The sequence below is a fragment of the Hyaena hyaena genome, unplaced genomic scaffold (assembly GCF_003009895.1).
Source record: "Hyaena hyaena isolate Hyena2069 unplaced genomic scaffold, ASM300989v1 scaffold_1, whole genome shotgun sequence".
In the NCBI taxonomy this organism is placed as follows: domain Eukaryota; kingdom Metazoa; phylum Chordata; class Mammalia; order Carnivora; family Hyaenidae; genus Hyaena; species Hyaena hyaena.
Genome location: NW_024080633.1, coordinates 8698414 through 8767337, shown reverse-complemented (window position 1 = coordinate 8767337; position 68924 = coordinate 8698414). Strand labels below are relative to the sequence as shown.

The 68924-nt window shown below is 57.5% G+C and overlaps 3 protein-coding genes across 4 annotated transcripts; 1 reads left to right on the top strand and 2 right to left on the bottom strand.

Moving 5' to 3' along the window:
* Window positions 1-19911: 19911 nt before the first annotated feature.
* On the bottom strand, window positions 19912-20946 carry FOXL1 (forkhead box L1). The gene has a single exon (XM_039225922.1). It carries the CDS (start codon window positions 20944-20946, stop codon window positions 19912-19914), a length of 1035 nt encoding a protein of 344 aa, XP_039081853.1.
* An 8435-nt stretch (window positions 20947-29381) lies between these two features.
* FOXC2 (forkhead box C2) lies at window positions 29382-31748 on the bottom strand. Its single transcript, XM_039227335.1, has one exon. It carries the CDS (start codon window positions 31736-31738, stop codon window positions 30224-30226), a length of 1515 nt encoding a protein of 504 aa, XP_039083266.1. The 5' UTR covers window positions 31739-31748; the 3' UTR covers window positions 29382-30223.
* Window positions 31749-43552: 11804 nt separating this feature from the next.
* On the top strand, window positions 43553-68238 carry MTHFSD (methenyltetrahydrofolate synthetase domain containing). 2 transcript variants are annotated; one of them, XM_039226997.1, is made up of 8 exons: window positions 43553-43600; window positions 47287-47390; window positions 49075-49188; window positions 52014-52127; window positions 54684-54774; window positions 57443-57555; window positions 57805-57930; window positions 66636-68238. In XM_039226997.1, the coding sequence occupies exons 1-8, from the start codon at window positions 43585-43587 to the stop codon at window positions 67143-67145; spliced, it is 1188 nt and encodes a 395-aa protein (XP_039082928.1). In that variant the 5' UTR covers window positions 43553-43584; the 3' UTR covers window positions 67146-68238. The 2 variants fall into 2 exon arrangements, with proteins under 2 accessions (XP_039082928.1, XP_039082939.1); XM_039227008.1 differs by lacking the exon at window positions 43553-43600 and adding an exon at window positions 43864-44018.
* The last annotated feature ends 686 nt before the right edge of the window (window positions 68239-68924 follow it).

Here is a 68924-nt window from a genome sequence, read left to right as displayed (position 1 = left end):
ACACTTCCTCTGGCCTCTGGAGTCGAGGGGCTTCCTGGCCGGGCTCGGAGGCCACCTGTAGTGAGGCAGGGGCTGCCAGTGCCCCGCCCGTGAGCCCTCACCCTGTCCAAAGAGCAACCCTCTCACCCCAGAGCAGCCCGCAGCCAATAGTGAATTAGAATCAGAGGGTAAATACCCCAGTGTCCTCGCCCGGTGTGTGGGGTAACTCCGAGGTGTGCTCTAGAATCTCTGAAGGCCCCCATTGTTGCTGAATTCAGTGCCCTTGGAAGTCACCTCCTCACGAATGCACATCTGTTACCCCTGTCCCTTCCTCGCCCCTCTTCCCCACTCCCCTACCAGGCTTCCTGGAGCCATGCCCAGGTAAACTCCTTGCACCCAATCCTTGCCTCAGGCTCTGCTTCTGGGGAATCTAAGTTCAGACATATATCCTGTGATTGAAGGGATGGTGGGACAGTTCTGTCTTCCGTACAATATCTGCTGTCATAGTGTCATAGGCCTATCACTTGTTACTTAATCACGTCACTAGAATCGTGCCTATGGGGCTTCAAGATTGAGGTCTGGTGATTCACTCTGGCAATCGCACTTCTGGGTACACCCAAAAGAGTTGCAAGCAGGGTCTCAAAGAGATATTCGCACACCCATGTTCATAGCAGCACTATTCACAATAGCCAAAAGGCAGAGGAACACAGCGTCCGTTGAGAGATGAGTGGATAAGCAAAATGTGGTCTTTCCTTACAACGGGGTATCATTTAGCCCTAAAGAGGAAGGGGATTCTGTCACCTGCTACAAGATGGGTGAACCTTGAGGACATTATGTTGAGTGAAAGAAGCGAGAAGACAAACATCACATATGGTCCCACTAATGTGAAATCCCTACAGACAGAGAGCAGATGGTGGGTGCAGGGGGCTGGGGTGGAGAGAAGGGGGTTGGTGTTTAGCGGGGACAGAGTTTCTGTTTGGGGTGATGGGAAAGTTCTGGAGATGGATGGAGGGGATGGTTGAGCAGTAGCATGAATGTATTAGTGCCACTGAATGGGAAAGACGGGGCACCAGGGGGCTCAGCCGGTGAAGCGTCCGACTTCGGCTCAGGTCATGATCTCACGGTTCGTGGGTTCGAGCCCCGCGTCAGGCTCTGTGCTGACAGCCTGCTTGGGATTCTCTCTCTCCCTCTCTCTCTCTGCTCCTTCCCTGCTCACGTTCTCTCTCTTCCAAAAATAAACTTTAAAAAATAAAATAATAAAATTACTAAAAGTCTAAGAAACTAAGACCGAGGTCTGGAAATGAGCAAACCGGAGGGAGACATCACATCTGCACTAGGAATATGGTGGCGAGTTTTGTCCCGGGAACGGGTCACCACGGCACAGGCCCTGGGTGGCATCTGGGGCCCCCTCTGCTTCCTCGCCCCAGACACCCATTACGACCCCCCACCCATCCCCTGCTCGCCTACATCCCACCCGCTCTGGACGCCTCGAGAGACCCGCGCTGCTGTGGGGTCTGCTGAGCCCAGCGAGGCCCGCCTGCCCGCCCACCCACGCTTCCCCACGTGTCCCCAGAGCCCAAGGCCGAGGCCCCTGCATCTTGGAGATTCCGGTGTGACTCCAGCAGCCCAGCCACGCAGGCCGTCTGCACGGGCGCCGACGTGCTCACACCCACCCTGCGCCCTCAGCCGCCGGACCCTCCTCTCAACTGACCCACCTGCACTGGACAAGACTCCCTTTCTAAGAAACTCCATGTCCCTCGTGCCCGTGGAAAGCCCAGAGTGGAGCCGTCAAAAGAAGGCATAACCGTGGGAGTAAAAGCCACGAGGACCCAACAGTGTGTCCCGGCCCTAACCGGACACGCCGGCCGCCCACCGAGGGCTCTGCGCCGGGGCTTGTCTGTCTTCGCCGCACGTGGGGGTGGGGAGTGTTGAGAGAGTGGTGAAGACAGAGGGGCCACTCGGCAGGCGTCCTCTCCCAGGGCCGGGCCGGCAGCGAGAGGGGACGGGAAATGACGCTCTGCGTTGCCCACTCACGCGCACTCAGCATGAGGCCTGACGTCCACCTGAGCCGCCTCCGGAAGTCCCTGTAGAGCGAGGCTCGAGGCTCGGAAGACGCCGAGCAACGGCACGGCTGCTCGGCACCACCGGGTCCCCGGGGCGCCGCCGCCCGGCCAGAACACAGGGAAATCGACCCCTGTGGCCTCGCGAGGCTCGTCCCCGGGGCCCCCGACGCATGGCAGGAACTGAGTCAGCTGTCTTCCGTCCCACGGCGGCTCAGCTGCCTCGTCCCGGGCATGGCTGTACCATCCGAGTAGACACAACAAACTTTTAATAACTCTACACAACTCTAAACCAAAAGTATATTTTTACTCCTGTGAGTCAGCCATTTATTTGTCAATAGAGGCCAGTAAAGGAAAAGGCCCAGGAGCCATTTATAAACAGACCGTAGCCCCTGGAGGCATCTCCGGAGACGTCTAGAAATGCTCTTGTCACTGAAAACCACGCGCGGGAACAGAAAGGCCGGGACGGCCGTCCGGCATGGCCGTGCTGGGGGTACCAAGGGCTGAGGGGCGCTCAGCGGCGGGCGGGCCAGCGACCCAGCGCACGGGCCTCAGGAACGTCCATGTCCCGTGTCCCAGCTGCACCCCCTCCGAACCAAGGGGACCGAGCAGTTTGCTCCACCGACCCTCAGCTTTGCCCTTTGCAAGGAGGGCATGGTGGTGCCCGCCTCGAGGGGGCTGGGGGGCCTGGAGGAGCTCCAGGACAGCACGGGGTGTGCGTGTGTCGTCGCGAGGGCGTGCCAGGGCCCCCGTGCGGCGGGGGAGGAGCAGGAGCGTGAGTGCAGGAAGAAATGGAGGCTCCTGCCTCCCGGGACCTGGCCTGGCAGAGCCACCAAGGCCACACAGGGCCCCCGGGGCCACCCTGGGGTCCTCTCCTGAGCACACAGCCAACAGAGAGGAGGGCCTACGTCCTTCAAAAGGATGTGTGCGAGCGCATGCTCTTAGCAACGGTACCCGTGACACGGCTGCACACAACCCGAACATGGGTTACAATACCACAGAAAGACGGGTTGTGGTTGATCCAGGCAGGGGAAGGGCCAGTGGTGTATCCACAAGGGGAAAGATGCGGGTTATCCGTGCAGGCGTAGAGAGTGCGGTGTGCGCACATGGGGAGACAGATGTGGGTTGTCCGTGCAGGGGAAGGGCCTGCGGTGTATTCTTATGGGGAAACCGATGCGGGCTATCCGTGCAGGGGTAGAGTGTGGTGTATTCACATGGGGAAACAGATGCGGGTTATCTGTGCAGGAGTAGAGAGTGCAGTGTGCTCACATGGGGAAACAGATGCGGGTTGTCCGTGCAGGGGTAGAGAGTGCAGTGTGCTCACATGGGGAGACAGATGCGGGTTGTCCGTGCAGGGGTAGAGAATGCAGTGTGCTCACATGGGGAGACAGATGCGGGCTATCCGTGCAGGGGTAGAGTGTGGTGTATTCACATGGGGAAACAGATGCGGGTTATCTGTGCAGGGGTAGAGAGTGCGGTATGCTCACATGGGGAAACAGATGCGGGCTGTCCGTGCAGGGGAAGGGCCTGCGGTGTATTCTTATGGGGAAACAGATGTGGGTTATCCGTGCAGGGGTAGAGAGTGCGGTGTGCTCACATGGGGAGACAGATGCGGGCTGTGCGTGCAGGGGAAGGGCGTGCGGTGTGCTCACATGGGGAGACAGATGCGGGCTGTGCGTGCAGGGGAAGGGCGTGCGGTGTGCTCACATGGGGAGACAGATGCGGGCTGTGCGTGCAGGGGAAGGGTGTGCGGTGTGCTCATACACAGAACACCACACTGCAGTGAACAAGAAACCCCTCTGCACACATCTGCATGGCTGAGTCACATCAAAACACAGAGAAGTGAAGCTGGACACACACTGTGTGATTCCAGAGCAAGGGAATGACAGTCACGAGTGAATAATGGCATTATGACAATAGTGGTGACTTCCGGGGCGGGTGTATTGACGAGGGAAGGGTTGGAGGAAACCTCGTGGGTGATGGAAATGGTCCATAGAATAACCTGAGAGGTGATGGTGCGTGCGCATGTGTAAAAGCTTATGTATTCGGTACCTACATATATATTCTAAAGAGTAGGATATAATCGCAGAAACGTCAAGACTGGAAAGCACCTAAGAGGCCACTCTGTGACTCAGGGATGGCAAATTCGACAGTCGCCAGCGGTCAGGAAGGTAGTAAGAGCCATCAGGCGTAAGGCTATACACACCGGGCTGCTGGAATTGCTACCTCTAATAAGATCTCCTAGACACACCGAGTGTGCTTTGAAATATTGTCGAACCAGAGAAAACAGCCCACGCTTGCCTGGCCTGGGCCGCCGGTGACAAGTCTGTGTCCCCTGAGTAGTCCTTGGTCTGGCAGTCGGGAGACAAAGGGACCCGCCCACACTGGCACCGCTAAGCGATAGACAGCAGACCAAGAGAAGCAGCCGAGAGTGAACCTGTGTCAAGCACTGAAAGGGGCATCAGGCTGCGTGGTCGGACCTGGCCTGGGAAGTTCAAGTGTGTGGTCTGGCTCCTGGCTCCGTCGGAAAGCCCTGAGTCCCCAGGGAAGCCACACAGCCTCCGTGCCTCGGTTTACGTCTCAAGTGGACGGCGGTTAAGGAGCGTCCCCCACTTGGGTACAGAAAGTCCAGCTCACTAACATCTTTGCCGTCCCCCACGAGGCCCCACTCAAGGCAGGTACTCAGCAAACGATGCTCGGTGAAATTAGTTACTCAGTCCTTCTTGGGCCACACCGAAGAGATGCTCTGAGAAAGAAATGATAAGTATGATGACACTTGGCAAGGTCATCAAAATGCGGGGTTCTCGAGGGCACGGGGCACCCCAGGAGGCCGGATGCGAGGAAGGTTCCTGCAGCTTCCTGCTCCAAGGTGGGGCCGTCGCGAAGCAGTGAGGCCGGCCCAGGGTCTGCAAGTAACACTTTATGAGAAAGGCGGGGGATGGGGGGGAGGAAATTAATCACTGACGTGATATGGTATGAAATTTAGAAATTTTTGCTGTCAATTCGTGATCGGAGTGGTGTGCATATTTTAGGAACTCTTCCTTATGTTTTGGAGATGTTTGTCAAACTATTTAAGAATGAAATGACATGAGGTCCAGGATTCATTTCAAAATCCAGATTGGCACTGAGGAGAGGGTCATTGCTAAGTCCTGGGGTGGGGAGGGTTCTCTCTTCTCCTACATGTCTCAACCTTCCCTTCATAAAAAGTTTAAAATAATTCAGACTCCATCAGCTCTACTCCAGTTAAAAAATAATAATTCAGGGGCGCCTGGGTGGCTCAGTCAGTTAAGTGTCCGACTTGGGCTCAGGTCATGATCTCACGGTTCGTGGGTTCGAGCCCCGCTGTCAGCTCAGAGCCTGGAGCCCGCTTGGGATTCTGTGTCTCCCTCTCTCTCCGTGCCTGCCCCACACACACTCTGTCTCAAAAATAAACAAACATTAAAAATACATTTAAAATAAATAATAGTAATTCAGACTTTATAAACAGCTTAGGAGTCACTCCTAAGTGACATTCCGCTAAATGTGGGGACTCCAGAATGATTCCTCTGTCCCCAGGGAAGAGTCAAGGTGGGAGGCCAGCTGGGCTCTGTCATCCCCGCTGCTCCCCGGCCCGTGAGCGGCCCCCGACGCCAAGCCCAGGTCCTGCCTGGAGGAGGGGCACCTGACGGGTCTTCAGATGAGGGAGGCTTTGCCCACTTCACAGCCCGCTGAGAATTCACAGTCCCCAACTGTGAACCAAACAGGAACCTTTTCTCGGCTGGTGAGCTCATTGATGCTTTGGCGAAAGGCAGCATCTCATTTCAAAGCCAGAAAGGAAAGACATTGAAAAGATTCAAAGCGCCTCCAAGATCTCCTTGGACATCAAATAGCTTTGGTGAAACAAGGTTTTGATGAGTTAAGAGCAAATGAATCAGAAACACATGGATTAAATTCCCCTTAAAATCCACATGGGTTTAAAAATGGAGGGAAAGGGGGGTGGCAAATATCTTTTCTGTTTTATGGATCCTCATGGGTTTTTAAAAGCAGGTGAGATGGTCAGCACATCCAGAATGCTGTTGCATCCATTCAGTCCTCAGGGCCGGTCCAGGAAGGGGCTGCTGGGTGCACTGATGGCAGCGCAGGGGGGGAGCGGGGGGGGGGTTCACTTCTCTCCCACCTTCATCCTGCCCGTGTCCACGCGCCAGAAAGCTGTGTGCCGGAACCTTCCGCTAACAGGGCCAGGCCGTGGTTCTGGGCTTTACAGTCACCTGTTCCTGGTAACCGCGTTCAAGAAAATTAAGGGAAATCGCAAAAGGTGCCATTTCCATTTTGCTGTGGTCTCCAGCCCCAGTCAGAGGGCCCCTCCGAGTCCCCCCTCGAAGCCATCGGTGAGAAACGAATACAGTTCCCACAAAAGGAAACAATTTGGTCACCGCTCTCTGTGCCTGACACGGGGCGCCTGCCTTAGGCTCTGAGCAAAAACAAAGTGTGTGTCCTTTGAGATTCGGAGTCTGGACCCCATAGCAGGAGGCTGTGTGGTCAAGCGTGTGTGAGGAGGGGCCCCTCCAGCTCTGCTGGGGTTCACCTGCCGAGACCCACGGCGGGGATACGAGCGATGGGCTCCAAGCCCCCATTCCAGGCACACGCAGGCTGCCTGCCTCGGTCAGGTGTTGCTCCCTGGAGGACAACATTCTGGAACGTGACTCAGAGCCCCCGGGGGCGTGGCCCTGCAGTGGGACAAAAAGTGCCTCGTGGCCTCACGTGTCCAGAATAAGCAGCGACTCGTGTTTGGCGTAAAGGGTGACATCGAATGCAGGCATCCTCGCTGAGCATCTGCTAAAGAGACAGATGAGAGGCGGTTTCAGAGCCCGGCTGCCGGGCTCTGCCTCCCTGCTCTCCCGCTCGGGCGTGGGCGCTGGGGAAGGTGCCCTCTCCACAGGGTGAGGGTAACAGGACCCCCTTCCGAGCGCGGCTGGAGGGAACTCATGGGTCCACTCGCAAGGCTCTCGCTTCGGCCTGGAGTAGGCGCCCAGGCGAGGCTCGCCGCAGTCAGGCCTGTGCTGCACCAGTCGCGGCAGATAAATGACCTCATGCCATGCAGTCCTCACCGCCGCCCTGGCATTGTTACCCCGTCGGAGGGGTGAGAAGTCAACTCTCCGAGAGGCTGCGTAACTTGCCGACAAGTAGCAGAGCCAGATTTCCAGTCCACACGGGGCTGACGGCCGAGCCCCCTTCGCCACGGGGCACAGCTTGGCGAGCGGATGGCGTGCTCATCTTCCCCCTTGACTCAGCCTCCCGGCCGGGTCCACATAATAAACGGGCTGCACAGCCCCGTCCTGTCCGAGCCTGGAACCTTCCATTCCTGAGCACAGGCAGAGAGATAAAGACGAGAGCCGCCCACCCCGACCCCGAGCCTGAGCCCTCTCCCACCCCAGCTGACCAACCTTGTGTAAGTCAGTCCACTGAGCCTCAACCTGCTCACCTGTGGAATGGGCCCAATGAGACCACTCACATCACAGGCCTGGGAAAAACAGGCGACAGAAAACGTGTGATGCTCTCACTTGGCAGTGCTCCCAGCACAGGCTAACTGAGCCACGACCCCGAATGCTCCGGCCTGCGGCGTCACCGCCGGTGTCCCAGCCTCCGCCCCCAGGCGTACCAAACGTGTCCACAACACGGACTCAGTCAGTCTTGGTTTCCTTCCCACAGCTCACCTCCTGGGTCCTTGGCATCATGCCCACCAGGGTCCGTCCAGGATCAAGGCACAGAAATGCAAAGAAGCACCAGGGCTCCCATCGTCTGATATTTGGGGGTTCTCCTTCATGGGGGAGCCAAGTGCCAAGTGTCTGGTGCTTGTTTTATTTGTGAATGTGCAAACGGCCGTGTCGAGTCACGCTTCGGGGCCCAACACCAAGCAAATCGCCCCAATTCTGAGATGTCACCAAAGACGGGGCCATAAGTGGGTGATGTCTGGGGACCTGTACAGACCGAGCTCTCCTCGGTTCCAGGGTTTTTTCATCTGCAACACATAGCCAAGCATACCTGCTTCTGAAGCACAGTACCGGGAACGTAGTAAGTGCTCAATGAACGGTGTTCCCACCATCGGAGACTCGACTGCAATCCCCAACTCGGTGTCATACTAACAGCCGAGAAAACAGCAGATTCAGACCATAAGCAAGAGGTAAGGGGATGAGTCTGTCCCCTGAGCTTACTTAAGATGAAAAGATTTGCTTCGCTACGTCAGGATCACAAACCTACTACACTGTTAAAACCCCAAAGGAGGCCCAGGCCCTTTGAAGCCAATGTAAATACAACTGTTTAACAGCTTATTTTAACTATCCAATGGGAACCGGGTTGCTTAAATGGATTCACGTTGCCAGCAATCTCTTTTTTGCGACATGGTATTTGTTAGAAATCGGGATCTTACTTAACTAAATGTCCTGCGGTCGCCTCCGCTTTGTTTCTTAACAGGGCTGTCTTTATGTGAGTTTTCTTTGGCTTCCCAATAGAAGGGTAACAGATTCCTTTTGAAGTTTTTTATTGATGAATGAGCCGCTATAAATAACCCTTCGTGGCAGCCGCCCCTTCTCTGAAGTTGACTCTGGAATAATAGTAGCAGTGGGAACGAAGGGCAATTTACGGCAGCGTGTCATGAAATAGTTTAATGGGCTTCATACTGTTTAACTTAATCTTTACAGATGTAAAAACAGAAATACAATTATTTTAACAACTATTATTACATATTGCTCTGCTAATGAAAACAAAGGCTGGGGAAGCTCTCTGCGGACTGAAGAATCACAGTGGGATCCAGAGGGGAGGGGTGCTGGGCACTGCCAGGGCCTCCCCAGTCCGGGGATGGAGGGTCGGTCGCAGATGGACAGTCTTGTCCCCCCGAAAGCATTTTTCCTCCACCCACATGCACATGCACACACACGCTCACACGTGCATGCACACGTGGGCACAGGCGCCTGTCTGCATATGTGTGCATGCGTACACGGGCGCACACGTGCACATATGTGCGCACATGTGCACACCTATGCACACATGCACGTGCCTGTACAGGCACACTTGTGTATATGCACACATACAGACACACACACACACGCACATACTTGTGTGCACACTCATGCACACATGTCTCCACATACACGTACCTGTATACATGCAGGCACACACACACAATGCACGTACGGGCACGTGTGTGTGCACACATGGACGCACATGCATGCACACGCACTGCGTGCACATCCACACACATGCACACACATGAATGTGCACATCCACACATGCACACACACGTGTCATCGTCGGTGGTGATTTCGAGAGCGGCTTCTCTGAGCGGATTCCGAGCTCGGTGCTGCATGAATTATGGGGCCCACGGAGACTGTCTGGTGCTGGGAAAGACAGCTGCCGCTGCTGATGGAGCGCCGAGGACTCTTCCTGATTCTCACAGTCCCCAGCTGCCACCCGCTCTCATGTTCCTGTCCCACCCCCGTCCCTACAAACCCAGCTTCCCGGGAGCATCCTTCTCACCAGAGGGGACGGGACACAACTCCCGCGAAAACCTATAAATCCAGAGGTCGAGTCTGCAGTTTGAATGGCCTCCCCAAGTCTCTGGGAGCTTCAGAGATTAAACACGGAACCCTGGGTCTCCTCCACGGTGCGCCAAGACCTCGCTCCCTTTGATTCTTCAGGGAGGTCCTCGCCTGCAGGGGTGCATCCAGAGTGAGAAATGCTACCCCGGCTCGCATTTTCTCATGTGCTGCAGCGTGACCCGCACGCTGGGGCCCTGCCCTGCATAGTGAGGTGCCCCGGGGAGCTCACACCTCCTGCTTGCCCCCCGCAAGGTCCTCGCCAGTAAAACTGGGGGGTTGCCTGAATTCTGAACCATTTGGGAAATGATGGGATTGGATTGAAAGAAGTCAAAACATTTATTTTAAAAGCTCGGTTGGAGAATGTGGCTTATATCCATGGTGAGCAACGGACTTACCCGCCAGCCCACAGACGCCGGGGACCCCCCGTGCCCCTAAGCTCCGGGCTCTTGAGGATAAACAGAATGCGCCTCTCCCGAGGGTTGCTCACTCCCAAGGGAAGACGCCAGGCTGGGGCCCCAGTGCCCGACTAATGTGATCCACGTTTCCTTGCCAGGTAAGCCCTCCCATTCGCTCCCGGGCTGGGTGTGTAAAGGGGTCAGAGCAACCCCAGACGGAAAGAGACGCCGGAAGCGGCAGCAGTAACCCCAGCAGGCTGTGTGCCCCCTGACAAATACTCACCGTCTGTTATGCACCAAGAAACTGCTCATAAGCTGAGAGACGTTCACTCAAGCAGGAGAGTCAGGCATCAAGGACAATGCAATCCCGTGACGCTGTCTGTGTGGCAGGCACCAGACCTGCCGTGGCAGAAAGAAGGACATGATACAGCCCCTGCCGTCCTAGAGCTGAGGCAGGGTGGGGAGGGGCAGGCGCGGCCCTCGTCAGCGAAGGGCGGCGGGGAGAGGTGTCCTACAGAACTGCACGCTTCCGGAGGGCCGCGGAAGGCCGGCCGCCGGGTGTGCACGGCCCCTGAGCGCCCGCAGCGTGGCTCCTCCCCGTAAAATGGAAAAAAATAATTAAAAGCTAAAAATAATAATCAATTCAGACGCGCTGTAAGCGCAGAACGCGCGCTGGGTTTTGAGGACGGAGCTCCGCGTAAATAAGTACGTCCGTGTTTTCTGGTATTCGATTATGCGTTGGAATGATAATATTTTGGATGTGTGGGGTTCAATAAAATACATGGCTGAAATTAACTTCACCTGTTTCTCTTTTAGCTTTTTCTTTTTTTTAACGGGGCTACTAAGCATTGTGAAATGAGTCTTTTATTGGCTCGCGGGTCTAGGAGATTACGAGGCCCCTTAGCTTAAAAATCCAGTGAGATGGGAAGATGAGAACCATGTGGTTCATGCCACCGGCTCTGTCGGTGGCTGTCAGGATCTCAGAAAGACACGCCACACGGGGTCTGTCGGGCCCGGTGCTGTCGGGACTTTGAGTCAGGTAACTGCCGCGCGGGGCTGTTCCGTGCGAGTCCGTTTGCCTCCCCAGCCTCACCCGACGGGCACATGAATCCCTCAAGGACTAGACCTGGGTTTGGTTCATTTATAATCTCCTAAAGAGCGTCAGAGGCCTGGCTGCTATTGTGTACTCTTTTTTATTTTTATTTTTTATGTTTATTTTTGAGAAAGAGACAGAGCGTGAGCAGAGGGAGGGGCAGAGAGAGAGGGAGACACGGATTCAGAAGCAGCTCCAGGCTCCAAGCTGTCCGCACAGAGCCCAACGCGGGGCTCTAGCTCATGAACCACAAGATCATGACCTGAGCCGAAGTTAAAGTCGGATGCTCGACCTACTGAGCCCCCCGGGCACCCAGGGGCCACTCACTCTTTGTTAGCTGAAGAATGACCAGCGATCCTGAATACAGAGGTGGCTCAGCACAAGTCACATTCCTGATCACAGGAAATAGAAAGCCTTCTGCCCTCGGCGTGGGTCTGATATGTATGCTTCCCAGACCCGGAGCTGACACAGGCTTTCACGTCTGTGAAACGCTGCCACCTGTGGCGGCGTGGGGATGGTGTGAAAGACAGCGGGAGCTTCCGGAACGCCTGGCCTCCATTTCGGATGCAGGTTGTCCCTGACGAGGCGCAACTCGTCAGCTGCCCCCTGCCACCTTGATGTTGCTCACCCATCAGTGGGAAGGTGCTAGGCCACCTCGCAGGGCCGTGGCAATGATTCGGTGAGATGACATGTGGCGAAGAGTATGTTCTATACCTTCTCCCAGGAGGGCGTGCAAGGAGCCACGAGGTCTGGAAGCTTGAGGAACGTCAGCAGCTGGTCTGCTCCATTGGCCCCCAACCTACTTTCTCGTTTCTTCATGCCAAGTGGTTTTCCGGACTAATCCGGGCACTTGACCTCAGACCTTCCCTTACGGATAGCGAAACCACTGGTCCCTGTGCTCAGCTGCACACGAGAACCATCTGGGGTTGTGACCCCGCCGTCAGCACTCTGTAAAGCCCAGAGCTCCCGGGGCTCAGTCCAGACGCCCTCCAGCCTCCACGGATAACAAAAATCCCATTGCTCACCTGAAGCCATCTCCACAAGTGCAGGAAAAATGGAAACCAACATGTGAGCAGAACTTGGGATCTGGCGTGGCTCAGACACGTGAAGGAGGGGACAGCAAGGTCACTGAGCAGATCTGTCACTTGGTAGGGGTCCCCGTTCCCAATCCCTGGTGCCAGGAATTGAAATTAAATTACAAGATGACTTAAGCATTCTTGTACAAAGTAAGCCTCTTTCACCTCCTCGGACCCTTCCTTGTACCTTCCTGTGAATCTATAATTGCATCACGATGCAAAGTTTTAATAAGCAAATAAGCAAATCTATTTTCTGTTCATCTCCCCCCATTGCTAGGTTGTCAGCAATGAACGGGCTGTGCCTTACAGAGGTCTCTGTCCCCAGCCCCGCGCGTGGCCCTGCACACAGAATGGTAACCAGCCCCTCAGTGACAGGATGACGATGATGGTGGTGGATGTGACGGCAGTGAGGAAGTGAAAACCGATTTATACACATGCATGTATGTGAGTGTATGTACACATGTAGGCATGTCACTCTCTCTGCCTGTCGATCTAGAGGGAACTCTACCAGAATATGCTTAAAACATCAGCCATCGTCTGCTGGAGGCAGGATTCTTACAGATGATCACTGGATTACAGGTTTATTCTCTTTAAAAAAAAAAAAGTTTATTTTGAGAGAGAGAGAGAGCATGCATGCACATGCGAGCAGGGGAGGGGCAGAGAGAGAGAGTCCCAAGCAGGCTCCATGCTGTCAGCACAGAGCCCAACGCGGGGCTCGATCTCACGAACCATGAGATCATGACCTGAGCCAAAGGCAAGAGTCAGACGCCCCACCGACTGGGCCACCCAGGTGTCCCAGGTTTATTCTCTTTTTAATACTCTAAATAGTCCACGTTTCTTCCATGAGCACGTGAACTTCTACCACGGCTACTTCAGTGCAGAGCACCTCCCCCCAAAGTTCAGGACAGTTGAGGTCATGGAGGGAAGCCAGACATCTATTCCGATCAAATGGAAAACTGAGCACAGATGCAGGCAGATGAGAAGACAGAATGGGAGGGTTCTCTGACCCCACCGATGTGCCCAACGGCGTGGTCCCCTCGCCTGGTGGCTCTGCTCTGGCTCAGGAGCAGACTCGCCCGAGCAGCCCTTAGAGACACACCATCCAGTCCCGGCAGCCTGATGGAATCGTGGGGACGGGACCCCGGTCCCGGCAGGGGCCAGCGCCACCGGCCATCCAGCAGCAGGGAACACCCACACCACCACCATCTCCACAAGATGAGAGGGGAAGTGAAATGTGCTGGACGTAGATTTATTTCTCTGTAATCCTTGCTTCCTGATGTCACCAAACGGCCCTTCCTCAGACGCCGGGGTGTCCCTAACCTGACCACGCCTCCTCCCCCCTCGCCTATGTCATTACCCACACGTCTGGTGAAGGGAAGGAGAAGTCACCTCCAGGGTCCTGGGCACCAGCGGGAGCCCGACCATGAATTATTCATCAACACCACCACCGCCCCCCCCCCAGCTCCGGAGATGGAGCCCACAGTGCAGACTCAAAGTCCAAAAATGTGGGAAAGTTTATTTATTTCTCCAAAACATTCCTGATTTGTAATGTGCTTTCTAAAAATGCTCTAGCTGACCAAGCCCCTGCTATATTTAGCCGCAGCGTTTAAAGAAAAGTCCCTTCCGCTTTATAAGGCTATAAGGCGGGCTGTGAAATCCAGGAGTTTTGGGAGCTCTGGTCCTCGGGTGGGTCACTTTCTCCCCAGGAGAGGGGTGGGGCCTCCCTCTGGCCCGCCCAGTGCCCCGCGCTGAGGGCAGAAATACAGACTCGCATTCATTCCCAGGGCCCCTGGGGTTCACAAGGGCTAGACGACTCGCCCTGGGAAGCCCCCCTAAACTGTGCAAGGCAAGGAGAGGCCAAGGGGACCCCGCTTGCCATGGCCCTCGAAATGGGCTCTCCTCGCCACGCACAGCTGCTTTTCTTTGCTTTTGGTCATGTTCAAACGGTCAGGTCATCTCGAGAGATGTGGCCTGTGGCCCGGAAGAGATGAAAGTGGCTCCCCGCCCACCCGGGGAACTCACTACCTCCACAATCACGTAACCTGAGCAGAGCTGTTGTTCCTGGTTTTGTTACGTAACCAGGAAGAGGCACAAATGGGCTCATAAAACACAAGTGTTTAGAGTAGAGGCCATGTCTGTATACAGACCTCCCATCTACTGAGCGCTTTCTGCGTGCCAGATATTTTTTTATATATTAGCTAACTTTGCCGGTCTGAGACGGGGGCCTGGGGCAGGCACTGTTTTATGCACTTACGCCCTTCGCTCACTTACCCGCTCAGGACAGCTCTGTGAAGCAGTTACGAACGCCGTCCCCACTGGTACGGATGAGAAAGTTGACGCACAGAAGGGGTGGGTCACTCGGCTGATGTCACGCAGCGCGCAAGGGCAGAGAAGGGTTGTTAGTTTCTCCCTGGTGGGCCCCAAGGACACACTCTTAACCAGGATAACATACCCCGCCCTCCCCACCCCTACCCAAACTCGACCTACTGACGTACTAAGTCAACAAGACAGTAACGAGAGGGATTCTTCCCGGGTCGTGGGTGCATCCAGAGAGACCCGGAAAACGCAGTACGTGGTGACCAGTTACCCGGGGAAGATGCGTGATGGCAGCATGTTGGAGAGGCTGCTGTTTCTAATATTCCGCATTGCGCGTTAGGAGGGCCTGAGGCACGCTTACAATTCAGCGTTGTCCAAGGTGACACAGTCCTGTGGACGCCAGAGTGTCCCCACGCCCTTCCAGGAAGGCTGGACCCAGATGCCATCCCGGGGCCCAGGCACTTCGTTCGCGGCCTCCTTGCTCTGGACGTGGGCTGGGGGACGCCCTCGCCAGCCTGTGGCCGTGCATCCTGTCCTGCGGGTGGAGATCGTACCAGCCACATCCAGGACACTTTTAGTAAAAGGCGACTTTGTTTTAGATTCTCAGTGAACTGACAGAGACCTGTGAACAGTCATACGGCGCCCAGCCAGTCAGGCAGGAACGGGGCCCTCGGGAGCTGAGTCCAGACAGGGCCCTGCCTACTTAGGAGGGTCTCAGACGGAGGGGTCTGGCGTCACCTCTCCAGGAAGCTTGGCAGGCGGGAGAATCCGACCTTCCGGCGGGGCAGCTGCAGTGTCCGTATGGCCCAAGATGTCCTAGTTTTAGCTCTTGGACCAACAGTGTGGTCGGGGCCCTGAAGGAGGGACCTCCCCCCCCGAATGTGCCGGGCACTCGCTGCCTGCCCCACCCCCGCAACAGTGCACTCTACCCGCGCGGCCTTGCAGGTAGACCCCGACGTACTGCATCGCCCGGGCTCCCCTGCAGGCTGGATCGGGGGGGGGGGGGCAATCAGAGGCATCAACACACGGCTGGAGGGCAGGAGACGAGGGAGGTTGGGTTCTTCCGGGCTCCTGCTGCCCCAGCACCGCGGCTGCACCACACTCACCCTTGCTCACCGTGGGGTGCCCCTCTCCTGGCCCCTCCCCCGTGAACGGTCCCTCCACCCTGGTCTCTTCCATTGGCCCATCCAAGCGGGTTTCTGTTTCCTGCGGGAACACGCATTCTCATGGCCGGTGGGAAAATGTTAAGACCAAATCTGTGCCTCACCCTCTCCCGCTCGCCCTCCCTCCTCACGGCCAGGATGAATAAAGGCAACTGAGTCGGTTATGAACCCTCCCACCCAGGACCTAGGACACGGGCTCTGGTCACCTCCCCACCACGTCCACCTTCCTGGGACAGAGCTGAACTTTGTACTCACTGTCATGTGCCCACCGTGATGTAGACCCTGGGCTCGAATCCACATCGGGCCATGTGCCCCTCGTGTGGTCTGCCCAGTGCAGTGGGCACACGGATGCCGTTGGAAGAGGCGAACCCTCAGTCCTGCCCAGGCCTCCCACTCCCACATGGATGGCACCTGCCTGACCATGGAGAGCCCCAAGTCTGGGCCCCCTCAGCAAAGAACCCGTGGATAAGGACAGGTGTGGTAGACACCTTGCCGTTTAGCTCTGCAGCCAGATTTTTCAAACCCCCTTGAAATGTGGATCCAAAGAATTTGACTTTTCCAACAAACACACGCTCTTTCTTCTTAAATGGCAAACCTTGCTTATTATCATGTTTGACTCTGTGGAGCAGCCCCTACTCGGTGGAGGCAAGATGTTTCGAGCCGCCATGAGGACGGAGGTGTACAGAGTCGTGGCTTTCGCTTGAGTACAGCCCACTACTGAGAGCGTCACCCACTTTTATGATGTTAACATTAGTCTACCAGTGTCTGGGCAGACGGTCTGGCTTTCAGCTGTAACAATAACATCACATGTGGCTCATTCTTTAACCCACACACGGAAATACGCTGACCGCTCTCCGTGAAAGGGTAGAGACCACACATGGTGTCCTTCTCAGAGAGATGGGACTAGATCCGAAAATGGCAAAGCACATCCTGTTCAGGTTCCGGGAAACCTTGGGGGGCATCTGAGACCCAGGAGGGCCGTTAGCTACGGCTCAAGAGCCAACGAACATCAAAAGCCAAAGCAAAAGGCCTTTGAGAAGTTCTATCATGGTAAAAGGTGTACAAATAAAGGTCTCAATGATGGTGTATCTTCAAGATTCTTGGAAGCAAACCCCAAATTTTCCCGGGCTTGAACGATATAGAAAAAGAAAATCTTTCTGAAAATATCGATACCTGTGTTTGTTTGAAAGGATTCAGCGCTTGATCCGAGCTCATCTGTCCATTTTATATGCAAAAAAGATGAATTTCTGAATACAGACACATGCACGTGTACCAATACATGCGTACACACATATACCCATGCGTATGTATTACTACACGCTTACGTATTTATCATTGTACGTTACACACCCGCCGTCTCCCCATCAGGACCATTATCACCAGTGCACTCATCAGTGTGTGTAATGTGATCAGTGTGTGTCGGGGCGGAGGGGGGTGTTTCACTGAGCTTGAACCAAACCCCTTTTCAGAAGACAGAATCGGTTCCCTTTGTTTAGATGGGAGCATGGAAGTGTACCTCCAGATTGCCTGAGAGCAGAATGGTAAGGTTGCATCTGGTTTACACTAAATACAGAGGGGAGGGGTGCCTGGGTGGCTCAGTCGGTGAAGCGTCCGACTTCGGCTCAGGTCATGATCCCACGGTTCATGGGTTCGAGCCCCGCGTCGGGCTCTGTGCTGACAGCTCAGAGCCTGGAGCTGCTTCGGATTCTGTGTCTCCCTCTCTCTCTGCCCCTCCCCTGCTCGTGCTCTCTCTGTCTCTCTCTCTCAAAAATAAATAAACGTTAAAAAAGTTGTTTTGGAACCCGTGACTACAGCTGAGTCACTGTAACCGCTGTTTGGACTCCTAGATGCACAGGTCCTCTTTTTCTTCAGCAGAAGGGACGCTCATGGGTTGTTCCGCTTCTGCAAAGTCTGTCACCTGTCCATCCCCTCAGCTTCCCAAACCAGATGAGTGACGGGATTAGGTAACCCAAGTTCTCTTCATGTAAGTATAAACTCTCTTACAAAGCATATATATACTCCTTCCTTTTTTTATTCCTGCGCCATAAACATAATGTTTACATTATACTTTTTGAAACTGTGACTCTAAAATACCATCCTTTAAAAATGGCAGTAGCAGGTTCTTGGCTTCTCCAGAAAACAGTCATCGTAAATTGACAAAACACATGAGATAGCAAATCAAAGCAAAAGAGGAAGCATTAAAAACATAGCATATACAGTGGAGCGTCCATCAGTGCTCCGGCAGCACCCACCCCCGGAAGCCAGAGCCCTGGAGATGCTGACCGGCTCCCACATATAACCCCTGACCCCTCTCTCCTGTTACACTGTTTGCTTAGCCCCCCAGGAACCCAGTGAACCAGTCACTGAGAGCTTAATGAAGAGACAGCTTTATTCACAGAGGCTGAGACTTTGGGATAAGAACATACCCGAGCCAGGCTTTGCACCGCACTGCAGGTTAATCGCAGCGAGCCTGGACCCCAACGATGGGACCTCATCAAAGTTCTTCAAACCCAGGGAACTCTGCAGCTCACCGAAGTGTTCCCACCAACCCGGGTAGAATGTTCTCGAGGAAACGGACGCATCGGGAGCACACGGCTTTAAGAATAAGTTCTCGGGAAGCCAACTCTGTGCTTACTCATCATTAAATGATGACGCTTGTCTGAACTATCCTTTTGACCCTATGAACCACCAGGCTCTCCTGTTGTAAAGTCTGCGTTCATTTTTATATAAGTCCCGGAAATCGTTTTCAAAGTTATTTTGGAGATCTATTTCAGTCTACCTCCAGGACTCATGACTTACTGTGCCTTTGCCCACATTGGAGAAAATTAAAGTAACCTGGAGGCTCAGAAAACCCAGTTTCCCACCCAACACAACCCAAAGAGGGAGACTGTAGGAGTAAGACGCACTTTCCGAAAGCTCCAAGCTGAGCTGGGCTGTAAAAATCTCCATTTTCTTAACCAGATCTTTGTTGCAGAACACTCCCTCTCCACCCCCGCTTCCTGCTCCCCTCCCCCCCCCCAGATTTCCAGTCACCCCCCCACAAGGTGTTTATTTAGCTTCAGGCTCTAGGCCCAGTGGGTAGAGGCTTCGGGGGAAAGTGTCTGAAAAAATCCTGTCCTTTGGGGTCCAGAGAGGCACCCTCCAGCAGATGTCAGAAGATTCCTTCTCTCTGCCCGGCATGACTCACCTCTCCCCATATCTGCTTTTTTGTGTGAGTGTGTTTCATCCAACCTTGTTGAGGAAAAGTGGTCCTTTACTCCACGATTCTGGAAAATGTAGCAAAACCCAAACCTAGAGCCTGAAGAAAGCATGCAAATGGAATATCTTCTCTTGTCATAGACACCCTCCCCCCATCACACACTTCCGGTGTCCCCTGCTATCGTTTGATCCCTTAAAAACAAAAGCCACAAGACAGGACGCCTGCTGAGGTTGCTAACACGTCCCGGAGATGATGGGAACTGACTGGCCAGCTATCCTAACGCAACAAAACACTATTATACAGTGAGCGCTTTCTTAATAGAGGCTGTTAACATAGACTTTTCACAGGGCCGTCATTGTAGTAAAAAGGGTCAAGCATCTAGCCAAAGAATATAGCATATTCCTTTTGCTGTCTAGAAAGAAAAAGAGAGAGAGAGAGATTCTCTATTTAAAACAGAAGTGTGGTTTCTTAGCTGCAACCTGGACATTAGTCTTAAATCCTCGCCAGGCCCTAGATCTCCTAAAAAAACCTGAAACACTTCGGATGTCCCCACAACTGGACTTCAGGGACAAGCCCAGCTGGGAACACCCATCCCCCCCCTCCCCTGATTCACAGCCACGCCCTGGGCCACGGGGCCAAGGGAGCCGCACAGACAGGTAGATGGAGGTTCTCTCTGAAGCCACCTTCACTGCACCTGTGGGTCCTGCTGTCCAGTTGTCTGGGCCTCGCCCTGAGCTGGGCAGGGGAGGGTCAGACTGCCCTAAGGTCAAGGAATTCTCCCGCTCTCTCTGTCGGAGGTCTGAGACGCCCAAGTCCTCGCGGGGCAGGGTCTTTTAAATCTCCGAAGGTGCTCCGGGTTCTGGGAGAGTCCACCTCACCTTGGAGGAGGCGGGAGACCCTGCCCCCCTGGGCGCAAAAGTTGGTAACACTCCCCGGGATCCACACGTTGCAGAAGAAAAGATGTTTAAAAACAACAACAACCGTGACTCCTTCCCGCTGGCGATGGGACCCCTGGCTGCTCACAAGCTCAGACCAGGGGAAGGAACCACCACAGCGTTACTGGAAGTGAAGCACCGCGTCCGGAAGCTGCAGAGGGAAATACGAGAGGAAGGGGATCCCGAGCTGGTAAAAGCCGCCCTGGACGTGCGGGTCGAGCATCAGGGAAGCGTTGAAAGGCGGGCGGAGGCTCGCGGAAGTGGCCAGAAGCGAGGCGCCCAGACAGCTGCGGGGCCCCGGCTTGGCGCCCCCGGGGGGCTCGGCCCCTCCCGCGGGCTCCCGGCCCTGCCGTCCCGCCAAGATGCTGTCTATGCTGAAGCTCTTGGACTTGCCGGCGCTCTTTGGAGAGCTGTGGGAGGCAGGGCGCGCAGGGGACCCCGGGCCATCCCCCGTGCGCGCCGGCTGGCCCGTGGCCAAGGCCGCCCCTGCGCCCTGGACAGCGTCGCCCACGTCCTCCTCCGGGGACAGGGGCGCAGGCCAGTGCAGGGGCGCCGGCGGAGAGGCGCCGTCCCGGAGGGGCGAGGGGCGCGCAGGCGCTCCCTCCCGCCGCGGGGTCGCGGCGCCCCGGCGCCCTGCCCCGCTTCCCGCCCCGGGCTGCGGCTCCTGCGTCTCCGCGCGGGCCCGCTTGGCCTCCGGGGCCCCTGGGCCCGGCTTGGGCTTCCTCTTCCGGCGCCGGTAGTTGCCGTTCTCGAACATATCCAGGCAGCGCGGGTCCAGCGTCCAGTAGCTGCCCTTGCCCGGCCGCCCTTTCTCGCGGGGCACCTTGACGAAGCAGTCGTTGAGCGAGAGGTTGTGGCGGATGCTGTTCTGCCAGCCCTGCCTGTTGTCGTGGTAGAAGGGGAAGCGGTCCATGATGAACTGGTAGATGCCGTTGAGCGTGACCCTCTGCTCCGGCGCGTCCTGGATGGCCATGGCTATGAGCGCGATGTAGCTGTAGGGCGGCTTCTGGGGGGGCTCCGCCCGGCCCGAGGCGGCCAGCGCGGCCGCGGGGGCGAAGGCCACAGGCAGCCCGGGTCTCTCGGGGCCGGGGCCGTACAGATAGAGCATGGGCGAGGCGGCCAGCGCAGGCAGCCGGGGACCGAAGAGGTGGCTCATGGCGAGCGGGAGCCGGCGCTGTGCTCCCCGCGACGCAGGCGACCCAGGGGCTTAGGGACTGCGCCCCGCGCCGCAAGGGCCCTCCCGGGGAGCCCGTGCTGCTCCTGCCTCCCGCTCCGCCGCTCTCCCTGGCCGCTCCGTGCTCTGTCCCTTCATGGCTTTAAAAATGTTAAATAATTGTTGTAAGTTTGCTATTATATGTTGACTTAGCGCTGGAAAATAAATTGTCTATGATAAACAGTCGTTGTGCGCTCAGCCCACCCACATTAATTAAAATTTCATTGCTGAAAAACTCCAAGCTTTTCCCTCCACGTGTCTTTTTGATACCAGCCAATCGGTTTCGGGGCTATTCCTTCATTTGTTTATAGAATTAGTCTGTTGATAAGTCCGCCCACCCAGGTTGAATCAAGCTGTGTTTATTTGGAAAAATTTCCGGGCACCCAATATATAAACGCACTGATCTGATGTTTGAAATATCACGTCCACCCCTTGACGCTGTAAGCACACACAGTCAGTGAGGCAGGATGTGGACCGCGGTGGCTCCGAGCAGGGTCTGCCCGGCCAGGAAGGAGAGGTGGAGATGGGCGGGGGGCGCAGGGGTGAGTTTTGCCACTGGCCTGGGGGAGCCCAGTAATCCTGAGAACTCCCACAAAAGGTCTTTTCTTCTCTCAGGCTCCGTCAATGTGGAGTCGGCAGTATCTCATAAAAGCCTCCTGAGGTCTTTTCTTTCTTTCTTTTTTTTTTTTTTTCTTTTTTAGATATTTGGGTGGGGGGAGAGGAGTGTCCGTCTAAGAGCTTTGGAAGTCTCTCAAGAAGAGGAGGCAGCTCTCCTTGGAGGAACCCTGGGGGCCCCAAGCCTCTACCTCCAGGGCTCCCTGGGGACCTAAAAGGGGACTCCTGGATCCCAGCTTCTCCTGAAGCCAGGGCGGCGCACGACCACTGGGGCGCTGGAGGCGGCACGGGTACCTGGCCCACAAGCTTGGCTGAGGGTAGTTTCAAAGTAAACCCGCTTGGAGAGTTCAGAGGGGAGAAGCCAGGGTCCTCCTGATGGGGCTGCAGGCTGGGAGCGCCATAAAAGGGGACTCTGGCAGCTGGCGCGGGAGAGCTGGTATTTGTGAACGCGGGTCTCTTGCTTTCTATTCTGCGCTTTCCTGTTTATAACGAGGAGGGGTTATAACAACTTTACAAGTGCACGCAGCTGGCCCGTGATTACATTAAGCGTTTGGGAAGCCTGCTTGCTCTCCACCCCCCCACCCACCCACTCACCCTGGGGTGTAAGCACCCCCACCCCCGTCTCATTTTACATTTGGCCACGTCATGGTTTGAATCAAATCACCCTGAATGATGCCGATTCCGAAGGAGACCTCTACTGATCCGGGCTGGCCAGCCGCCGTGGGGGTGAGGCCGGGGGCATTCGCGTGACTAGTTCCTGTTTATGATCTCTGCTGAAAATTTTTTAAAAGGAAAAAAAAACCCACTGGGGATAACTGAATTAGCGTTTCATTGAGTAAAAGGCGTGGGGATGCCAAAGAAAAGAGGGAGGGGTGAGGGCGCAGGTGGGCGTAGGAATGGACCACCAGCGGGCTCTGCGGGCGGGGGCCCTACTGCGCTTGGGGCGGGACATGGCGGCGGCTGCTGTCACAGAGAGGCGGCACCTGGTTAGGAACGGCCAGGTCACCCCTGAACAAGGGACAGACAGGAGAAGCCCACTCCAAAATGGGGAAGTCATAAAGTAACTCTTAGGTGTGGGGTTCCCGATAGACAGCAGGGCAGTGGGGAAATTCGACAACACGCAAAAGGAAGTCAAAAGCGGGGTCGAAAAACCGGTTTGGGTGCAGGGGCGGCTCGAGGGAGCGCCACGCCAGGCACTGCGACTCCTCCGGGCCTCCCTGCGGGGCGCCGCATTGCTGACTTCAGCCAACCGTCCAGCCCAGCCTGGCTCCGGCCTAGGTGTCGAGGGCGGCCCTCCAACCGGGAGGGGGAGGGGCGCGGTGCTCTCTGGCTCCCGCCGGAGCACCCCTCGCCACCCCGAGGTGGAAGCGGAACCTCCACGCCCGGGCTTATACAACTCGCGGCTCCATAGGCCCCGGGGTCACCCAGCCTCTCCAAGCCGGCGCGCCCCCGCCGAGCGCGCCCCCGCCGAGCTCAAGCTCGCGTGTAGCCGGAGGTCCAGCCGCAGCGCCCGCGCTAACAGATCCACAGGAGACCGACGGGGGTCACGGCCCACCCCTCCGCGCCCGGAGCCCTCCCTGGAGCTTGCCCGGCACCCGAAGTCCAGCGCGCACATCCCCGCCTCTCCGCAAAGGCGCGTCGCCGCAGCGCTACTTCTAAACTCCAAGGCGCATCCGAGCTTGAATTTGTAGCATCACAAACACCGCCCAGCTGGGCCGAGGGCCGGACGCGGGCGGAGACTGCCAGGCTGGTGGGCGGGGCACTGATAGTCAAGGAGGAAAGTAAAAAAAAAATATAAAATAAAATAAAATAAAAACAACAACAAACCCAAGTTCTAGGCGCGGTCTGGAGAGGCACGTCCCGCCCCGCGCGCTTGCAGAGCGTCCCGGGGAGGTGGAAGCCCTGCGCGCGCCCCAGCCCCGCTCCCGCGCGGGGCGAGTCCTGGGCTCCGGGGCGCCGGGTCTGTAACTTGAGCCTAGGAGGGGCCGCTGTAGGAAGGCGCCCCTCGCTCGGGCATATTTCCGGGGAGTGCAGGGCCCGAGTCCTTGGCGTCCGGGCGCGGATGCGCCCTCGTGCGGAAGGTCGGTGTGATGGGGCCCGTTCTGAGGCCTGGTAGGCGGTGGGCAAGGGAGCCTGGGAGCGGGCCAGGCTGACTCTGGGAGCCGGGGGAGCCCCGTGGGGACACGAGAGTTCTCCCCAGGCTCGGGGTTTTCACGTCGCCCCCAGACCGCGTGCTTCTCTGAAGTCAGTGCCAGTCTCTCCCAGCCTGGGGCAAAGCCCCGAGGTTGCCAGGGTGCCCGGAGGCTCCTGGAAGGACCTCGGCGTTTCCTACTCTGGGGCCTCAGCAGAAATCGGGGTCCTCCCACCAGGCAGGACCACAGAGGCCAAGGCTGGGGGGGCGGACAGGAGGCGTGGCTAGCCAGCCGTCCCCAAGGGCAGCACCCCTTCCTCTGCTCTGAGAGTAACTGAAAAGCAGACGCTGAGTTCAGGATGGTCTGTGTCGCCTTTCCACACACGGGCATCACTTTTTTCTGTGTGACCACAGTCGACCAAGTCTATGTACGTGAATGAATGACTCTATCATACCTGCAGTAGGTGTGGAAAGAGGGTGGAAAGATACAGGACCCGCTCAGCCCCGTCACCTACCGACGTCCGGAACACGCTGGAGACGGTGGTGCCGAGGGGCGACACTGACGACCAGACTGTCTCCAGCGGTGCCGTGTGCGGGGCCCCCTCGTGAGGGCCCCCTCGGCCACTCACTCTCCTACTGGCTTTAAGACACAGAAGTCCTCCTTGCCCCCATTCTGCAGACCAGGACACTGAGGCCAGGAAGTTAACAAGAGGAAGTTGTTGCAGCCGGTGACCGGCCCCATTATAATAGGGCTGCTGTGCGTGGCTGCCCAGGGCCCCATGGGAGCTCTCTCCAGAACCCTCACAGCATCTACGAAAGACGGAGGGGCTGGATTTGCCCATTTTACAGATAGGCACCAACATGCCAGACAACGGAGGCCATAGATAGCAGAACAGGGGCTTGGAATGTACACGCTTTCCTGCCAAGGTGGGTTCTCTGAGGCCTGATGTCCTCAGGTGTCCTAGAGGCTGGGCGAGGTGTGTCTGGAGCAGGATCCTGCTGCTGTGGGGGGGCCGGGGGGTGGGGCAAGCCATGAATGTAACGCAGCCGCTCTGCTGAAGCCCAGAGGGCAGGGCCGGGTTTTCCAAATTGCCGATTTCTTTAGAGCCCATGTTGTTCCCAGCAGGGATTTCAAGGGCCTAAGACGGGCAGTCGTCGGGGCCTGACGTACACAGCTCGCCGGGTCCAAAGAACCGCTGTTCTCCTGGCGTCCGGGTGAACCCCAACAGCCGGCCCTGAGTCCTTCCTGAGGCCTGGGGCCACCAAAGGACTTTTCCCGGCCCCGGGTTGGGTCCACGCGCCCTCAACAATCACCCTGGCTGGCGGTCCTGCCATGCTGCGGATGGGAAATGGGCCCAGAGAGCTGGGGTCGCGCGGAGCCTCCGCCGGCCTGCGTGGAGGCCCTCAGCCAGCGCGTGTGGATTCAGCTTAGAAAGGCTCCGTTGAGGAGGCTGCCTGTAAAAACAACACGCAGGCAGAGGGGGAGCCCCCCCCTCCGGGGCTGCTGGAAAGGTAAGACCCAGGGCCAAGGGCCACTAAGCCGGGGGTCAGAGGGGCCTCTCTGGCCTCCATGACCTCCAGCCTGGGTGGGCACACGGGCTGGGCTCAAAGCTGTACCCCAGGCTGGGGCAGCCCTCCCCGTGCCCCCCAACTCCGTTTCCTTAACAGGATCCGAGCGGCGAGGGGGCCTGTCTGTCTGCCAGCCCACCTCCTTCCCCCACCCCGGTGCCAGGTTTGTGCGCGCGCGCACAGCCTCGGGAGCTCCCCACCAGCCCGCCACCCGCAGAAGCTCCCCGCGCCAGAGACACACGTTGGAGAATCACACAGGCTGCGTCTCTCTGCGTTTGCTGTGAAGCAGGAAAGTTGCCGAAGCCCCAGAAAGGCTTGTGGGAACCCAGGCGCTGGCGTCCCACCCGGGCGCGGGCCTGCCTGCAAACTTCCTGGGACATCGCGTGCCCTCCCTTACGTGCCTCTGTCTGGAAGCAAGCATCTCAAGTGCCTTGGCGAGCGGAGCGGAGGCCATGCATTAAGGACGCAGGCAGGGAACGCATTTCGAGTACGCGGTGGCCCCGGCCCTGTGCGCCCGCTCGCCTGGAGTCCAGCCCCCCGCCCCGGGCCGCACCCAAGGCGTGAAACCTCAGGTGTCTATGTCTCCGTGCCCGGTGCCCACCGTGCCCACCGGCAGCCTGAGAGCCAGGAGCGTCCCGCCTGGGATGACACAGGCGCACGTTCCCTGAGGCCCCAGACACAGGTGCTGAGACCCCAGCACGTTCTGGAAACAGTTGGTTCTCCGTGTTCATTAACTGTCTCTTCCCAGGTCTCTCTTTCCACCCACTTCAGGTTTATGGTCATCAGTGATTCCCACCAGGCCAGCCCTGGCCAACACCCATCCAGTGTTCTGGATTCGGGGTGGGTGTGAGGAGGGAGAAGGCAAGAACTCAGACACCAGGGCGAGTTTTAACGTGGGGGGGGGAGGGCAAAGGGAGTGTTCTGGGGAGTCTGCTCTCTCTGCTTTGAATGCAGCTTACAAGCCTCTCCCAGGCCTGAAGGCAACCCCAGGCAATCTTGGGGTAAAAGAAAGGAGATAGACCCCAAAAGATTTAGGAGCCAAGATCAAAGTTCACAGGACCCCAGGACATTTGCTCTTCCCTCTCACTTCTGACCTTCATTCCTTACCAGCAAGGTAGGAGAGTGGGGATAAGTGAGGGCCCGCAGCAGGAGCCTGGCTATGCTGGAAAGGAAAGTGCTGGGCTGCCCCAAACGCCCTTCCGCCCACCTGGTCATTTTACAGATAAGAAGACTGAGGCCAGGGAGGGGAGATGGTTTGTTCGCCCGGCACCATGTGGTCTTGGAATTCCTACGCCATTGCTCCAGCAGTTAGGGGACACATGTCACCGTGATCGGGGTGTGGGTGGGGACAGGCTGCTTGAACCAGGGGATGAGGACCACCTGGCCGCAGACCCCGCTCTGGCCGTGGGAGAGGGGCCTGGGCCGGGCCACACGAGACCTGTCCGTCTCCCCTTGAAAGCCGTGAGTGTGGGGCAGGTCTCGGAGTCTTACACGAGCAGAGGCTGCCCCAGCGGCAGCCTCCACGGGGCTGGGAACGTTCGGGAGTCTCGGAAGCCAGGGAGTCTTTCCCAGCGGCCTGTGTCAATCAACACTGGACCCCGGTTAGACCCGGTCCAGGCTGCCGCCGCCAGCCGGGCATCTAGGGTTAACGCTATGGGAACTGGCCTCTGCTGTGGTGCTGGGCTCGCGCCCGTTTTATCTGCAGCGGCTCTGAGCCCTGCCTGGTCCCGCGGTGTTGGATCAGGAAGGACCGTGGCTCTGGCTCAGGGCTGCGTGCAAACTGAGCTTGATGGACCTCAGAGCCCCCGCCCCGGAGTCCCAGAGCCTGCGACCAGCATCCCGGCCCTTCCATCCTCCACCTCCTTTCCCCTTTTCCTGAAAGACCCTGGGCCTCCCGAGGACCGAGCGGCCAAAGCAAGAGGAGGGGAGCGGATAGTGGACCAAGGACAGCCTGGCCCCGTGCACCCTCTTTGCGCACCGGACGCCAGACATGCCAGGGCAGCGCGATTGGCCCCGGGATGCCCCGCTGCAGCCTGCTGGGTCTCCCCACCCCGCGGGGCAGCAACAGGCGCCTGAGGCCGCTCCGTCCCTAGGCCCGAGTCCACTGGGGCTGCTGAGGCGGGAGTGCTGAGCCCAGCGAGTTCTGAGCGCCGCATCCAGCACGCAGGGCCGGCCTTCTGGGGAAGCTGCCCTGCACCTACCCTGGCGCCTGGGCCTGGGGCTCCGGAAGCTTTCGAGGTTCTGGGGCGTCCCAGTGCACCACGGCCTTATACACCCCTCCCCTCTGCCGCCTCCAGAGGCCTGGATAAAGCCCCAAACACAATCCCTCCAGCTTCCCAGGTTCCTAGGGAAACGGAAGGGCGCTCTGTGGCCTCTCCCGGGTGGGGGGGGGGTCCCTTCTTGCAGAGGGGCCTCCCCCCACGACAGAAGATCCCAGTGTGGTTTCAGCGGAAGCTCGGGTCCCACCAAATTCTTTCCCGTTTCTCTCCCCTTCATTTCCTGTGTGTCTCAAACCTCCGCCGAACTCGAGTCTTGAGGAGGACTCGCCTTCAGGGCAGACGCTGTGAAGAATCTGGGGAAGGAGAGAGCCGGCGGCAACATCATCTGGGGCACAGGAGCGAATCGGACCCAGAGTGAGAGCGCCGGAGCTGGGCACGGAGGGCCGGCCTCCACCGCCGCTGGGAGAGGGGCCTCCCTGCCTCCTCCTCTTTCCTAGCTGGCTAACCCAGCTCACTCACCCAAGGCAAGGGGGCCTGGGAGCCTGCTGCAGGTCACGCACCAAGCACCGGGCCCCCCGATCCCAGAGCACCATGAAAAGGAATAAAATGCAGCCTGTAAGTCTTAACCACTGGCCACCTCTGGGGCTACGGATCGAAAGAATCCGTGTTGCACATATGGGGAAATTTATTACGCCCACACCTCCCCCGTTCTGTTTTAGCATGACTTACTTGGAGACAAACTCCCATGGTTAAAACATCACAGACCCCGGTTATGTTCAATACCACGGCACCAAGTAAAGTCTTTTTGGAGAAATCATCGTCACCTGAAATGTTAAGTTCACAAGGAGCTTCGCTCTAAGCAAAGCACGGCTCACCTGACTTGGGTGGGAAACAAATCCCCAGCTTGGAGCCCTGGCCTCAAAATTCGCACCCAGACACCAGCAGGGGAGCTGTGCCTTGGGGCCGGTGAAACTGATAATAAAATCACCCCTACCCCCCACCCTCCGCCCCAGCCACACCCCACAAATGCTTTCATTGCTAGGAAATTTTTTTTTTAAAAGACAAGGTATCAAAATTGAAAAGGCAAATAATCTCCCTAATATTTACAGTCCTGGAAGAGTTGATAAATTTAGAACTCCAGAAGCATTGTAAATTATATTCAAAGGCCAAGGAGCCTCTACAGTTTTTCACTGCAATAGGGTAACGATTAGCAAATCCTATCGAGCAGTAAAGAGGGCTGAAATTCACCTCTGCACAAACCACCACCGGGAACGGCCGTTAAACGCTCCAGAATCGATCCCCTTTGGACCTTCTCCGGCCCTCTTCAAATTCTTTTCTGGAAAGCCATTACAGTGGGGAAGGAAGTCCGCATTTTAGGAATAACTCCCCCAGGTTCGTAGTTAGCTAATGAAAAACGCTGATCTTTCCCTTCCTTTGCTTCCTCAGTTGGGGATCACTGGACTTTGGGATGGAATGGTGGTACTATTTGTTTTGACAATTGGCTTTTCTTTTCTTTTCTTTTCTTTTTTTTGCATTTAGCAAAATGCCTTTACAGCGCATAACGTGACGGCACCCGGTCCTTCAGGCATCCGCGTCCAGCCAGGACTTTTGTCGACCGCCTAGGCCAGGGTGGGATCGGAACTCACGGAAAGTCCTTTCCGTCACTAACACCACAACAGGGGAGTGCCCCCAGTCCCCAGTGAGCATCTGTACACATCCCTGCGTTTACCCACCTGCGTAACGAGTATAATCAAAACTGGTGGATTTGCAGACACACCTTGTTTTTTAAAAAATGCGAGAACACAGATACACTGTCCGGACTTTGGGCAGAAAAACAACACGGGTTTATTTTAAGGTAAGTACAACAATGAAGACCACGTAAGACAAACACAGGTGAAGTTAAATTTTTAAAGGTTTTTTTTTTTCTTTTGGGAATGCTCAGGGAGGAATCTACTATACAAAACCATCACACTTTGTAAGTAAAAAGTATCAGATACTTGACTCCTTTAGCCGCCAACGACAACGACAACAAAATAAATTATTTCCTTGTTTTGTAAAAGACCTACCGCCGGGAAAAAATTTATGTCTGTTAAGTGTACTGGGGGGGGGGAGGGGATGTAAAAACCCCACTGTAGGCGTCTTAAATTTTCACTTTGGCAGTTAGAAATGGTTAGGCAAGATGAAAACTTATCCAGTGAACTCAACTTTAAATATTATATTAATGGCTCTGAACAGCAACAACACAATAGCCTGATTACAAATCCACACGTTTGTACAGCGCGGTTAGAGAAACTTAAAATTACACACAGCACATACTAATCTATAGAGACTTCCATAGGCCTATGGAGATCTCTACAGAGAGTCACTAGGGGGTCGCTCCGGGATTTGGTCCGTAACTTAATTTTTGGAAACCCCTGCTGGAGCGGTGAGGGCGACCATCCTGGAGGGCTGGGAGGGGGGCTCAAAACTCAGTACTCATCTCGCTGGGCCGCGTCCCTTTTACCGGGGGCTTCTTTCAGGATGTGGGACACGGGGCAGCGAATTAAAATTACCTGCAGCTTCCCAGGGGGCTGAGGCTGGCGCGCGCTCTCTGCTCCTGGGTCTGAGGACAAGGCCGGTGGGCGCACGTGGGCTCTTCCTGCGTCGGTGCAGCCCGAGCCGAGGGGTCGCGCGCGGGCCGCGCGGGTCAGTACTTGGTGCAGTCGTAGGAGTAGGGCGCGGCGTGGCGGTAGAGGGCCGCCGGGGACCGATAGGGCAGCTGGCAGCTCGCGTGGGTGCCCACCTGCGGCTCCCCCAGGGCCGAGCTCTCCATCCCCAGCCGGTGGGAGCTGAACATCTCCCGGACGTTGGGGAAAGTCTGCTGCTGGGCCGCGAACGTGTGGCCCGGGAGGGGGTTGAGGTCCCCGCCGTGATTGAGATACCAGGAGGCCGCCTGGGCCGCGGCGGGAGCCCCGGGCTGGGGCGCCGGCGGGGGCTGGGGCTGGGGCGGCGGCGGCGGCGGCGCCTGCGGGTGGTGGTGGCCGTGGTGCGGGTGGTGGTGGCCCGCGGCGGCGAGCGCGCCCTCCTGGCCCGCGGCGAGGTTGAGCGCGCTCAGGGGCGACGCGGGGCCGCCCGGGGGGTCCGAGAGCGCCTCGTCGAGCGCGGGCGCGACGCACATGTGCGCGGGCCGCTCGGCGCCGGTGTAGAGGCTCATGGCGCGCACGCTGCACTGGTAGCCGGCGGCGCCCGCGGCCTCCAGGCCCTGCGCGCACGGCTGGCCGTAGGCGGCGGGCGGCGCGGCCGCGTAGGGCAGCGCCAGCGGCGGCACCACCAGGCCCGCGCGCGCCGACGCGGGGCTCAGCTCGCCGCCCGGCGGCGACGTGCGCAGCGTCATGATGTTCTCCACGCTGAAGCCGGGCAGCCCGTTGGGCGCGCCCGCGTGGTGCTCGGGCAGCGAGCCGTCGGGGGAGCCCGCGGGCGTGGAGGCGGCGCTGCGCGGGCTGCCCTGCAGCGCGCCCTCGGGGCTCAGCGTCTCCACCTTGGTGATGACCGGCAGCGCGGGCGACGCCGCCTCGCTCTTGATCACCACCTTCTTCTCGGCCTCCTTGGGGGCGTCCGCTAGGGGGGGCGCGGCCGGGGCGCCCTTGGCCGCCGCCGGGGGCGGCTCCTGCAGGTGGGCCCGCTCCTCCTTCTCCTTGGGCACGTCCTTCTTCTTGAAGCGCCGGCGGCGCCGCAGGAAGCTGCCGTTCTCGAACATGTTGTAGGAGTCCGGGTCCAGCGTCCAGTAGCTGCCCTTGCCGGGCTTCTTGTCGTCGCGGGGCACCTTGACGAAGCACTCGTTGAGCGAGAGGTTGTGGCGGATGCTGTTCTGCCAGCCCTGCTTGTTCTCGCGGTAGAAGGGGAAGCGGTCCATGATGAACTGGTAGATGCCGTTGAGCGTGATCCTCTTCTCGGGCGCGCTCTGGATGGCCATGGTGATGAGCGCGATGTAGCTGTAGGGCGGCTTCACCAGGTCCTTGGGCGCCGCGGGCGCGGGGTGGTGGGGGTAGGGCGCGTAGGGGCGGCCGGCGCCCGCGCCGTACTGCTCGGGGTGGCCGGGGTAGACGCCCACGGGGCCGGCCATGCCGCCGTAGCCGCCCGCCGCGCGGTAGTAGCTCTGCTCGCTCAGGTAGGGCACCACCCCCAGGGCGTTGGGGTCGGACACGGAGTAGCGCGCCTGCATGCTGCGTCCGGCACGGCTCGCCGCCGCCTGCGCGCGCGGACCGCGGGGCAGGCCCTGCGAGGGCGAGAGGGAGCGAGGCGGCGGCGCGGGGGTGCGGGGCGGGGGGCCCCGGGCGCCGGGGAGCCTGGCGCGCGAGGCCGGGGAGGCGCCCGCCTGCGCGCGGAGCAGGGGCGCTCGGCTGTCAGCGGACCGGGCGGGTCGGCATCCTGGAGGGCGCGCCCCGGCGAGCGCCGCGCCGGCCCCCGCTCGCCCGCTCGCCCGCTTGCTCTCGGGCCCGGAGGGAGGGTGGCGGCCGGGGCGCGCGGCCGGGGACGCCGCGGCGGGGACGCCACGCGCGCCGCGGACCGAGACCGGCGCCCGCGTCCGCGCGGGCAGCGGGAAGGCGGCTGCCCCGCGCCCCCAGCGAAGAGGCGGCCCCGAGGGTCGGCGAGCCGGGGTCCAGAGCGGCTGCCCCGCCGCGCCCGGAAAAAAGAGGCGAAGTCCCTTTTAGGGATTGGGAAAAGTTTCAAAAGTCTCCTTGCCGAAAGCAACTTTTTACTTTCGTCCGGCCACGCCCCCTCCGGGGACTTTGCACCAATAACCCGGCAGCTGCGGGGAGCTGGCACCAATCAGGGCGGGGGGCGCCGGAATCCGGCGGCTCTAAGACCCAGCGCCGCGGAGCCAGACTCCGGCAGTTCAGCCTCCACTTGAAAAGACTTTTTAAAAAAAAAAAAAGAGTGATCGCTTATTAAAATTTATTCTAGTGTCACATTTTGGCTAATGGGCCCACATGCCCGGGCGTGGGGGCGGGGAGGGGGAGAAGCCCATGCTCCTGGGCGGGTGAAGTGAATTCGAAATATGAAATCGAATTGATGAATGTAGCCCAATATCTCCCCAAAGACCTTAGAAGTAGCAAAGACCCCGGGACTATTTTTCTTATTAATGAGTGATGAGGCGAATCATTAGATTTCCCAATTAGGGGGGCCCAGGTGTGATGGATTCAAAGCGCGTGCGCGGGGCTGGGATGCCAGGGGCTTCCGCGGGCTGCTGTCATCATCTACGCCAGTAATTAATCTGCGGAGTGTGCAGGTTCGGGGCGTCGGGAGGAGCCCGTAGCCGTTTGGAGGCAAATGACAGAGGCCGGATGAAAGTCCCCCCCCCGCCCCCGCGGAGGGGCGCAAGGGGGTGTCGGGGGGGCAGCGATTCCCGGGGGGGTTTAGCCTCCGCGCGCGCGGTGGCTTCGGCGCGTCGCCCGCGGCACCGCTTGCCGTTTTGTCGGGTTCGGGGGAAATCGGGCGGCGTCGCCCGCTCATCTCCCCGCTTCCCCGGCCGCGTAGACGCTCGCGGGCCCCCGTCTGCGGCTTCGCAGCGTCTCTCCCTTTTCCCCGGAGGTAAAGTCCCTTGACAACCGCCTCCCGCGCTCCCCGGAGACGGGACAAAGCGGCCGGCCGGCGGCCCGGGGGGGGGGGGGGGCGGGGGGGCGCAGGGCAGGGCGGGCTCGGGGCGCGGACGACGCCCCCGGCCCCCCGCCCGCCCCCCGCCCGCGGCTCGCCCTGCGCGTGATGTTCGTCTGGTTGGCGTCTGATCCGGTGATCTGGGCACCGGGGCTCCGTGGGAGGAAGGGGTGAGCGATCCCCAAAGGTCATGGCCCCCCCAGAGCGCCTACAGTCCAGATCCTGACCCGGAGCGACTCGAGGTCGTCGCCCTTTCCTCTGGGCACCCCGCAAAGTGAGCTTATTCGTGGGCTGAATATTTGTGTCTCCACCACCTCGGGCCATCGGATCGAGCTTACCCGCTTCCCCTTGAAGGGGAAGGACTCGCGAGAAGGGCTAAAGGCCGGTCAGAATTCTTCTGGAAGCCGCCCCCCGGTTGCGGGGGGAAGAGCAGAGAGGAAGCGTGTGCGGTTTCGCCCCCACCCCACCCCTCTTCCGACGCCGCTCCCTCGGCTCCCAGGAAGGGGGTGCGAGCGAATGCAGGGGTGCCGGCTTCGGAGGTGAGAGAAGGCGTGGAGAGGGCCCTTTCCTTCAACAGAGGAACAGAAGAAAGGTATTACGTGCGTCACCCATAAACGGTGATCCCTCCTGATAAACCCAAAATCAGAGGCAAAGTGCAAACCAGGTTCCTAGTTCCTTGACTGGTCCTACTTCTGAAACACCGTATTTTTTATGCGCGCTCTGAGTCTTTCTCTGACTCAATTTTTTTTTTTTTTTTTTTGCAACGAAGTAAAATAAAGTTTCCCAGCCCTCCGCTCACAGGTGAACGATTTGAGTGTTCCCCAGCCCACTTTCCCCAATAATGCCTTTTATTTTTTAATATCTTCAGCTCCAACTTATAAAGATTATATATATCTCTTCCTCCCGGACTGCCAAGCAGGCACCCCGATTTCTCACGATTTTACCAGAAATGCAAACTATTGATCAAGAAACACTCCTCAGTCTGTAGGCTTCCTGGAGAAATATTATTCACTCTGCTTTTGTGAGGTGCTTTAAAAAAAAAAAAAAAGCCTTATCACAGCACAGGGCAAAACCCAAAATAACTGTGGACCGTGGAAAATAGATTCAAAAATGGCAACTTCTGTCTGAGTTTGTATTTACAAGCGTGTCCAGGTTGAAAATAATGTCGTCTGGAAAGCACTTGGTTGAGCGGCCAAAATTATTATATTCCCCCCCCACCCCACCCCCAAAAGCAGGATTGGGAGGAAAGAAATCCTTATAATCCAGATAGAAAAGGTGAGAGAGACATTTTCCTTTGCCCGGGAGTTAGGTTTCTTCTCGCTCAGTAGGGCTCCGGGGGGGATGTTTGCACAGGTTAACAACACCCACACACCTGGACTTTGCAAACAGCATATTTCCGATCTTTTCTTTAAGCTGCCAGGGTATTTTGGGTTGGGGGCTTCTAATTCACTGCTGATTGCTTCCCCTCCTGATGCTGGAGTCGCGGAGCCCAGGGTGCAATCGGTCCCCCAGGGAGCCGTGCGTGTTACCAGAATGATGAGCGACGATGACGGCCGGAGATAGTCCGGTCACCCCCCCCCCCCCGTCCCCACCCCCTCCCTCCCTCCCGCACCTGGTCGCGGCGGGCCTGGGGTGTTGGCGCCATCTGAAGGCCAACCGGGGAACTACTCTGGAGAAGCAAAAAGAAACTCGGGCGCTCCGGTCGCCATGTAGGTGCTGCCACCGCGTGGACGCCCGTGAGCACTGCACGGCGGGAAGAAAAGCCTTCAAACACCAGTGAAGTCCGAGAGAAGCTGAAAGTGAAGCTGCGTGTGGCGCGTCGTTTAAGAAAAAGCAAAACATTTTCCATAGCTATGCAAGGCGTCAAGAACACGATCTGCGGGAAAACAAAATGTCTTGGAAGTTTCTCAGGAGCCAGAAAGCCTCTCTCGGGAGATTCCCTGAGGTTTTGAGCAAATAAAAGCCTCTGCCTCTCAGGTGGCTGCAAGTCTAAGAATTGCCGCCCGCACCCCCACCCCAGGGCCGCTGAACAAACTGCTTGTTCCTCTGTGTCTCCTCATGACAGCCATTCTCCTGCCCAAGGTGTGGCGCAGATCTCAGGGGATTCATCAGAAACAACGTTTGCACGGGACTGTGTGAGGGTGGCGTTGGCTTTAAGCAGAGCGAAAGTCCGAAGTACGTCTGCAGCTTCTGCTTCTGGGGCACGACAGGTAAGTCAAAGAGGCCACAAGCAAAAGGAGATTGTGCCTTCTCTGTTTCCAAGATATTTGTCCCAGGGCCCTTCCAAACTCTCCCCTTGGGCTCATGACACACCTTGGGTTTTCAGGCAAGGGACCTAAGAGAGGGCCCAGGCTTCCAAAATCGGCCTGGGACCTGCGGAGCCCCTGGGATGAGCAGATTCAACGCTGCTGCTTAAGAACCCATTGTCCTCCGGCTCCTCGCAATTATCGTGTTTTTCGGGACCGCAGGCGTGTCCCTGATGAAAACTCTCTGAGCCCATTTCACCGAGAGAGGCCTTTCTCAGAAGTGGAACCCGTATGACGTTGTGAAAGGCACAGAGTGACAGGAGAGACGGCCATCCTTGGTTGAAAGACGAAAGAAGACAGACAGCTAAATGCAGCCCTTGGTCCTGAATGGAGGAAGCGTCAAACGCAAATAAAGAAGCGACAGTTTTGAGAGTACCCGGGGACATTTGGTCTGGAGTGTGCATGTTAGAGAATAATCTTGTACCGGGGTTAAAATTCGCGAGTGCGGGGGCGCCTGGGTGGCTTAGTCGGTTAAGTGTCCGACTTTCGCTTAGGTCATGATCTCGCGGTTCGTGGGTTCGGGCCCCGCGTCGGGCTCTGTGCTGACTGCCAGCTCTGAGCCTGGAGCCTGTTTCAGTCTGTGACTCACTCTCTCTCTGACCCTCCCCTGCTCACGCTGTCTCTCTCTCTCTCTTCTAGAAATAAATAAAACATTTAAAAAAAAATTTTTAAATTCACGAGTGCGATCACCGCACGCGGTCGGGCAAGAACACGTCCTTGTTTCTGGAAGGTACGCGTCAAAATGTTTAGGGTTGGTGTCGTCGTTTCTGCAAGCTGCACGACACTGAACTGCGGGCGGGGGCGGGGGAGAAGGGAGACGGGGAGGCCCGTGTGGAATGTCAAGTCCGGCAAAATCTCCAACCTACGGTGCGGCGCGTGGGCATTCATCACTGGTCTTGCACCTTTCGTTTTTCAGAATGAAAAAAAATGGGGGAAAAACACGTCTGTTACTCTGAAAGTTTAAAGAGGAACGTGCCACAAAGCAAACGTCTTTCCGCTGAGGGAATTGCAAAACGTAGCGTAGGGACCAACTTGGCCCTGGTGCCCCTTCTCCTTGCGCTCTGGACGTTTCTGAAAACTAATCGGCAGCCGTGGGCTTCATCACATCACCTTGTGGTCGTTATATTTAAAAGAAAAAAAAAAGCTGATTCTCTCAGGAGCCTTTTCTGCCTGATAAGTCAAGCACTGCTGTAATCAGTGCAAAGATGCAAGCAATCCAGTAGAGCCTTCTAGATGTTTTCCACACAGGATATTACAGGCACACGTGTGGGGTGCCAGGGGTGGGGGGGGCTCAGTATGTTAAGTGCCCAACATGGGCTCAGGTCCTGATCTCGCAGTTTGTGAGTTGCAGCCCCGCGTCGGGCTCTGTGCCGACAGCTGGGAGCCTGGAGCTGCTTCGGATTCTGAGTCTCCCCCTCTCTCTGCCCGTCCCCTGCTTGTGCTCACTCGCTCTCTCTCTCTCTCTCTCTCTCTCAAAAATAAAAATTTAAAGCTATACATGTGTTTCTCCCCAAAGGAAGCCGTGGCGTGCTTCTCCGCAAGTCCTACACAGTTGCCTTGGCCAGATTGCCGGGGAACTGGTTTGCCTGTGGGTCTGTCTGTCGCTGAGGCTGGCGCGGCCTCGGTGACAACCATCCCCAGTCTCAGCGACTTCCTGTCGAGCCAGGCCCAGCCTGGCAGCAGCTCTGCTCCTCCGAGTCCCTCGAGGGCCTGGGTTGTCGAGGGCGACCTCTCCTACCAGCTCGGCCCCGGGATGAAGAAGTGCCAGAGCCCTGGGTCGCTTTCCTCCGCAGCTCGTTGGCCAGAGCCGGTCGCCCAGGGACCGGGAGGCTGACGCCCGGCGCCCTGGCCGGTGGGCGGAGCCAGCGCTTGCGAGCGGCCTTACCTGCGGGGCTCAGGTCCTGCCTCTCTGGGCAGGTGGTGGCTGCGGCCTTCCTGTGCGCAGTCCCTGTGGCTGCCGTGACACCGTGGCGCCTAATAGGTGCATGAGAATGTTTGTCGAATGAATGTAGGACTTTTGCAAGACGTTTCTGCCTACTGCATCGGAGACAATTTAATGTGTGCCTACTATGTGCTAGACGATCCGAGCGTGACAGCTCCTTGAACCCTCCTTTGGGGCGGGTACTATTAGTCTCACCACTTTACAAGTGAGGTGGGCGCAGTCTAGAGGCCTCAGGCCTTGTAACTGTCAGGTGACAGGACTGAGTCTCTGACCCTGTCACTTTGGCATTAGTCAGGGCTTTGGAAGTCAGAGGGGGCTAAAAAGTTAAACTAGAAGCTTCTATGTGAATATAAAAACAGTCTAAACGGAAACATATGGATGTATAATTTTATAACTCTATATACACTGTGAAGTGTATGCACAGAGGCATGACTTCTGAACACACGTGACTCAATGTCCCTGAAATTTGAGCTTTCTGTATCACCAACTGGAAACCCTGTCATGAACCCTGTGGGGTAAATAGACTCATTATCGGAGCGTGTGAAAAGGGGACTGTTCTGGGAGGTGCAGACAGGGCTTCGATGGTGTGGACGAGGGCAGGGAGAGAGAGGGGAGACGGCGGTTTGTTTTCACCTATGGGGTGGCTGTTCTGAGCCCCAGGGAGTAAGCCAGACTGGGATCACAGTGCAGGGCAGCTTCGAGCAGAGCCTCAAAGTGACCGCGGGTCTCTCAGTGGCAATGGCCGGGGTAGGCCCCAGGGGTCCTCTAAAGAGCTGAACAGAGTCCGGGGTGCAAGGGAGTCTGACCACGGCTGGCACTGGATGCTCTCCACCCTTTAGGAAACTCATGAGAGCAAAGAACGTTCCCCTGCCGGACCCCAGCCTTTGCACATGGGTGTCCACACCGGAGACTCCTAATGCCAGACCAGCCTGAACCCTCCACAGGGCCTTTGCACGTGCTGTTCCTTTTGCCTGGGTCCCTGGCCCTCAGTTCCTTGCTGTCTTGCTGCTTCATCTGAGACCTCCTCCCATCTGCCTCCTCCGTCCCTCACCCCACCCCCATCCTGATTCGCTTCCCGCCATCTGTCGTCTGGCTCGCCCCCAGTGCTGGGACGTGAGCAGCAGGTGAGCCGGCCTGGCCTGTCCTGGGCACCCGCTGCACCCCACACCCTTCTGCTCTGCCCGGCCCAGACTCCACGCTCCAGGACTGTAAGCTCAATGAGTGGATGCCACCTCAGGCTTCAGGAACAGCTGGTCCTTCCTGCCGTGACCACGACCACGGGCCACGCCCCCAGTTAGTGGTGGGAGCCCAGGACCCAATGCCAGTAGTTACTGGCGCCTATTCGAGGCCGAGGCTGCCCAGGGAGCGGGGAAGCAAATACTCCAAGGCTCACGGAAGGGCTCACGGGCTGAAACTTCTGTTTTGGCAAAACATACACAGACCTTTTTAGTTATTAGCCTATTAAACAATCCTACATCCATTAAGAATTAGACGCAGCTTCCAAATAACTGTGTAACCCTGAAGCGCATATTCAAGGGAGCAGGGCAGGGGGTCTGTCCTTTGCGCTGTGACAGACGGGGCAGGTGACTGGCTCTCTGGGGATCCAAATATGACGGAAACTCACAGAGTCGACGAACCCCGCGTATCCCGGAAAAGCAGGCTCTGCTGTGTTTCTCCTCCGTGAGGACGGCTGTGATCTTCTGCCTCCCTGCTCTGTGTGTAAAGATGGTAGTAAGTTTACTCAGGAGAAGCCGGCTGGTTCCGTGCACGAGGGGCCGGTTCAAAACAAGACCCAAGCGGGCCCCGGGTTGTCCCTGCGGCAGCCGCGTGTGTGTGTCGCATTAGCATCTGGGTTCACCAGAGGATGCCCGAGCTCCGAGCGGGCCCGACTCCGCCCTCCGGGTCCCCAGCTCCCTGAGGAGGCTGGTTTAGACCCAGCGCCTTGAAGTAACGCCTCTGAGTCCGCTGCTCCCCGCCAGGGACGCAGCGTCGTCGCGTGATGGCCGATCCCCACTTGGATGCCGCAGTTTCTCTGCGCCCCACCCTTCCCTCCTGCTGGCCACCGGGCCAATTTGGGGTGCGGGAGGGCATTCCTGGGGTGGAAAGACACCAACAAAAGCAGGAAGGAGAAGGGCCGGGGGGGTTGACAGAGATGAAGTCTGGCTGACGGAGGAGGCTGAGTGGCAGGTGACCCCAGCAGGCCTGGGGGGCTGGCTGAGAAGTGCCCTGGGGAGCCAGGTCTCAGCTGGAAGGCACGCAGGGGGGTGCAGGTGCAGGGCGGGCAAGACGGGGGCCAGTGGGGGGGGGACCAGAGAGGAAGGAGGAGGAGGGAGGGAGGGGGAGGGAGGGGGGAGGGGGAGGGGGGCCACAGACCCCGGGAGAGGACAGAATAGGGAGACAGGAGCCGTGTGCAGTCTGAATTGTGTGACACACCTTGGGCCCGGGCAGCGGCAGCAGGGCGTCCCCGTGACACTTGGGGCGCCCTCACCTCGCCTTGGTAGCACGTCCGGTGAAACGCCAGATGCTGATGGACAGCCTCCCGGGACCCCAGGATGGGAGAGAGCACGGAGCAGAGCCAGATAACAGAGGGACGCCTGAGGGGGAGGGAACCTTCTAGCACCCCAGGAGCCTTCATTATGATTAGAATTAGTTCCGGGTTGGGTTTTTTTTTTTTTTTTGAGCGCTTTCAGAGCTGTGTGTGTACGTGCCTGTGGTATGTGCCAGGGGTGGGGAGGTCAGGCACAGAATGTGGCATTTAGTCTGTACCTGTGACGTTTAGGGGCTGGACGGCTGGCGTTTCAGAAGCGCACGCGGGGAGAGGTCCGGCTGTCAGCGCCCGGCACCACAGGTGACTCCCTGGACCCCACCCCTGAGCTTCTCTTGTCTAACACGATGGTTGGGGGCAACGACCACGTGCTTGCTGCGGGCTGGCTGTGCTCAGACTCCGGGGGAACCAGCCCGCTCTGACCCCCCCCATTCTAATGGAGGAATCCCTTCCCCCACGTTTCACAGGAAAGGGAACAGAACCCCAGAGAGGTGAGCGAATTGCTCAAAGTCACACAGCTCGGTGATCCATGGCCAAGCTCTTCATGCTCTCGCCTTTTTCACTATGTGTCCCTTCTGGCCGGGGGTCGTGAGGACACATGAGGAAAAGCCGTCCAAGCTATGAAACCCTCCCATGAACCCGCACACCCTGGGAGCAGCTGAGGCGCCCTCCGGTAGCTGGCAGCTGAGTAAACCGTGTTCTGTCCAGAAGAGGGAATGATATTCAGCACTCAAAAGAAAAGAGCTACCAAGCCTGAAAAGATCTGAAAGAACCTTAAATGCATATTACTGAGGGACAAGAGGCCATCTGGAAAGGCTACAGATCTAGGATCCTGCCTCTGTGACCTTCTGGAAAAGGCACAATATGGAGATGGTAAAATGCCAGTGTTTGGCAAGGACGAGGGGGAGGGGGAATAAATGGGTACGGCAGGGAATTTGGGGGGGATGGTGAGGCCATTCTGCGCGATACCGCAATGATGGATGCACGTTTATCCGTGTGTCCAAACCCACAGAATGCCCACCGCCAAGAACGTCCCCTAATGCCAGCTGTGGACCTGCGTGTGCCTTAGGTGGGGCTGCTCCTGTGTGACAAAATCACACAGACTGGGCCGCTTAAACAAGCCTTTGTTTCTCACAGGTAAGTCCGAGTCTCGAGGCTGGTCAGTCCAAGATCAAGGGTAAGAGCAGATTGGTGTCTGGTGAGAGCCCGCTTCCAGGTTCACGGATGCCCATCTTCTTTCTGTGGCCTCCCACGGCGGCAGGGGTGAGGGAACTCTCTGGGGTCCCCTTCATAAGGGCACTGATCCCACCAAGAAGGCTCTGCTTTCATGACCTGCCCCCTCCCAAAGGCTCTACCTACTACAGCCATCACATTGGGCATCGGGCTTCAACATATGAATGGGGGGGAGCACAGACATTCAGTCTATGGGATGACGATGAGTCAGAGGTGATGGAGATGAAGGTGTTGCCATGCTGTGGAGTCCTGGGGGGGCCGTGGAGGGAGGTGGGGGGCTGTGTATGGGAACTCTCTGTACCTTTGGCCCAACTGTGCTGTGAACCTAAAATGGCTCTATCAGGTCTATTTTTATTTTTTTAATTTTATTTTTTTTATTTATTTCTAGGAGAGAGAGAGAGAGAGAGAGAGACAGCGTGAGCAGGGGAGGGCCGGAGAGAGAGTCACAGACTGAAACAGGCTCCAGGCTCTGAGCTGGCAGTCAGCACAGAGCCCGACGCGGGGCCCGAACCCACGAACCGCGAGATCATGACCTAAGCGAAAGTCGGACGCTTAACCGACTAAGCCACCCAGGCGCCCCATCAGGTCTATTTTTAAAAACTCTCAAGTCCAGGTGCAAATGTACATATATGATCGAGTCTGAAGCGTTGGGTCACAGGGCATTGGGGGCGCCTCTAATTTGGAAACATGGAATGAAGGGGCCAAAGGGAATGGCCTGGGGAGTGCCTCCTGGTTTCTAAATTAAAGTTTGTTCCAGTGGCTTGGTACTGTGTTGGGGGTGCTCCAGGCTGCGCTCCCAAGGGACTTGGGCTGTCGGTTAGCACCCTGGCCGCTGCTCTCAGCACAGCCGGTTAACAGTGAGTCCTGCACACACTTACACTGCGGGGGCCAGGTCAATGTGCATAAAATATCCTCCACAGCTCTACTGTGTTTTCCGGAAAGTGGGGAAAGACACCAACCTCCCGGAGATATTTTATTCTATAACCTTCTATATTTCATAACCTTTTGCGAGCCTGTAAGAGACACAGCCACCCCCATGCAGCGCCAGGACTGCTAATGTCCTTGTGTATTAACGCCACGAATACCACCTAGGAATGTAGAGGTGTGACCAGGGGCCGCAGATTTGTAATTAAGCACATCAGGGTCACATCACGAGCCGCCCCTTCCCAGCTGGGCGACTCTGGGCAAGGCTCCTTAACATCTCGAGTCTCTGTTCCCTCCCCTGCGGAATGTCACCGTCGCTGCCCACAGGTGTGGTGAGGACCGTATTCAGGTGTGTCTTCTAAGGCCCTTAGCCTGGAGCCTGGCACGTTCGTCGCAGCGTTTGCTACTGTCATCAATTCTGTTCTATCTGATGAAGGCAAAGGGCATAGGATCCGTTGTGTCGAGCTTGAGGAAGCCCCCAGAACGCCCAGACCTCATTTCCCCTGCTGGAAGCGGAGACTGAAATGCCTTGTCTATTTGGCCTGCGTGGCCACGATCTGATGAAATACTGGGTATAGAAAAGTGGCTGCCACTTCTTGCCAGCTTGTGATGCAGGAGGCTCACTGTTAAGGTTGTGCAATTACTCAGGAGGTGGTTACTGACGACCTGGCTTGTTACGGCCTCGTTTCGGGAAGGGTCACCTTCCTAGAGCGGGAACACCCCCCCCCCCCCCCCGCCATTGGACCCTCCTTATCTCTCCCTGTGGAGTGGGGCCCAGAGAGGGCTCGGACCTGGCCGTCTGTGCAGCCACTTCCTGGCCCTTAGACTGACACACCCTACATGGCGAGCAAAGGCAGGCGGCCACGTTCTTTCAGTCTCTAGGAGATCCAGAGGCCACGGTAAAATCAAGGGGTGTTTATCAAGGTGTGGCCCTGGGGGGCACATAGGTTTCACCCAGCGGCCGGGCTGGGCCTGATCCCACGCGCAGCGAATCCCACTCCAGCAACCTGATATCTTAAGATGTCCTCTGTATGTCCTCGGAGAAGGGGAATCATATCCTGGAGGGGCCATCAAGGCCGGCTTCTCGGAGGAGGCGGCCTCTGGGGGAACAGAAAAGAAGGTGAGGTGTGTTGGAACTGGCAGTGGGCTCTGAGGGGCCGGGGTCTTCTTCACCTCGGCAGCCCCAGCGCCCTGCAAGCGCCGGCGGGAACAGGCGCTCCACGCGGACTTGCTCCAAGAACAAATGACAGCCCAGGCACCAAGCCAGGCACTCTGCGCACGTCCCTCCACCCCGCCCGCGGAGACGCACGCGCATGCGCACCCCATGCCCCTCGCAACGGACCTCCGCGGCGACGCCACCGCCCCCTTGCGGTCCGTGCGCAGGCGCGGGAGAGTGCGCGAGCGGGTGACGTCACTCCGCGCCGACTCCGCCTGTGGAGGCGTCGCTCGCCGGCCGCGTCGTCATGGAGCCGAGGACCGGTGAGGGGACCGCTGGAGACGCGGGCGCGGAGCCACCAGAGGGGCAGGAGTGGGGGCGAGTGAGGGGCCGCCGGGGGGGGGGGGGCGGAGGGGCGAGGGCGGGCTGGTGAAGGGCTGGGCGGGGGCCACCGTCCGGGCGGGTCACCCGCTGTCCGGGTGGGGAGTGGGGAGTGGGTGACAGGCCACCGGAGAGGCGGGCGGGGACGGAGGGCCTGGGCCGGGGACCGCCGGGGAGACGAGGGGACGCGGAGGGGTCCGAGCGGGCTTGGGGGTCCAGGCGGCGGCGGTCTCGGACCTGGTACCCGACGCCGCCGGCGGAGTAAGACAGCGGGGAGAAGAGAGAGGGCTACTTGCTGTGCACATGGCGGTGTCGGTGGGCGACACCTGTGAGACCTGCAGTCGCCTCCCTGGAAACCAGGTGAACTTGGTGGGCGGGGGCAGGGCTGGAAAGCACCGTAACTTCAGCGCTGGTTCGCAGCGTCTTCCTAGGGGCGCCCGGGTCGGGGGTGCTCAGTAGACTCTTGATTTCGGCTCAGGTCTTGATCTCACAGTTCATGGGTTCAAGCCTCGCTCTTCGCGCGACAGCACGGAACCTGCTTGGGATTCTCTCTCTTCCTCCCTCCACCCCCCTAAATAAACTTTAAAAAAAATCACCGCCCTCTTAAATGCCTCCCGAGGTGTCGCTGTGCCAGGCCCTGCCCAGGCGCTGGGGACACTTGCTTCACTGCCCCTGGGCTGCAGGAGGTCACTCTAGAGTGGGAGAGCTTTGGCGATGGCTGCGGGGGTGCGGGGCCCAGATAACACCCAGTGCTGAGGCCCAGGGAGCAGGGTCTGGGGATAAATACGCCCCTGCGTTTACTGGGTGCGCAGTTTGTGAGCAGCCACGTCACCAGGTGCTGGTAGTCACCAGGAGCGAGCTCAGAGCCACAGGTCGGGGATGAGTGGGCCCCTAGCTGACCCGACACGACCCACGACCCGCTGAGGGAACTGAAAAGGCCATTATGGAACGGGGTGTCGTTCATTCCCCTGCTTATTCCCCACATGTGTGTAACTCTCCGCAGGCAGGGCCCTCTGCCCCTCGAGTCTGCCCGCTCACTGGGGTTTCTAAATGGGGGTCACTCCAGTGTTTGTGGTCAATGGTCCCTGCAGAGCAGGGGTCACAGCTTCTTATATTTCGTGTGTCCCAGTGCAGTGCTGGGGACGCTGTAGCACCTGCGGGCTGTTCGTGAAGGTGGAAAGTGGTGGGGATCTTAGAGTTGTGCCAGTGAAGCCGTGTTTGAGGAAGCCAGACGGGGGGGTGCTCTGAGTTCCTGCAGGAGGGACTTCTGCCTGTGACTGGGCCCTCAAATACTCCCGGGCGGTGTGGCGTGTCCCCGAAGGGCGAGGAGGCCTGAGAGGCACAGAAGTGGACAGGTGTGGGGACCGGGGAGCCACAGTGCTTGAGCCACGTTTTGAATCCAAAGCGAGGAACGGGGGGGAATGAGGCTGAGGTGGGCAAGGCTTTGCAGGCAAGAGCTCCTTGTGACCCCGTGACAGAGAGGTCCCAAGACACTGGAGCAGAATGGAAGGGCAGGGGGTCTTCCTGGAGGTGGTGCTGAAGCTGAGCCCTGAAGAGTGAGGGTCTGTCGAGGGGACAGAGCTGAGAAGACCTGCAGGCGGAGCTCCCAGCAGGGGAGAAAAGCCAAGTGCTGGAAACTGTGCGGCCCGACCCCGGGTCCCAGGCGCCCCCCCAGCCGCAGCGCTGATGCCTGCAGAGGCCTAGAGGCACAGCTCGGGTCAGGAGTCCCCAGCGGTGTCTGCCCTGGGCCCCCAGAGGTTCTGGGACTGGGCCGGATGCCACGCTGAGAGCATCAAGGCCTAGCTAGGGTGGGTAGGCAGTGGGCCCTTGCACCTTAGAACTACGCAGGGCGGGTAGCAGACCGGGGTGAAATGGGCAAAGTGCACGTCAGTACCTGAAGACTGGAGACCAGCCGTTGCCTGGGTAAGTTGTGGCCTGTCCCCAGAGCGGAGCCCCTGAGCCGACACGGCCCGCGTAAGGACAGTGGTGCTCTCGGACGGTGCCTGCGCTCGCTGCAGAGTCCCGCCATGGCCCAGCATGCAGGCCAGGGGTCTGTGCAGGGAGCCGCCTCAGGAAAAGCTGTGACCGGAAGCGTCTGCTGTGTGGGGCCAGAGGTCCCCTGGGAAGAATCCAGGAGGAAAAAGAAGTCCAGTTGTGAAAAACAAACTGAGAGTGTAACTGATTCACGTGATGCAAAGCCATACGATTCAGAACTGTCTGTGGCGAGAGACCAGCTGCCAACCCGGCCCACCACCCGTCCAGGCCACTCCCAGCTCTCGCCTCCCAGGCTGCTCCCTTGGGTCTCTTCTCAATAGCCTGCGTTCCTTCAGGGGAGACCGAGGACCCGTGAGGTTATCCCTGCCCCTCCTTCCTACCCAGGTGATGAGAGGTGTCCCAGCCACACACAGGACATGTGGCACCTCCATCAGCTGTGAGGGACACCATCTCAGTTCTCTGAAAAGAAGAGGTCAGCTGTCACCGCCAGCTGCAGAGACGAACGTTGCCCGAGCACCCCGCATGTGTCCCTGCGGCGACTGTCAGGTGGCACAGGGAGAAAGCGCCCCCCTTCATTGGCAGTTAGGGCACAGTGGTGTTGGGGGCATACCAGCGAATGAGGTGACCTCACTGGGAGTCCCCTGCCTCGTGATTCCCAGTGCTGGCCGCGTGACAAACTGTTAGGAAAACAGACTGATGGGGCGCCTGGGGGGCTCAGTGGGGTTGAGCGTCCGACGTCAGCTCAGGTCATGATCTCACGGTCTGTGCTGACAGCTCGGAGCCTGGAGCTGCTTCAGATTCTCTCTCCCTCTCTCTCTGCCCCTCCCCCTGCTCACTCTCTGTCTCTCTCTCAAAAATAAATAAACATTAAAAAATGACTTGAAACAAACTTCTGAAAAAGTGTGAGGATATCCTTTTGGACCAAAAATGAAAATTAAGTCAGTATTTCAAATACGTCTATGCAAAGGTGCTGGCGTTATGTCTTCCTGCCTAACTGGAAACTGCTCCGCACGGTTCTGCACTCTACAGAGCACGTGGTTAACGCAAATGTCATCAACATGCTCCAATCAAATAGGAATCATTTGTTGCCAAGAACGCACTTCCAAAGTTGCATATAGAATAAGAAATTACTGCGCTAATGAAGGGAACGGTAACCCAAAATAATAGGCTTACAAAGCAGTTAGGTTTAAGACAAGCTTCCTGGATGTATAGCCCGAGCGCACTAGTCACAGCCCCGGCAAAGCTGGATGGACCGAGGATGCAGTGCCTTCACCCAACGGCACTGGGCACTGGGCGCATTTCCAAGCGAAGACAGAGGAGAGCTCGGCTACCTGGCTTGGATTGCATTTTGTTTCCTGCTGCCGCGGCTCAGTGGGGCCAGATTAAGTACCTGGGTGGTCTTGAGTTTACTCTGTTTTTGGACGTTAGCAATGTGTTGTGACTTTATGACTAACCCTGATTTTTTGCTGTAGAGACGAGAAGCACTGGGTTGGTCTGGCCTGAGCGAGCTGAGGGTGTGGCTGGAGGAGCCCCCCCGCCCCCGCTGCCCCAAGCCATCCCGGGCCGCCCCCGGCCACCCCTGCGCGGGGCTCCCTTCTGCCACGCTAACCCGTCCCACCCTCTGTCGCCATAGGTATTTCCAAGCAGGACATTCGAGAGCAGATCTGGGACTACATGGAATCCCAAAATCTAGCGGATTTCCCTCGGCCTGTTCATCACAGGATTCCCAACTTCAAGGTACTGAAGCGCTCCTGGAGCATCCAGAAGGGGAACAGACTATTCCTGAGTGAGCGAGTTAGCCATGCATTTGCTGCCCCACTTCCCACGCCGGGTGGGCAGTGACACTGCGTTGCTGGCCTGGCCTCTGTGGTTGGGGACACGCTCATCCGAGTCACCTAGCCTTCACTTGCATAGACGCTGACCCTCCTGTGCAGGGTTGGCGGTTGGTGGTGTCGTGTCCCGAGCTGATGCCACAGCGCCCTGTCACCTCCCGACATGGAGTAAGACGCTTGTCCTGTGGCCACAAGCATGTCATTGTGGTGCCTTTCCACACGTGGCTCCTTTTCTTTTTTAATGTTTTTTTTTTTTGAGACAGAGACAGAGCGTGAGCAGGAGAGGGTCAGAGAGAGAGGGAGACACAGAATCCGAAACAGGCTCCAGGCTCTGACCTGTCAGCACAGAGCCTGACGTGGGAGTTGAACCCACTAACTGTGAGATCATTACCTGAGCCGAAGTCAGCTGCCCAACTGACTGAGCCACCCAGGCGCCCTTACACGTGGCTCCTTAAGACCAGCAGGGAGTAGTGCACGTGGAGAAGGGAGCCCCAGCCAGTTTCTCTGCACAGGAAGGCCTCAGACGTCCCTGACGACGCCAGGCCTCAGTTTCCCCGCTGTTCAGAACAGAAGATGATCAGAGATGTCTTCCCAGGACGCGAGTGTGCTTCAGCGAGCAAACATGCCAGCTCAGGATTCTGGCACGTTTTCCACAAGGAAAACAAAGCACTTTCGGGAAATACCTGGATTGCCGTGTCAGCCCAAAGCAGGTGTGGCGTTTCACTGCTGTCTTCCCCCATTTTGGCTGGACTTAGTGTCCTGGCTCCTTGGAAACAAGCCCCTGTCCCTCAGAAAACCTGTGCTTACTGTATGATTTCTGTTGCTATTTTGTTTTGTTTTAGTGCTTGTTTTCGCAGGGAGAGAAATTTATATCAAGTACAGGAAAAAGAGAAAGGTGCACAGATTCAGTAAAAAATGCTTAAAGAGGAAGCACATTGGAGAGGTTCCGGGTTGGTGGTAATCCGTTCTCTCTTGGTGTAGGCGGTAGTTAACACACGCGTGCTCCTTTTGTGAAAATTCATCAAGGTACACACGATTTCTATACCTTTTTGGAATGTATATTTTAAGTTAAAAATAAACTGGGGCTGGGGTGCCAGGGTGGCTCAGTCGGTTAAGCATCTGGCTTTTGATTTCTGCTCAGGTCATGATCTCACAGTTCGTGGGATCGAGTCCCACATTGGCTCTGCGCTGACAGTGTGGAGCCTGCTTGGGATTCTCCCTCTCTCTCTGCCCCTCCACTGTGTGCTCACGCCCTCTCTTTCTCTCTGTCTTTGAAAATAAACATTAAAAAATAAATAGACAAATTACCCTGACTGCTCTCCCAGACTTTTCTTTGGGTGACTCCTAGATGTTGTCCGAGAATTAGCCGCTCCCCTGTCTGGGTGAAATGCCGGAGCAGTCCGCTCACGCGTGCGCTGGGCCCGGGGTCCTGCCGCCCGGCCAGGGCGCTTCCCGAGCTGCTGAGCACCCCCGCGCTTGCAGGCCTTCAACATGGCCAGAACCAGTAAACCCAGGCCTGACGCTCCCCAGACAAATGCTCGCTGCTTCGTCCTTGACGTGACTGCAACCCTGTCTGTTTGCCTCAATAGGGCTCTTACCTGGCTTGCCAAAACATCAGAGACCTAGACGTTTTTGCCAGGACACGGGAAGTGAAAGTGGGCCCTGACAAGTCGCTGGAAGGCGTCCGGCTGCTGGCGTTGCAGGTAAATCCCGTTTTCCTGAGCCAGAGCCCCGGCTGCTGACGAAAGGGGTGCTCCGGGCGCCCGGCAAATGTGTGCAAAAGCCTCTGTTGAGGAAGATGGGGCTTCTGACTCCCTCAGAAGTTGGCGCAGGACGCCCTTGGGAGTTTTATTTGAGGACAGTCCAAGTGTCTTCCGTTTGTCTGTCAGAAGTCACGAGTGTTCCTAATTCAGAGGTCAGAGGCGTTCAAAATGGTCACCTGGAGCATTCCTAAATTGGATGTGCTTCATCAGAAGAGAAAGACTATTTCCTCCTGCTACTTTCATCTTCCAATTCTTTGACCTTTTTGATGAGCCGTGATGAGGACCCTGACGGTGTTGCCCGAATATATAAATTAGAACAGCGTTGCTGTGAATCTAGTAGCTTCATAAGTACAAACAGGAAATGCATGAACGTGAGTGCTCGCAGCTCCCGTGCAGCTGTAGACCCGAGACTAGCGTGTAAGTTAAATACAGACGGAGCCGTGAGAGCAGGAGGGCACGGGCAACAGCGCCGATCCCCCGTGGCGGCTGCTGTGCTGAGACAAAGCGCCGCTGAGGACGGGACTGGGGGCCCGGAACTCCCGGCGCGGCCGCGCCCCGCGTGGCAGGCCAGCGTCCCGGGGGCGCCCTGCAGCCTGGGGGTGAGGCGAGCACCCGAAGGTGACCCTGTGGGGGCCGGGGGTGGGGGGGTGCAGGGCTTCTGCTCTGGCTCCTTCAGGAGTCGCATGTAGGGAACCCCCGTGTTAGCTGGTTGTGGTTCAGCCCCAGGACGGGCTCCCATTTAGGCTTTTCTGCTGGAAGCGTTCTGTCTTCCAGCCTGTTTCCCGGGCAGTGTAATGAACCGTGTAATGAACGAGAGGCAATGAATGAATTATCGCAGCCGCAGAGAAGGGCCCGCGGTGAGTGGGCCCCACGTGTGAGGGCACAGCTCTCTCTAAACCCTTCCCTGCATCACCTCGGTTAGGCCTACCAGCTACCCTGCGGGGGCGATCCCTGCCCCTCGTGACACAGAGCGGTCGAGTGACTTGGCCACGTCCCATGTCGGTAGCGGTGGAGCGGGGATCGCGACCCGCACCGTGACTCCAGGGCCAGCTCTGTGCGCGTGCCCTCAGCACTGAGTCAGAACCTTGGGGATGTTGGAGACTGGTCACGGCGTCCTGCGGGAGGGCAGCCGGGTGGGGGGGGCGTCCTGCGGGAGGGCAGCCGGCAGAGGGTCCTGCGGGAGGGCAGCCGGGCGGGGGGGGTCCTGCGGGAGGGCAGCGGGGTGGGTGGGGGTAGGGGGGTGGCTGTCCTGCGGGAGGGCAGCCGGGCGGCCGGTGGAGGAGCAGTGTCCTCCGTGTCTCCATTCCTTCCTGGGAGAGAAATAGTCAAGTTCGAGAACCTGCTGCACCCCAGGCTCATGGGCACAGGGATTTGGTTGTGAAACAGACACAGACACATGTGCTTCCTGTGCTCGGGCTGCTGGCTCCTCGATGTTGCTGGAGACTCCGTGGGTTAGGAATCACCCAGGAAGCAGGTAAACCTGCAGGCTTTGCGACGCCTCCTGAGTGTAGGCAGGGACGGTGGTGCGGTGCCCACGGCCTGTGCCTGGGGACACGGCGGCCTGTGGCTTGGGGATACACAGCTCCCCAGGCTCCGCCCCGGACCTTCAGGCAGTTTCTAGAGTCTCTTTTTAACAAGGACCCTGTTGGTGCCTGGAGAGCCACCAGCCAGGCCTGCACTTGTCACAGACAAACATACCCCACTCCCGCCGCATGTTGGCACCACCAGAGGGAGCTTTGAAAACTGCCCGTTGCCGATGTCGGGGACTCTGAGTGGCTCTGGGCCTTGGTTAAGTCTCTGAGCTCCCCAGGTGATTCTAAAGTGGAACTAGGGCTGAGAGCCACTGGGCTGGTGAGGGAGAAGCTTCCAGAAGAGAGGGAGAAGCCAGAATGATACGTAGTACACCAGCGTCTCCAGACTGCAGATGAACCCAGACCTGTTTCACACTTGAAAGGAAAAGAGCATGTGGTGACAACTTGTGTTGAAATGTTTCCTTGGCCACGGCTTTAAGTAGGCCAGCCGCGATTTTATAGGTCTTGTGTCGGGCTTAGGCTGTCATCTCCTGCACAAAAACTAAAATATACTCTTTTTACACCAAAGATTTTATAAATTTTACAGTTGACTCATGGGCTGCCCCTGTGTAATCTTCAGGGATGCTTGTGGCAGTGGTTCTGGAACTTTCCTGGATGTCAGAATCACCTGTGGAACCCCCGCCCCCCGCCACCCCGAGCTTCTGGTCGTTTCTCACAGGCGTCCAGGGGCTGCTGCCGCTGCCGCCCAGGGTCACACTTGGAGAACCAAGTCGTCTGGGAGCTAAATCAAAGGGGGCTGGGGACTCAGGTCAGCACACGTGCCACTTGTGATGGGCACTGACGTGGGAGGCTGCCGTTGGCGGGCAGAAGGCCACGGCCATGCAGGGCAGGCACCCAGCGGCAGCACTGTGGCCGCGAGGTGCATAGCGCTGCGCTGGGAGGCCACAGGGAGGGCCTGGTTGGACTCCTTGGGCTGCTGGGCCGCTTTGCACTGTCATTCCTTAGCCTTTAGCGATTCTGAGCGGCAAGGAGAGTAGAATTCATGAGTTTGACGACACGCTGGGTGGGCTAGCGGCCCTGAGTAGTTCTTTGTACTTAATGAGGTGTGCAAAGAAGCCGTTCCCCAGAAGTGCCTGGGAAGGTAACTTGCATCTGCACTGAGATGTTAGCGATGCACACAGGGGAGTTCCTGGGTTTAGTTTTATAATTCACTGTTTGTCTTTCTTTTCAAAGAGCAAAAAAACGTTGTTGGTGCCAACACCACGGCTGAGAACGGGGTTATTTAATAAGATCACACCACCCCCCGGGGCAACGAAGGACATCCTGAGAAAATGCGCCACCTCTCAGGTAAGTGCGGGCACGGCAGCGCTGCTCTCGGAGACACAGGGCCCCACAGAACTGAACGTGTCTCTCCCGAAGCCAGATGAGCAGAGTACAGGAGCCACATGGCAAAACTGTGGGTCCACGCGCTGCAGGTTTGTAGATCGTGTTTCCTGTTACAGATGAAGGGAAAACGAGTTCCCTGGTCCTCTGGCTCCTCCGTGTTAACTGTGCCACCGTCCGGGCTGCCTAGCACTTTCTGAAGTGCCACGGAGCAGCTGGGAGCTGGGAGGCATTTCCAGAACCCAGCTGCAAGTTGCCTCGGCAGCTCTGAATGACGGCGTTAGTAACGCAGGGGCGGGCTCTTCCCGAGTGTCTCACAATGTGGTCAAACCGAACCGTGAAACTGCCATCCTAGGGGCCCCGTAATCGGATTTGTCTTGTATTTAGAGACAAAGAAGTAGAATTTGGTGACCTTTTTCAGAGTCCTAGAACAGACTCCAGCCTGTTAGGTTCCTAATCTATTGGGAATAAAAAATAGGGCATCAAGAGATTCCTTTTCAATTTTATTTGTTTATGTTTTCCATTGCATCATTTTAATATAAGCAAGATGATCACGTGTCCAAGTATTGCTGGTCAAGTGTGAGTTGTACAATAAATGGCAGAGAATTCATCCCGTCAGTGGTTTGGCTGGAAGCTGTGTATCGGTGGCTCTGTGACACGGGCCGTGTAAGTGCAGGCCGCACGGAGGAGCCCCCTACACGGATTCCCTCCTCCCTGCTCATCTGTACCCACATGTATAATTAAGATACTCCTTTTTAAACAGGATTTTCCATTTAAGTCTGTTGTTTAAAAATTGAATGTTTATGGTCACTTACTGATACCTTTATTCCAAGAATAGAATTTGGTGTGGCTTAAAAACCCTGTGTCGTAGAGCACAGTAAGAAAACATGTGTAGGAAAAGTGCAAAGGGAAAATCAGAAAAACGAGAGCTGGCTGTGCTTCTGCTTAGTGTTCAGAAGTGCACCCTGGGCGATGGTCTGCGGCTGGCAGACCCGGGAGCCGGCGGGGGTGTGACAAATGGCATGGCAGTCGGAGATTTGGGACTGTAAGCGCGGCTCCCGTCCTGGGCTGAGGCCGGGTCCCATGGCCGGTCCCTCACACACGCTCCTGGAAGTGTGACCCAGGGGCTCTGTGCCTGAGCTTCAGTAGGGTCTGAACAGCTGGGTTCGGTCTCTGTTACCACATGAGGCACCTGAACCTGAGGAGGAGGTTTTCCTTCTCTTCGCGGCCCAGGGAAAATGCCAGCGTGGAGGGTCATGACACACTCATTATCCGTGCTGCCAGAGCTTAGTGGCAGAAACACTGCCACCACGTGGGTCGTCTCTAGGACACTCCGATGAGCGCTTACTTTGTGGCAGACGACTCTGAATTTGTCCCTTACGGCCTCTGCCACCACCCCATCCACCCGTGTGGTATCGGGGCCTTTGTGCCTATTCTCTGACTCGGGATCTTCCAGGGAGCACCTCTGTGGGCAGACAGAAAGGTTTGTCAGCTGAATTTTCATTGAATCAAATGAGACTGTGGAGAGTCAGGGAAGCTCCTGGCTGCTGACACGGTGTTTGGCCTGAGAGAGCGGCCGGAGCCGCCCGAGGGGTGGGGGGCAGCCTCTCAGCCGCTGCGGCAGCTGTGTGCTCACCACGGCTGCCACACACCGAGCCCGCTGAAACAGGGCCGAGGATGTGGGCCATGGGTGTGAGATGGCAGCCGCCACGGCCATTGTGACGTTAGGATAAGCAGGTCTTTGCGCAGCAGGGACACAGCAGGCTGGGAGGCCCCCAGGCCACCCCCGTGCTGATCCCGTGGGTGACTTGTCACGTACTTTAGGCAGGACACGGTCCCACGTGCTGTGAGCCTCCCCTGCTGCGCCCGGGTCTGTACAAGGTCCTCGTCTGGTTCCTAGACTGATCTGTGCCCCTTCACATCTGAGACTCATGGCCGAATCGGCCGCCCTGTTCTTTAAATACAGGCCTTCGTTAGTATAAACGTGTGTACTGTAGGTGGGTTTTGGTTGAAGGAGTAATATTTCAGAAGTGAACGTGGTGTACGTGGCGCCCCCAGTACTCACACTTGATGGTCTGCCCCACACGTTTACCGGCCACATCTTGTGCGCTAATCGCGTCACCTCCACCATCTTCCGTCCCGGCACCAGCCCGATGAGGCAGCGCCTCTGCCTCACCGATGGACACTGAAGGTCAGAGAGCTTCCTCCTGCAGAGGCCACAGGGCGCACAGGGGCATGGACCCAGTTCTGTGTGACTCCCACCCCTGTCCTGACTACTGTGCTCCTGTGATTGCTTGGGAAGATGAAATTAACACCGTACTTGCTTGTGCTGTCACTTCCAAAGTGGCATCTTCCCTGGGGAGGAGATTGTGGGAAATTATCTATCCTAAACGCCGCTTCCACCGCACGGCATGCCTGTTGTAGGGCCCGAGTTCGCCTCCTGCGAGCTCCTGGCCCCTGAGCTGTGGGGGGGTGCCGCTCGCTGCCCGGGAAGCACAAGGCCCACGTGTCTGTTCGCAGGGCGTGCGGAACTATAGCACTCCCGTGGGCTTGGACTCCAGGGTCCTGGTGGACTTGGTGGTGGTGGGCTCCGTCGCTGTTTCTGAAAAAGGTAAGATTAAAGTTACACCGTGACCTGCAGCTTGACGTTCTGTTGTCTGTTCGTCCTCTAGACCCTGACGGTGAGGGGTTTCGGTTTCTGGACACGTTCCTGTCCACTGAGAAACCACTGTCCCTCTCATTCATTTTGAAGGATTAACTCAGTCCCTCACACTCAATACCTTTCCAGTGTTTTCATTTTTCTTAGCAGGAAAAATAAAGTGACATCATCTCTGCTCAGGTGGTGAGAGAGATTTCCTCTGTTCCTAAGCTACCGGGAGCCGGAGCCGGATTTGCGTGTGGTGCGCCAGCAGATGGCTGGTTTGAAGGCCCTCCGGAGGATGGGAGACCACAGGGCCCTAAACCTTGTTTCCGTTAGGGAGCAGCGGCCTCTGGGCAACGCCAGGTTCCCCAGCCTGCCCGGGAGGCCTGGTGCTTTGCCATGCAGGCAGGTGGGGGCGGGGGCTCGCTGCCGTCTGTCCCCTGCCAAGCCGCCCTCGTCCCGTGAGCCTCTCCCTCCTCCGCTGCCCCCTCCCCCAGGCCCGGCTCGATGCTCTTCGAAGACGATCTGCTTTTACTGCGACGGGGCCGGTGGGGTCCAGGTGCGGTCAGCCTATGACAGGCTTGTTCCCACACCGTGTGGTTTGGGCCCCTGCTGGGAAAACACCCCTCTCCTCCTTCCCCTGCGAGAGGAAAAGAGACTGTTTTAAGACGCTCATCCTTAAAAATCCTCCTCTGGAAGTCAGCCAAAGCCAAGTTCTTCCTTCAGTAGGGGCTCCCAGCACGTAGTTGGTAAGAGGTGCCCCGAGTCCTTCATTCTGAACCCCGAGCATCGTGTTGTTAAATGGTGGCCTTTCATATCTTCACCTGGAATTTACGGCCTCATCCCTCCTCACTCTGCCTTAGAAGTTGAGACGCTGTAGTGCTTCGCTCTTTTGCTTTCTCTGTATCCCCAGTTATGCAATCTGTCTGTGTCATCGGGGATGGGGCCCCATGGGCACACGTCTCCTGGGTGCCTGCGTGGGCCCCGTGTCAGGCCAGCGCTGCGTGGTCTCAGCCTTGGACCACAGCATGTGGGAAGCACAGACACCGCGGCTGAACTGTGGTATGATGTGCTCGGTGCTGGACACAGAGGTGGGCGCTGACATCGGGGGCGGTCGAAAGAGCAACTCTCGGGCTGCGAGCAGGGCATCAGCAGGGCGGGGCCCGGGGCAGTGTGTTCACGCAGCTCGGCCCCCGAGTAGGTTGGGGTTGGCTTCCCAGAGGCCGTGAGGCCCGAGGACAGGCTGTGCCCTTGGCAGTGGGAAATTAGCAAGGAGGTCTTCGTTCCAAAGACGATCAGGCACTTTCCAGAGTGTCACCCATGTTCTTCCCAGGCATCTGCCGTCTCAGTTCCTCTTGTTGATGCAGATGCCTGTGAGTCCCCCCGTGTCCTGTGCTCTGTGTGGGTCGTTCGTCCTGACTGTTCTCCCAGAAGGATAGCACGTCTGGCACTTTGTGCCCTGCCAGGTGATGGCCGTCTATGCAGACTGATGGGCACGTGACTTGTCACCAGGGTTTGGTTTGGCTTTTCCCTTACAGATGACACTAAAGGGAGCTGGATTCCTGGGGTTGAGTTTGTGGTACCTTCCAGGGCTTTACATGGGAAAATCCTAGCAAATGAATTGCTGAGGCAAAGGGTGGACTTTAAACCCTGGTGGCTGTAGCCAGATCATCCATCCACCAGAAGGGCGCCCACCTCACACCCTGTCACTGTGCCCCTCGCCTCGCTCCCTACTCGCCTGTAATAGCTAGAATCACAAGACTAATTTTTACCAATCTCAGAGTGAGCGGTGGTACTTCGACCACCGTTCGATTTGCTTTTAATGGTGAGTGAAGGTGATCGTTTCTTATATTTGCTGCTCGCCTGCCTGTGTCTGCAGACTGTTCACATCCTTTGCTATTTCTCCACTGGATTGTCTTTCCCTTGTTTATTTGCATGCATGGTTGGAGGTTGGAAATTGTAGAAGCAGCACGAGATCAGAATCTTAGACGCATGAGCAGAGATGCTCTTTGTGACAATACTGGTGTTACACAGAAGTCAGAGTTTCTGCAACGTCACGGGCTTCCTAACAGCAGAATGTCGGTCCTCCTGGGAGCCAGGAGGCAGTTTAATGTTCCTGCGTGCTCCGTGCCTCCCTGCCGTGTCCTGCCTGCTGAGTAGCTTCTCATCCAGCTTCGGCTCCGCCTTCTGCTCACCCCACCTTGGGGTGTGCGGTTTGGGACCAGGGCTGCCAGCCCTGCCCTCCCGTGGGGACTGTGGGGCTTTTCAGAGGACAGAGTGATACCGTCTTAAATCACGTGTCCCTCATTTTAGTTTTTATTTCTTTTCCAAGAGAAACTGCTTAAAAAGATTTTGTTTTTAGTAAAAATTTGTTCTTAGTCTTTTAAAAACTGCTCCTTCATTACTTCTAAACGTGAGCTCTGCTCACACAACACAAGGCTCCCTTTCCTCTTGTGACACGTCTGACCACTGTGTGTGTGCAGTGTCACCTTCCCGGAACCCCCCGTTGGGGCCGCCTGTGGGCTCGCCATGGCAGCCTCTGAGGAGGGGCCAGGGATGTCGAGCCCAAGTTTCGGCTTCCACTGTGACCTGATGACACACGTACTCCCGTGATAATGGTGCTCTGCGTGTCTCCTAGGCTGGAGAATTGGGAAAGGAGAAGGTTATGCTGACCTGGAATACGCCATGATGGTGTCGATGGGAGCGGTCACCCCGGGGACCCCGGTGGTCACCATTGTCCACGACTGCCAGGTGCTGCCCCTGAACACGCCCAGCAGAGCCATTGCCATACCCGAGAGGGGGCGGGAGGGGAGGAGGGGACAGACAGTGGTCCTGCCTTCACTCCACGGCTCTTGTGAGCGCTGGAGACCAGCGAGGCCACCTGTTTGGTGACATGACCGTGGGGCCTGCTCCCTCTGGGCCTGGCACCGGCTTCCGTGCGTGCAGTGAGCACGGAGCTGTGGGCCCCGCCGGCGCCCTCACCCTCTTCTGTTTGACCAGGTCATCGACATACCCGAAGCATTGCTCGAGGACCACGATCTCACCGTGGACTACATCGTCACTCCAACGAGAGTCGTTGCCACGGGGTGTGAGCGCCCAAAGCCAGCGGGGATCTTGTGGTCCAAGGTGGGTCCCGTGGCCGCCAATGGCCTGTAGCTCGGAGGCAACCCCTCTTGTGTGGCATCCTTTGGTGTGGCAGCTGGCTCCGGGCCGTTGCAGTTACCCGGGAGTTTTGAACGGCTGAGCTCCTGGATCAGGACAAGCGGGCAGGCTCCAGGTCTCCTGCAGCGGGGTTACACCGGCCGGCCGTGGCAGGAAGAGCCGTGTGCCACCATCCCGGCCATGGTGTCCTGCCTCGTCAGCTTTCCCGTTGGGAGTCCAAATTGTCTCGTGTGACCTGGGTCTCCAGGCAGCACCCGTGGCCCTCATAGGCTGATGCCTCGGTGACTTTTCACTGCAGAACTGGTGTGATGCCCGGTGCGACAGTGTGCAGCAGGGGTCGGCCCCAAGGGGAGCCTGCGGGTTAGGGGCCCGCCTGCTGGCGCGCAGCCGGAACTCCTGAGGAGATGGGGGCCACTTGCTGGGTTTGGATCGAAGCCTTTGCTCCACATCTTCTGCCGCTAAACCTGAGCTGTCCGGGGTTGGAAGGCAGCGTCCCCTCGGGCCTCCACCTCCAAGCTTGACACCGAATGAAACGCCACACAGGCCAGTGGGCCTTTCCCACAGATGCCGCGCCGGGGCCTGTGCTCCTTCTGGGTTAGCCCTGATGAGAGCAGAGAGGAGGAGCGGGCGTGGCCTGGAAGTGGGCCCGTGGGTCTCCCTCCGAGTGCGTGCTGAGTGCCGTGGGGTAGCCAGCAGCGCCCTTAGTGAGTATTAAAATGTCCGTCAGTGTCTTTCCTGAGAACTTGATTCGGTTCCACCGCTTCTCTCTAAGCAGAGGCTGATGCGCAGGTCGCAGAGGCGAAGTGGCCTCTGCTCACAGCCGAGAACGTGAAGCTGGGGAGGCTGCCTGCAGCCCATGTTAGGGAGATTCTGGGCGGCCTCTCCAGAAGAAGAAGGATGTGCTGCTTTGGGGAATAGCCATGGTCACATTCTGATTTTAACAGGGAAAATAGAAAAATATCAACAGATGATGTTATTGGTGATGTTGTGTGATGACAGCTCCTCTTATGTAAAAGGAAAGCGGTGAACCAGATTCCAAAGAGCCACACTGTGTGTATAGGGCGTGGGACCTGACTGTTTCAGCCCCTTCTGGAAGATTGAATTACTAATGAGGCCTGAGCAAGAACTTCAAACTTTTATTTTTTATTTTTATTATTATTTTTTTTAAGTAGGCTCCACACCCAGTGTGGGGCTTGAACTCACAGTCCCAAAGTCAAGAGTCATGTGCTGTACCGACTAAGCCACCTGGGTGCCCCAAGAATTGCAAACTTTTACCTACTTATCTGTCTACCTATTGAATTAACGTTTGTTTATTTTGAGACAGAGAAAAAAAGGATATGCATGAGCGGGGTGGGGGGGAGGCGACAGAGAGAGGGAGAGAGAGAATCCCAAGCAGGCTCCGTGCTGTCAGCACAGAGCCCAACATGGGGCTCAAACTCACAAACCGTGAGACCATGACCTGAGCCGAGATGAAGAGTCAGACGCTTAACTACCTGAGCCACCCAGGCACCCCAAGAATCTCAGAGTTTTAAAAGGCCACTTCTCACTTTGGAGTCCTGTGTTCTCAATTTTCCCACCACGGGGAGTCCCTTTGCACGGAGTCATTTCCCCAGCCCCTGGGGCTTCTGTTCTGGCCTTGTTGTGTGTGCAACCAGAGGGGATCTTGTTGACATTGGGGACCCCTGAATGCCATGAGGATTTGGGGGGAGGGGGAAGTTCAGTCGTCGGCTGTGGTTTTATTGCAGGTGGACTGTTAGGTGCACGTTGGCGTATCCATCCATGGGTCATTCTACCCAGAGACTCGTCCCATGGGGATGAGAACCCCCAGATTAGCCTCGCCTGTTCTGTGGAATTATCTAGAATCACGGTTTTTTCTAAACACTGTAGACCTCCCAGGTGAAGGTTATGAAATAAGTACAAAACGTGATACATTTTTAATTCGTTCTTTAATACACCAAGATTATGCAGCATTTGATTTTGTGGCCTTTGCCCCACCTTCTGAGAGAAGTGTGCAGGGCTTCCGCCTGGGGGTCTGCGGGCACGGACTCTGCTTTCTAGCTGTAGTTGCTTGGGCAGTGAGCCCCCTTGACCTGCCCTGCCCTCTTCTCTGTATGTGCTTCGTGAATTTAAAGACAGGGACCAGGTGATGCAGTAGCTTAGAGCTTAGCAGCCACCGGACCTTAGCACACCCTCTGCAAGCCCCCCTCCCCGTTTGTTTATCGGTAGCGTGGAGTGCTGTCGGTGCCGACCCCACGGGCAGAGCACGGAGGCGCCTGCTGAACTTGCCCTCTGTCGCCAGTGTGGCTGCCACAGGCGCCAAATGGAAGTCAGTGATTGTGAGAAACATGCCTGGATGCCTGGTGCTGGCAGTCTTCATGGTTCCCCTTGAGAGGGTCCCTGAGCCGAGCCTGGGCCTTGCCCGGCCTTCTCCGCAGCCGTGCATTGTCACTGTGCGTCCTTTACTGCCTCTCGGTGAAGGAGAAAGAGACACTCCTTCTGGAAGGTGTGTCTGCTTTGTTCACATGGGTTCCTCCTTCCTCTCAGGTGGCCTCTCACCTGGTGACCTGTCAAATTTCGGGGACTTGGCCATGTCTGAGCCACAGAGTGCCCTGATGGCCACACTTCATCTGCCCACGGCCTCCCCGACGAGCCCCTGGCCCAGCAGGCCCACCTGGCAGAAGGAGGGGCTGTCCCTGCGACCTCTGCCGGGCAGGCAGATGGGGTGAGAGCTGCCCTTGAAGGGGTCCCTGAACCACGTCCAGCCCAGATGGTCGTGCGGTCTCTGGGATGGTGACCCAGATGTGCTCAGCTGTGGACGGCTGTGTGTGAGGTGACCCGCAGGCCTTGGCTTCGGCCGGAGCCCCCCACAGCCTGCCCGGTCTGCTCCCAGGGCTGCCAGGCATCAGGTCGCAAACGAGCGGTGCAACGTCCTGCCAACAGCCTGGCTGCCTGCCAGCCCCAGGGGAGTGTCCGGAAGGCAGGGCGGGGCCCTCTGTGTGCGGGGCTCCACGTCGACCCTGACACCCCTGCTACCCTCCCACCGCCCCCCTGCGCTGGACCTCCCAGCCACTGAGACCCCTGCCTCTGTTGATTTCTGCTGAGCTAGAGTGAGGTGGGGGAGGGGGAAACACTTATTTAACAATACCCTGGAGATGCTGTCGGGCTGCGGGTGTGGCCGCAGCTCCAGAGGGACCCGGGGCACCCACGAGACTGCTCCTTGCCACCAGAGCCACCGATCAAAGGACTGCTTCCTGCCCCCCTTGCCCACCCCCCTCAGTAGTCGTGGGCAAGTTTTCCACTGATTACAGAGGCCGTGGTAGGACTCTGGTGACCAAATCCAGATATTTGCCTTCTTGGATCAACCCGTTTTCTCCTTCGTTAAGGAAACGGGACCCTACCAGGGTCATTCTTGTCCTGACTCCCAGAAACAAGTAGCTGCGGAGCACCCACGGCCGTCTGGGAGGCTGCTTCCCACCTGGTCACCGTGCCGGGTGGACGGAACTTCATGAGAGTGACATGCCTTGAGGAAAGGGTTTGGGGACAAGGACCCCTTCTGTGAGCAGCAGCTGCCCTGGGACACGGACGCTCGCTCTCCAACCCCGCATCAGCCGTGTTGCCTGGAAAGAGCAGCCAGACGTGCACTGGCGCACTGGCGCACACCGGCAGCCGGGCCAGAGGCTTAGGCGGATACTTCTATTTAAAAAGATTTGCTGTATTTGACCCACTAATTCAACTTCTAGGAATGTGTCCTAGAGAAATACTTATCAATTCTGGTAGAGACGTGTGCATCCCGTTAATCAGGGCCCTGTGGTGCGTCAGGGCCCCAGATGCCAACCCTGTCCCTAAAGTAAGTACATGCAGCCTTCTTCAGAGCATTGAATGGCGTGAGGAAACGCTTGTGGTGTAATGCATACCGGGGGGGGGGGGGTGGCAGAGTGCGCGTGTGCTGTGTCGTTTGCACCCTGCCCGTGGTGCTGGAACCCGTGTGGGAAGGGGCGGAAGTGGGACCCGCATGTTAACAGTAGCTGTTACCAGTAGGGGGCGTTCCGATGGCCTTTCTCTGTCTCCTGGATGTATCCCAGCAGGCGCTCTCGGACCCCACTGGGTCCCCACTGCTCAGTAGAGAGCCTTCTCCCGGGCTCTCGCCTCCCCTTGTACAACCAGCCTGAGGGGGCACCCCGTTCTCAGGAGCCCTGTGCTTGTGCGGGGCAGGGGGCGGGCCCACTGGGCTGCCCGAGCTGCTTTGCGGGGCACCCGCACGGGCCGCTCTTGCCGCGTGGCTGACACTTGTGCGTGGAATTGAGCCTGGAGCCGCCAGGCACGAGCTTGTCCCACACGTGGCTCTGAACTGGCCCCGCGGGAAGGGACCTCCCCGCTCTGGTGGGCCCGTCTGTTATGCTGTCCCCACTCCCGGACAGTGTGGGACACGCAGGCACGAGGTGCACACAGAGGCCGGCACGTGTGGTGCGGGTTTGGAGGTGGTCCTGCACACCAGAAACGTGTTCTGCTCCCTAGTTCTAGTGACTTCCATGGCCCCTCTCAGATGGCGTAATGGTGTGTGGTCACTGCCCTCCTGGTCCTTCAGACCCACAGTAAGTGTATCTGTGAAGGAGCAGCGCTGCGGGGCCTTTTCTACTGACTGACACCTTTGATCGTCTCTGTGCAAAGAGGCATATAAACTGAGCCCTGTTGTAACAGCCAGCGGACGCCGCCAGGCCTGAGTGACATGTGGGACATGGTGCGTTCCTTAGCTGTGCCGTGCTCTTGCTCTCTTAGTTTCTCCAGAATCACTCCACCTTGCTCATTTGAAAGTACTGTATTTAAAAGAATTTTCAGTCTGAGCTCCTGGGGGGCTCAGCCGGTTAAGCGTCCGACTTCGGCTCAGGTCATGATCTCATGGTTCATGGGTTCAAGCCCCGCGTGGGGCTCTGTGCTGACAGCTCGGAGCCTGGAGCTGCTTCTGTGTCTGTGTCTCCCTCTCTCTCTGCCCCTCCCCCACTCATGCTCTCTCTCAAAAATAAACATTAAAAAAGAAATCTTTTTTTAAGCATTTTCTATTGATGAATGGTGAGTGTTGGTCTCATGCATGACGACTAATAATTTTGTGGAAATTGTATTTCACATTAGGAATCGGTACGGTGTTCCTGTGTTTTGGCCAGCAGCTGCTCAGACCTAGCGTTTTGGAGTAAGTGGGAGTCTGAGGATCAGGCCCAGGCCCTGTACCTTCTGCTCAAGTAAAGGGAGAGTCAGGGAAAGCAGCAGATGAGAATTGTGAAGCCGGCGGGTGGTGGGGCCAGCAGGCCCCGCGTCTCTTCCTCCGGAGTTGGCCACAGGGGCCCTGAGTTCGACCACTGCTCTGTACTGCGTGTGGCCTGGCTTTCTAGGGGACGGGGGTTTTCATTTCATCTTTAAAGAGAACGTACATTTATACGTGATGGATGCAAACTTCAGTGGAGAACGGGTTAGCATATAAAATCAAATTGGTACTACTTTTAATGGAATGATTAGTTATTGAAAGGCAGAAATATATTTTTGTGTTTGATTAATAGGCAAAATATTTGATTTCACACGGCACCCTTAGAAATGTAACAAATGTTCCTAACCGGCGCCCAGTAACTCCAGTGTAGCGCGGCGTGAACTGTCCTGAGCGTGAGGCCAGCCCGTCCAGCCAGCGCACAGACGCCTCTGTGCCCACTGTGGGACAGCCCCCAGCCCAGGCCACTCCACAGAGAGCACAGAAACGGCAAGCAGCTGGGAGAGTGGCAGACGCCACCTGGTAGTCCGGGAGATTGTTCCGTGTAGAGCCTGTGGGCTTGGACCCACGAGCTGACACTAAGCTTTGTCATTCCTTACCCCAGACCATCCTGCTCTTGAGATGAGCAGGCTTACGTAAGCGATGCAGTCAGCATTTCTGTCAGTAAAGATTGTGTGTGTGTGTGTGTGTGTGTGTGTGTGTGTGTGTGTGGCGGTGCTGTAGACTTAGTTCAGAATGTGCATACAGTTAAAACATTTTTATTGTTCATCCATTTTTAGTTGTGCGTGTGGCCACATGGGAGAAAGCAGCTCCCTGTGGGGGGTGGAGGGGGTGTATTTTTGCTCCATAAATGGATTTCTGCCCCCTGGGTGTAGGGGTCTGGCACCTGGCCCTGGAGGCCGGCCCCCTCAGTCAGGTCTCCTGAGAACACTAGCTTCTGCCTGAGGGAGCCCTTTGTTTCCACTGAGCGAAAGCACACGGGAATTTCAGTACTTGGGGTGATCGCCAGGCCTGGACTGCTCCGAGCCGGTGCTGGCGGAGGTGCGGTGTTTACCGGGAGACCTGGCCTCGCTGCTGCTCCGTGGAATGACATTCAGTTTTCCTCTAAGTACATAGTCACACATTTTCTCTGATTGTAATTGCAACTTTGAGTTGGGTCATCCTTTCTAAATACTGGATGTAGTAACGTAAAGACGTCCTTATGAATCTATATGACCAGTTTGGGGGCACCTGGCTGGCTCTGTTGGAAGAGCATGCGACCTTGGGGCACTTGGGGGCTCAGTTAAGTGTCCGACTCTTGGTTCGGGCTCGGGTCATGATCTCACAGTTGTGAGATTGAGTTCCACTCCGGGCTCCACGCAGAAAGCGTAGAGCCTTCTTGGGTTTCCCTCTCTCCCTCCCTGCAGCTTCCCTGCTCACTCTCAAGAGCACGCTCTCTCTCTCCATCTCTCAAAATAAACTTAAAAAAAAAAAGCATGTGACTTTTGACCCCAGAGTTGTGAGTTTGAACCCCACGTTGAGTGTAGAGATTCCTTAAAAAAATAAACTTAAAGAGAATCTAATTATGACCCGTTTAAATCTGTTTTTAAAGACTCTGAAAGAACACAAGAACGTGAACTTTGAGAAGGCAGGGTGGAGGCGTGGGGGGAGTTGGCTGCTGGGCCGGATCACCTTCAGGATTCCTGGGGACCAGAGCCTCTGGGGGGCTGGCCTGGGGGCTTCGTCACCTTGGCACGGATCCGTTCAGAAGAATTGCCGACAGTCAAGTGGAAGAAAAACTCCTGATTAGAAAAGCGTAGCCATGTTCCGTGCACATGTCCACGGCACGGCCGTGGTTTTGCCAGTTTCTTTGTGTCTCAGCAGTGGGAACATTAGAAGGATTGGGTTTTCTCTGAACAGTCTCTCTGTGGCACCCGCGAGTCCGTGTGCCCCTCTGAAGACCCGAGCGGGCCGTGCCGGGGAGCAAGGGCGCTGTCCGTTTGGAGAGGGACCTGAGCCAGTGGAGAGGCTGTGCCGGGGTGGGGCCCACGTCCGCCTAGTGCCGGGAGAGAGAACCCGGGGCGACGTTGCTGAGGATCAGGAGCCTGGAAGTTTGTGAGAGGGACTCGACTCTTGGGTGTTTGAGTTTCTTTGACTCTTTCTCTAAATTGCTGATCTGTACCCTGGGGCCTGTGTGCCCCCTGTGGGTCGGAGGTCCAGGCATAGACCGAGAAGTTGCACACGGGATTCCCGGGGACTCCTTGGGAGGAACCCCGGCCTCTCTCACATGTGTCCGACATGCTCTGCCAGGGTAAGAGCCGTTACCCTAGTGACTGTGGGTCTGAATGGGGCGAAAAGGCCGTTACTGGGTTTATTATTAGAGGGAGGTTGCGCCTGTCCGGCTCGTGTGCGGATCTGTACCCGACGCAGCCTTGTCTGCGGGAGTCCCGTGCTGGGGCCGTCGCCCACCTCTTGGTAGTTGGTCCCGTACAAGCTTTGTGCCCTAACGCAGACTGAACGCATCTCTAAAGAATGAGGATGGCTAAGGACTCACCGTGTCTTTCTCTTCCTCCTCTGCCGTGTAGGCCCTTCAGCGACAGAGACGGGTTTTGGCCGGGGCTCAGTTGTCCACGCGCAGTCCAACCCGAAGGGCTGCCACAGGGCGGGCCGTCTGCCACCGCGCCGCACGCCGGCTTCACTCAGTCCCCGCCGCGCGGGCCCCGCTTGTGCAGCCCAGAACTCGAGGGGGGACCTGCCTCCTGTATCGGGGTGCTTTCACCGCCTCCACTGTTGCAGCTTCCCAAAAGGCCAAACGTGTCCTTCCTGTCATGGAGACTTAACGTTTTGTGTAGTGTTACTTTGTCGCTCGATGAACCCGTTGCTAGAAGGTGTTTCCAAAAGTGGCTTTCTGTTTCAGATTTGCCTTGTTTCTGTATCTTTAGCAACAAGTTGACACGTTCGGTCCCTGGAGGAGTGGCGGGGGGGCCGGGGAGCCCCGTTAAAGATCCCCTCCCGCCCAAAGGGTGGGGAGGCAGACACCCCCCATTATCCTGGAGGCCACTAGGGGGGTTGCCACTTATGACCCGTAGCCTTCCTTCCACTGCCCTCCCCTGCTGAGCCTTCTGCAGTGGAGGCCTTTGGTTTTCTGCCCCCAGAGCACAGAAAACCGTTCCGTTCCCGCCAGCTGCCATGGCATGTGGGGGCGCAGTCCCCGACGTGGCCCCCAGGGATCCTGGATGTCACTTAAGTGGAGCAGGGCGGGGCCCAAGGGCTCTTGCTTGCCCGCGGGCCAGGGCAGCCGGGGCAGCGTGGCCAAGACCGCTTGCCTGAGAGCGTGTGGCAGTGGCCCCTGTGCAGCTTTGATTTCTCCTCCATCGTGACCCAGTTTGCTGCCCCCCCTTCCCACAAAGGAGCTGGAACTGCTTTGCTCTTTCAGATCAGCTGTGAGGTGATGGGGAGAATCCCAATCCTCCGGAGCCTTCGCTACCGAGAGAAGCAGGCTGGGAAGGACGTCGCCCTCCGGGACGAGTCCCGGGGCCTCCTGGGAGCCGGCAGCCGGCCGCCAGCTCGCCCAGGCGCCGTCAGGGGGCCTCGGGACCCACCCCCTTCAGAGCCCTGCTCTGCGCAGGGGGAGGACGGGCCGGCTGACACTGTGTGCATCGGGAACCTTCCCCGGGATGCCAGAGTGAGCGAGCTGAAGAGAGCCCTCAGAGAAGTCGGCGCCGTCCCCGAGAGGCTCACGTGGCAGGGGCCACGGCGCAGGGCCCTCCTGCATTACCAGGCCGCAGCCTCCGCCCTGCAGGCCGTCTCCCGCTTGCAGGGCTTGTGCTTGGGGGCGGCCAGCGTGACGGTGGCACTGGCCAGGCAGCAGACAGGCCGCGACCTGGTGGGTGGCCACATGGAGGATCCACAGCCTGACTGTCGCCCGGCCGTCGCCGACCTGTGATGGCACTCCGCTCCGGTCGCCGTAGAGCCTAAGGAGCCTTGGCAGAGTGTTGCTGTGTGAGCGACTTTGGGCCCAGGTGTCTCCCGGTGGCCCAGCCTCCATCACTGCCCGGGGCCTCCTGACGAGCAGGGAGTAGCGCACAGCCCACAGGTCCCGGCCCTGTTTCTCAGGGTCCCTCAGCCTGCTGGGTGTTTCCCCCATGCTGGCTCCTCTCTGGGTACATGCTGCTTGTCACAGCTCAGCGCTCGCGTCCGCAACGGAGAGCCGATGTGACCAGCAGGTGGTGCCATCTCACTGCTGTGTCCTCCTCGCCTTTCCAGCCTCACCCCTCCCTCGGGGTGAGTGAAAGGAGAGCACCCTTCACTCGCATAGTTTTGTAGGAGGTACCGGCTGCGGAAAACGAGCTGTCCCAGCCTGCGTCACACTCAGTGACAGACGCTCACGCTGTCTGCCTAACGCCCTGTGCTTCTTGTTTTTGTTCTCTCCACTTTTCTGTTCCTAAAAAGCAAACTGGATCTTAGCTGGACTGTACTTTCTAAACAGAGCGCTTTTGCAGTTGGTCCTGGGAAAAAGTCAAAGAGAGCGTTTAAGTGGGGATTTTTTTTAATGTACATGCATGAGAAACGTTAGTGTCTCACCAGCAGGTCTCCCTGGGCACGTTGTTACACCCCAGGAAGGCACGGCCTGCATGCGCTTTCAAGAAAACCTTGAGATGCCAGGGTCCCTTGCAAAAGCATTTTCTCCTGGTTTTACGGTGAAAATACTGTGCAGACGGCAGAAAGAAGAGCCTGCCCTGAGATGCTCACAAGTGCAGGCTCCTTTCCCGAGGCGTCATGAATAAAACGAAGAGCAGAAATATCCTAAAAACAGGCCAAGACCTTTCCTTCGAGCTCCTGGGCTTACTCTTTGCCCCCTCAGTGCCCGCGTGGCTGCTTTCGCCTCGTCTGGCGCTCAGGTCTGACATCAGAGGCTGAACCCGACCTTACCCAGAGCAGCGGTCTGGCTGTCTGACTCCTCATGGTTTTTTGTTTTGTTGGTTTCTTGCCTTGTTTTTCCTTTCTTTTTTCCATAAAATGTCCCTGTTTGACACGTGCCCGTTTAGTCCTTGTGGACTTTGTCGTCGTCGATCTGGCGCCATTACACCAGCGCTGCAGGAAACAGGAGCTGAGCGTGTGGCCGTCACGTGGGCCCCGCGCTGTGTCCCAGCCGCGAGGACACCTGGCAGGCACACAGCAGCCCAGGAAACGGGGGTTACGGGCAGGGGTGCGTCAGAGCCAGCGCGGGGAGGACGTGCCCGACCACAGCATCAGGGGCGCGTCCCGCATCCGCCACTGGCCCACCTCGGGCTGCGGTCATCCCTCCAGCTAGGCCAGCTTGCCCGTGCGTCTCCGCCCGTTGCAGCCAGAATAATCCAGATGTGTTGAGATGCAGATAATCACAGTGAGTTCATCGTGTCCATATTTGTGGGAAACAGATCGGTACAAGCAAAGCCTAAGACCCGGTGCCAGAAATAGAAGCACCTGCACCTCCTGGCCACCAGGCCTTCCCTGCTGCTGCTGCTGCTGCTGCCACTGCTGCAGGCCTGGGAGGGACAGCGTCTCAGGGCCAGCAGGCCTTCCCTGCTGCTGCTGCAGGCCTGGGAGGGACAGTCAGGGCCACCAGGCCTTCCCTCCTCCTGCTGCTGCTGCTGCTGCTACTGCTGCTGCTGCAGGCCTGGGAGGGACAGTGTCTCAGGGCCACCAGGCCTTCCCTCCTCCTGCTGCTGCTGCTGCTGCTGCT

Bases quoted from the DNA above. Each gene is read 5' to 3' on its own strand.
- MTHFSD (XM_039226997.1), top strand. The intron at 47,391-49,074 runs GTACTGAAGCGC...TTGCCTCAATAG, and splicing joins ACAGGATTCCCAACTTCAAG to GGCTCTTACCTGGCTTGCCA. The intron at 57,931-66,635 runs GTGGGTCCCGTG...TTGCTCTTTCAG, and splicing joins CGGGGATCTTGTGGTCCAAG to ATCAGCTGTGAGGTGATGGG.
- FOXC2 (XM_039227335.1), bottom strand. From the start codon at position 31,738: ATGCAGGCGCGCTACTCCGTGTCCGACCCCAACGCCCTGGGGGTGGTG.
- FOXL1 (XM_039225922.1), bottom strand. From the start codon at position 20,946: ATGAGCCACCTCTTCGGTCCCCGGCTGCCTGCGCTGGCCGCCTCGCCC.